The sequence below is a fragment of the Coregonus clupeaformis genome, chromosome 9 (genome assembly GCF_020615455.1).
Source record: "Coregonus clupeaformis isolate EN_2021a chromosome 9, ASM2061545v1, whole genome shotgun sequence".
Lineage (NCBI taxonomy): Eukaryota > Metazoa > Chordata > Actinopteri > Salmoniformes > Salmonidae > Coregonus > Coregonus clupeaformis.
In genome coordinates, this window is record NC_059200.1 from 4,566,201 (window position 1) to 4,638,289 (window position 72,089).

The 72,089-nt window shown below is 42.9% G+C and overlaps 3 protein-coding genes and 1 pseudogene across 5 annotated transcripts; all 4 read left to right on the forward strand.

Annotated features, from left to right (window-relative positions):
• The first annotated feature begins 8,678 nt into the window (after nucleotides 1–8,678).
• On the forward strand, nucleotides 8,679–13,739 carry LOC121573593 (serpin H1). Of its 3 annotated transcripts, XM_041885689.1 has the most exons (6): nucleotides 8,679–8,830; nucleotides 10,299–10,420; nucleotides 10,767–11,387; nucleotides 11,515–11,613; nucleotides 11,756–11,988; nucleotides 12,302–13,739. In XM_041885689.1, the coding sequence occupies exons 2-6, from the start codon at nucleotides 10,411–10,413 to the stop codon at nucleotides 12,602–12,604; spliced, it is 1,266 nt and encodes a 421-aa protein (XP_041741623.1). In that variant the 5' UTR covers nucleotides 8,679–8,830; nucleotides 10,299–10,410; the 3' UTR covers nucleotides 12,605–13,739. The 3 variants fall into 3 exon arrangements, with proteins under 3 accessions (XP_041741623.1, XP_041741624.1, XP_041741625.1); XM_041885690.1 differs by lacking the exon at nucleotides 10,299–10,420; XM_041885691.1 differs by lacking the exon at nucleotides 10,299–10,420 and having other exon boundaries at nucleotides 8,680–8,830; nucleotides 10,836–11,387.
• A 17,524-nt stretch (nucleotides 13,740–31,263) lies between these two features.
• On the forward strand, nucleotides 31,264–37,493 carry LOC121573594 (tsukushi). The gene is made up of 2 exons (XM_041885693.1): nucleotides 31,264–31,351; nucleotides 35,739–37,493. The coding sequence occupies exon 2, from the start codon at nucleotides 35,747–35,749 to the stop codon at nucleotides 36,806–36,808; it is 1,062 nt and encodes a 353-aa protein (XP_041741627.1). The 5' UTR covers nucleotides 31,264–31,351; nucleotides 35,739–35,746; the 3' UTR covers nucleotides 36,809–37,493.
• Nucleotides 31,273–54,470, forward strand: LOC121573595 (alkaline ceramidase 3-like). Its single transcript, XM_041885694.2, has 12 exons — nucleotides 31,273–31,351; nucleotides 43,863–43,988; nucleotides 46,983–47,093; nucleotides 49,499–49,551; nucleotides 49,799–49,851; nucleotides 50,195–50,276; nucleotides 50,374–50,409; nucleotides 51,401–51,459; nucleotides 51,707–51,808; nucleotides 51,911–52,015; nucleotides 52,266–52,311; nucleotides 52,425–54,470. The coding sequence occupies exons 2-12, from the start codon at nucleotides 43,886–43,888 to the stop codon at nucleotides 52,476–52,478; spliced, it is 804 nt and encodes a 267-aa protein (XP_041741628.1). The 5' UTR covers nucleotides 31,273–31,351; nucleotides 43,863–43,885; the 3' UTR covers nucleotides 52,479–54,470.
• Nucleotides 54,471–55,451: 981 nt separating this feature from the next.
• Nucleotides 55,452–57,602, forward strand: LOC121574541 (annotated as a pseudogene).
• The last annotated feature ends 14,487 nt before the right edge of the window (nucleotides 57,603–72,089 follow it).

Consider the following 72,089-nt stretch of genomic DNA (forward strand, 5'->3'; position numbering starts at 1 on the left):
AAAACGCAGGCGACTAAGTTACCACCTCATCGGGCAGGGGATTGCGCGATAAACCTCCGGGTAGACGCTGTACCTCCCAGGAGTCACATATACCCCCTGTCACAGGCTGAAACGGTGGCTATGGAGACATATGTCACGAGTCCCTACGCCAGGGGTATATACGTCCCTCCACTTCACCCGCCTCCTCAAGTTTCTTCTTTGTGAAAAAGAAGGACGGAGGTATGCGCCCGTGCATTGATTATCGAACACTGAACAGGGAGACAATAAGATTTAGTTATCCTCTCCCCCTCATTCCTTCAGTGATTGAATCAATGCATGGGGCGAGCTTCTTCACCAAATTAGATCTCAGGAGTGCGTACAACCTGGTACGTATCCGAGAAGGAGATGAGTGGAAGATAGCATTCAGCACAACCACGGGGCATTATGAATACCTGGTGATGCCCTATGGTTTGATGAATGCTCCCTCAGTTTTCCAGTCCTTTGTGAACGAGGTGTTTCGGTCGCGGTGTAGTGGTCTACATCGATGACATCCTGGTGTATTCCGCTACACATGCCGAGCATGTGTCCCTGGTTTGCAAGGTGCTGGCCCGACTGTTGGAAAATGACCTTTATGCTAAGGCAGAGAAGTGTATGTTTTTCCAGCAGTCCGTCTCCTTCCTTGGATACCGCATTTCCACTTCAGGTGTGGAGATGGAGGGAGATCGCATTTCAGCCGTGCGTAATTGGCCGACTCCAACCACGGTTAAGGAGGTGCAGCGCTTCCTTGGCTTTGCCAACTACTATCGGAGGTTTATCCGGGGCTTTGGCAAGGTCGCAGCTCCCATTACCTCCCTGTTGAAGGGTGGGCCGTCCCGGCTCCGCTGGTCTGCTGAGGCTGACCTGGCCTTCAGCAAACTGCGGGGTCTGTTCACCTCAGCCCCAGTACTGGCCCACCCCGATTCATCACTACCGTTCGTAGTGGAGGTGGATGCTTCCGAGGTTGGGATAGGAGCTGTCCTGTCTCAACGCTTCGGTACGCCACCCAAGCTCCGCCCCTGTGCGTTCTTCTCGAAGAAGCTCAGCCCGGCGGAGCAGAACTACGGCGTTGGTGAATGGGAGCTGTTGGCTGTTGTCCGAGATTTGACCGTGTGGAGGCATTGGCTCGAGGGGGCGAAACACCCTTTCCTCGTCTGGATGGACCACCGTAACCTGGAGTATATCCGGGCAGCGAGGAGGCTGAATCCTTGCCAGGCCAGGTGGGCCCTGTTCTTCACCCGGTTTGATTTCACTCTATCATACATCCCGGGTATGAAGAACGTAAAGGCAGATGCACTGTCCCGGCTGTATGACACAGAGGAGAGGCCCAGCAACAACATCCCCATACTGCCGGCCTCCTGCATTGTGGCGCCGGTAGTATGGGCGATGGACGCGGATATAGAGCAGGCATTACACTAGGATCCCTCTCCACCTCAGTGTCCAGATGGGCTACAGTACGTGCCTGCTCTTATCCGTGATCGTCTGATCTACTGGGCACACACGTCACCCTCCTCTGGTCACCCAGGTATCGGCCGTACAGTGCGCTGCCTGACCGGAAAATACTGGTGGCCTACCTTGGCTAAGGACGTGAGGGTGTATGTCTCCTCCTGCTCACTGTGCGCCCAGAGTAAGGCACCTAGGCACCTCCCAGCTGGTAAGTTACAACCTTTACCAGTTCCACAACGACCATGGTCTCACCGAAGTGTTAATTTCCTAACTGATCTTCCCCTCTCCCAAGGTAACACCACCATCCTGGTCGTTGTGGACCGCTTTTCTAAAGCCTGCAGCCTCCTTCCTCTGCCCGGTCTCCCCACGGCTCTGCAAACTGCGGAGACCCTGTTTACACACGTCTTCCGGCACTACGGGGTACCAGAGGATATAGTGTCTGACCGAGGTCCCCAGTTCACGTCCAAGGTCTGGAAGGTGTTCATGGAACGTCTGGGGGTCTCGGTCAGCCTGACCTCTGGGTTCTCCCCTGAGAGTAATGGGCAGGTGGAACGGGTAAATCAGGACGTGGGTAGGTTCCTGCGATCCTACTGCCAGGACTGGCCGGGGGAGTGGTCGGTGTTCTTGCCATGGGCAGAATATGCCCAGAACTCTCTCCGCCACTCCTCCAATAACCTAACGCCTTTCTAGTGTGTTCTAGGTTACCAACCGGTTCTGGCACCGTGGCACCAGAGCCAGACCGAGGCTCCTGCGGTGGATGACTGGTTTCGGCGCGCGGAGGAGACGTGGGATGCTGCCCACGTTCACCTCCAATGCGCCGTGCGTTGTCAGAAGGCCAATGCTGACAGCCACCGCAGTGAGGCCCCCGTCTTTGTACCGGGGGATCGGGTCTGGCTCTCGACCCGAAATCTGCCCCTCCGCCTGCCGTGCCGGAAGTTGAGCCCGTGGTTTGTGGGGTCGTTCAAAGTCCTGAGGAGAGTCAACGAGGTCACTTATAGGTTATTACTTCCCCCTGATTACCGTATTAACCCCTCGTTTCATGTGTCTCTCCTCAGGCCGGTGGTAGCTGGTCCGCTCCAGGAGTCTGAGGTGCGGGAGGTCCCTCCACCTCCTCTGGACATCGAGGGGGCCCCGGCATACTCTGTCCGTTCCATCCTGGATTCGAGGCGTCGGGTGGTGGGCCTTCAGTCCCTCGTGGAGTGGGAGGGGTACGGTCCAGAGGAATGGTGCTGGGTCCCGGTGAGGGATATCCTCGATCCCTCCATGTTACGGGATTTCCACCATCGCCATTCGGCTCGTCCTGCTCCGCGTCCTCATGGCCGTCCCCGAGGCCGGGGTCGGCGCGCTGCTGGAGCCGGGCGTCAAGGGGGGGGTACTGTCACGACTTCCGCCGAGGCTGCCTCCCCTCCTTGTTCGGGCAGGTTTCGGCTTTCGGCGTCACCGGCTTACTAGCTACTGCCGATCCATTTATCATCACTCTATTTGTCTTGTCTTCAATCACACACACCTGGTCCTTATTCCCTCATTAGTCATTGTATAAGTGTTCCCTCTGCTTCCTTGTCTGTGTGGGTGATTGTTTATTGTGGAGGTTAGTGAAGCTCGGTCGAGCTCAAGTATTTAGTATCGACGGGAGTATTTTCCCGTGTGCCTTGTATTTTCCAGTTCGCCTGTTTTGTGCCCTGGAGTGTGTTGGACGCATTTCTGCGTAAACCTGTATTTTGCGGATTAAAGCCTGTTATTCTGTGATTTACCCTCCTGCGGCTGACTCCTTCAACATCACCTCATCACAAGTCCTGTGTTCCAATGGCACGTTGTGTTTGCTAATCCAAGTTTATCATTTTAAAAGGCTAATTGATCATTAGAAAACCCTTTTGCAATTATGTTAGCACAGCTGAAAACTGTTGTGCTGATTAAAGAAGCAATAAAACTGGCCTTCTTGAGACTAGTGGAGCATCAGCAATTGTGGGTTCGATTACAGGCTCAAAATGGCCAGAAACTTTCTTCTGAGAAATGAAGGCTATTCCATGCGAGACATTGCCAAGAAACTGAAGATCTCGTACAACGCTGTGTACTACTCCCATCACAGAACAGCGCAAACTGTCTCTAACCAGAATAGAAAGTGGGAGGCCCGGTGCACAACTGAGCAAGCGGTCAAATACATTAGAGTGTCTAGTTTGAGAAACAGGCGCCTCACAGGTCCTCAACTGGCAGCTTCATTAAATAGTACCCACAAAACACCAGTCTCAACGTCAACAGTGAAGAGGCGACTCCGGGATGCAGACCTTCTAGGCAGAGTTGCAAAGAAAAAGCCATATCTCAGACTGGCCAATAAAAATAAAAGATTAAGATGGGCAAAAGAACACAGACACTGGACAGAGGAAGATTGGAAAAAAGTGTTGTGGACAGACAAATCGAAGTTTGAGGTGTTCGGATCACAAAGAAGAACATTTGTGAGACTCAGACCAAATTAAAAGATGCTGGAGGAGTGCTTGATGCAATCTGTCAAGCATGGTGGAGGCAATGTGATGGTCTGGGGGTGCTTTGGTGGTGGTAAAGTGGGAAATTTGTACAGGGTAAAATTGATCTTTTAGAAGGCAGGCTATCACTCCATTTTGCAACGCCATGCTATACCCTCTGGACGGCACTTGATTGGAGCCAATTTCCTCCTACAACAGGACAATGACCCAAAGCACAGCTCCAAACTATGCAATAACTATTTAGGGAATAAGCAGTCAGCTGGTATTCTGTCTATAATGGAGTGGCTAGCACAGTCACTGGATCTCAACCCTATTGAGCTGTTGTGGGAGCAGCTTGACTGTATGGTACGTAAGAAGTGCCCATCAAGCCAATCCAACTTGTGGGAGGTGCTTCAGGAAGCATGGGATGAAATCTCTTCAGATTACCTCAACAAATTGATAACTAGAATGCCAAAGGTCTGCAAGGCTGTAATTGCTGCAAATGGGGGATTATTTGACGAAAGCAAAGTACAAAGGACACAATTATTATTTCTATTAAAAATCATTATTTCTAACCTACATTTCCTATGCATTTTGCTATATTTCCTATTCAAACTCATTTCATGGATGTTTTCATAGAAAACAAAGACATTTCTAAGTGACCCCAAACTTTTGAACGGTAGTGTAGGTGTTCCTTTTGTCCAGGTGGGAAAGGCCATATTGAGTGTAATAGAGATTGCGTCATCTGTGGATCTGTTGTGGCGGTATGCAAATTATAGTGGGTCTAGGGTTTCTGGGATAATGGTGTTGATGTGAGCCATGACCAGCCTTTCAAAGCACTTCATGGCTACAGACGTGAGTGCTACGGGTCGGTAGTCATTTAGGCAGGTTACCTTGGTGTTCTTGGGCACAGGGACTATGGTGGTCTGCTTGAAACATGTAGGTATTACAGACTCGGCCAGGGACAGGTTGAAAATGTCAGTGAAGACGCTTGCCAGTTGGTCAGCGCATGCTCAGAGTACAAGTCCTGGTAATCCGTCTGGCCCTGCGGCCTTGTGAATGTTGACCTGTTTAAAGGTCTTACTCACATCGGCTACAGCGAGCGTGATCACACAGTTGTCCAGAACAGCTGGTTCTCTCATGTATGCTTCAGTGTTGCTTGCCTTGAGGCGCCCATAGAAGTCATTCAGCTCATCTGGTAGGCTTGTGTCACTGGGCAGCTCCCGGCTGGGCTTCCCTTTGTAGTCCATAATCATTTGCAAGCCCTAACACATCCGACGAGCGTCGGAGCCGGTGTAGTAGGATTCAATCGTAGTCCTGTATTTACACTTTGCCTGTTTGATGGTTCATCTGAGGGCATAGCGGGATTTCTTATAACATTTACATTACATTTTAGTCATTTAGCAGACGCTCTTATCCAGAATTGACATGAAATGTGTTTGTTTCCGGACCCTGCAACAACAAAAAATGGAAATCCTAAAATTTGAAAGGGTCTGCCATGATTTCTTAGTCCGGCCCTGGTCCTAATTATGGTAAATGGTGATTTTCACTGGTGAATTTGGTGTCCATGCCTTAATCGACTGTAGTATTTGATTATTTCCATCACTTGGCATTTCAACTGGTGTTCTTCATGATGTCTATGGTACCTCCAGGAATCAGGATGGCTGGCCTACTACAGGTACCATCTAGCACCAACCCCTGCTACAGCTCTGAGGCATTGAGCCAACACCAGGCACAGGGAGTGACATCCAACAGGAGATCTATTCCAGGCCTAACAGCCACAGATTAACCCCTGGCTTGGAAGATGATTGCGTCAATTCCCTCTAATCTTGTGCAGCTGACAAGTAGAGTTAATTTAGTTCAGCATACTGTACAGTAGGTGACCAGAGACTCTGTGTGTCAGTGTCTGTCTCAGAGCACTCTGCTGAAGATGAACTGCAAGGATTTATAAGGTGGTTTATAAGGAGTTTATAAACTGTTACTGTTAATTGCTGTTACTTTTAAATGTATAGATAGTTTCTAAGTCTATAATAAACACTTACATTTATAAAACAATGGTTGAAATTGTGTGACTGTCATTGGAGAAGAAAAAAAAAGATATCTAAATGCTATAATCAAGTGGAGATTAAAAAATAAAATAATTGTGCAACAGAGCTCATGGTTGAATATTCCCTAGCACTTCGTAGTCCCTGGTGGTGAATCATCATCATCTCCTCTCTCTATTACAGTCCCTGATCCCTGCTCTAATCCACCAGATGATGCTATTGCCTTCTGTAGCTCACTTTGCTCACTTGAGGGCCTCCACAGTGTGTGCAGGATTTTGCTCTAGCCCAGCAGTAACACACCTGATATCAACGTACCCCTTGATTAATTGAATCAGATTCTTTAGTATGGGGCTGAAACAAAAGCCTGCTTACCCGGCAGTGGGTCTTCAGGGACAAAATTTAAGAACACTGCATAAATGGGATCAGAATAAACTGCATCAGTATATCTCTGCACACTTCCAGTCCTTCCAGACAGGCACTAAACTACTGTACCAGAGTTTATACAGTAAATCACATCTTTGAGTGGGTTTGGCCATAGTCGAGTTAAACAGCTGAAGGTTGCATCAGCATGCAGGGCAACATTACTGAGGTCTTACATCATGAGAATATCAGGCAAAATTCAATATCTAATGGAAGAAACCCTCTGTGACACTGCTTCCTCTTACAGAGAGCTCGGGTTTGAGAGAAAAGTCAAGGTTTGCTGCCATTGTTGCTATTGTTATTGTTGTCATCTTGACATGCAGTATTGTGCAGGCAGTAACCAAAGTGAGCTATTAAGTCCTCAGTGAAGGTATTAAATACAATACAGCACAAGAGGTTGGTGGCACCTTAATTGGGGAGAACAGGCTTGTGGTAATGGCTGGAGCAGAATAAGTGGAATGGTGTCAAATACATAAAACACATGGTTTCCGTGTGTTTGCCCTTCCATTTGCTTCGTTCTGGCCATTATTATGAGCCGTTCTACCCTCAGCAGCCTGCTCTGCAATACAGTAATCTAGTAATGACAGAGAACATTGTGTTTCGCATTGCCTATAAGATCTTAGTTGGAGACTGCACTATACAGCCCTTTATATACTGTGCACAGCCTTACCACAATTAAACCATAAATTGATTGGTCTGTAAACATTTGTAGAAATATGCAGAAAAGGCACAATATGTTAAAAACCATTAAAGTATCTAAAGAGGGTCTGTTCCATCAGTTTTACCATTATGTCTCTCCTACAGATGTAGGATGGATCAATTTCTCACAGCAGGAAAATAAGCCTGCAGCAACAAGAAATTATAATTATTGTGTGGATTATAATTAATGGGCATTTATATAGGGGTTGATAAATGTTTAGTTAGGGCAACACTTTAGAAGCCTTGAATACACTACAAATGTGCATTTCCGGCTGTGCAGGACATTTCCTGCAACAACAGGGTGATCAAATAATCTGTATCTGCCGTTAATCAGTGACAGTGAGTTTGAGTTTAATATAAATATATCTGAACTGTACAGATGTTCAAAGGCCCATCTTTTGGCTAGCTGAGCTGCAAGCCTTAGCAGCAGAGTTAATTGAAGTTGCCTAGCCTTATATGCATGCAAAACCAAACCAATGCTGCCCTCAGGCAGTATATCAGGCCAACCCATTATCCTGAGACAAAGAGCCAGTTGAGGAATTTTTGCTATGTAATCCAAGTGCTATGCTTTTTCATGTTGAGGTTGGAGATGTGGTGTGGGTGTGTGGGGTTACTTCTTTCATACTCAGACCAATGTTGGTTTTATGTAAATTGTTCATTAATCTAAGCATCAACAGAACATGCTTCTTATGCATAGCCTTTTCACTCTAGCAGTGCTGAGGCATAGCCAATGTAATGTGACCTAATTTCTAACATGATGTCACAAATTCCTTGGCACCAAACACTGGGCTACTGTGGCATGTTGAGTGATTTCCTAAACTTTATTGCTGTTCAGTAGAAACACTTCATGTTTTAGAGTGCCTAAATTGATTTTTAGACAGGGAATAATCAGATATACTGCATGTATGTTCACAATGAAACATTTTTTTGTTCATTTTGGGGAAAAGTGAGTCAGTTAGACACCAGGGGATAATTTAACAATTTGGCATGGCTAGGCAGGCCAGGCAGGGGGGCTTGAATGGACACACCCCCCATCCTGCATCCCACACTATCAGTCTCTCAAATCAGACAGACACAGCCACAGACGTGGCACTAGGAAGGGGGAGGAGGAGGAAGAAGCGGGCAGTAAAACCTTCACAACTAGCAAGCAAACTTTACGAATCATAACAATTATAACACCAAAGTACTTTCTACCCCCTAACAATTATTATTATTCTTAGGCCTCATGGAATTTGAGATTTTCAATGACCTACTTAGAAAACTTCCCTGCAACTCTGTTTGCAGTAGGTAACCCAACCATCCGCCAGATGGCACTATTATTAATTTTATGTTGTTTGCCATCTGTGTCCGACTTTAATGTACCCAGCCGGCTATACACTTGTGTCCCCCAGCGATACACCTGCTATACACTCGATCTGTAATACACACAGTATATTACAGTAGCATCATTTGAGAATACAGAACTATGAACCTTATAGAAACTCTGCCAGAGGTCTGTCTGCAGTGTGAATGAGCATTCAGTGTGTCTCAGGCTTTAGGACCTGGAGGGGGAAAGTCCCGCTCACATAGCTGCTCCACAGATACTGTGGGAGGGCCCAGTGCAGCTCATAGTGCATTGGAAACCACTGTACATCATTAACATTTTCCATTCCCCAACTTCCAGAATTTTTACCCCAAGGTTTATAGACCAGCTGAAGGACTGTGTGTAAACTGAGAGAGAAATTAGAGGAAAACTGCTGAAAGAGCCTGGTAAGTTAAAGGGGGATGCGATGGGAGAGAGAGAGGGGGATTCACTGGAATGTGTTAAATGCAGGAAAACTTCTGACCAGGAATATGAAAAGTCCCTCCATTTTGGGCTTATAAAATTCCTTTAGCGAATGTAGTTCTGTATTACAATACAGCTTCATGTGATTGAGCATGTGTAGGCCAGTTGAAAGGAAAAAGTTGCCAGGCTAAAACATACTTCTTCCTCCCAACTTCACTGTTTACACTTAATGAATGGATCACATAACAGTGAAAATGCTGTGATGATCAAATAAAAGTTATGGTCAATTAACAGTGGCAATGCTGCTTTGACCTGTGCCATGTCTGAGTAAACCTATCTCATTAGTAGCAGTCCCACCCAGCAACAGTCTATTGTGCTCAGATCTGAGTCACAATTGCCTCTGCTAGGGGGTATCTCGCTTTACTTGGTCAATCGAACACATACTGTGTGGTGGTAGAGTGTAGAGAAAACATCAGATAGATTACGCAGAAGAAATGAGCTGTGTAATTTATAAACATATGTTCAGACAGATATTGCACGGAACTGTAAACCAGCATATTCCTCCTCCTCTAAACCTTTTCTCACACTGGTTTCTGTCCAATAAGATGAGACCATCTTTGCCTTTATTTGTACGTGCCAGGATGTTTCTTAGTTATGGCTTAGAAGGGCATTGAATTACGCCCGATGTCCACCAGATGCATATGCATTTTGTTTTGCCTGGATGTCTAGCTCACATTTTCCGTACTTGACGCACATGTGCTTCGCTTTTCAACTAGCTAAAACCTCGCTAGTTGGAGTCTGTGTGTGTACTTCCATTTGTACCACCGCATGGTAAAGCAACGCACAAGTTTAAAATATTGAACACATGTGGTACACAGAGCATTGTGGACTGCTCTATTCACAATGAATGATTTCCGCCTGAACGCAAAGAGTTTGATACATCTGGTGGACATGAGGCGTTAGCTTGTGCTGTGATTTGTAATTATGCATGCAGAATACATATGATAGGTAATGCAAATGTAGAATGTACTGAAATAATTTGTAGTTCCAACAAGACTTCTAAAGGCATCATTGTTACAGTAAATAAATTACAACCTGAGTAAGCTGAGAGATCAAACTTTCTGTTAAGACTAAAAAATGTGAAACCTCACGCCTGCTTAAGGTCACTCATTCCAGGCCTCAGAGGATGCATAGCATCCTTTTGTTTAGACTTCATGGCTTAGCCTGATCATGTTGCTACTTGTCTGCTACCCTAAGCCTCCTGCAGGGCAACACTCCTTCACAGAGCAGAGAGAGAGAAATAAAAAGTGATTGGTCCCCCAGATGAAGCGAGAGCTTGATTTAAATTTCCCTTTTTCTTCTTAAGAGAACTTGTATTCTTCATTCAGTAGCTAATGGCCCTCATTAGTTGCTGTATAATTATTCCACTCAGAATGTTGGCCACTGTTTTAGCTTCTAGGCGTTCTACAGCTGCAGTGTCGACGTGGCTCTTGAGTCTTGCCTTGAACGTCTACTTGGAGACTCTCCATTGGCATGGTCAACCCTGCTCTCAGATTCTCTACCAATGAATTCAGGTCTATAATTACATTACAGACTGCATAATGAAAGCTTAGTATACCACACAGCATGTTCATTCTGCATCATCCAGGTTGAATGAAGGAGAATGTGGTATTCCTCTTGAATCTCAGCAAAGTGTTTGAGAATTGTGTTATCTCCTTAACTCATGCTATCACTGGCAAGAGCAAGGAGGGAAGTCTCACAAGAGGTTTTCTGTAGTCAAAATCCAGGGAAAATTTAATTTAATTTGCCTCTAACACCTGAAATTTGAGACTCTGTTGCTCTGTAATTGCTATGATGCTCTATAAGGAAATCCACTGTAAAAAACATAACACATACACCCTTTCCATGTCCCCTCTCAAGTCTCTATTGATTCTGCTGACACTATGTGGGTGACTAACCTGGTAGCCATGGTCTTATTGGCCACTGCAGCCTCCGCTGCCACCGCCGCCTCAGCAGACAAGGTCCTGAGCAACCACGCCACCCTGCTGGCTGACAACAGCGCCAGCCTGGCCTTCAGCCTCTACCAGAACATGGCCAAGGAAAAGGACCTGGAGAACATCCTCATCTCTCCCGTGGTGGTGGCCTCTTCCCTGGGCCTGGTGGCACTCGGGGGCAAGGCCTCCACCACCTCCCAGGTCAAGACCGTGCTGAGCGCAGACAAAGTGAAGGACGAGCAGCTGCACGCCGGCTTGGCCGAGCTCCTGGAGGAGGTCAGCAACTCCAAGGCCCGTAACGTCACCTGGAAGATCAACAACCGCCTATACAGCCCCAGCTCAGTCAACGTTGCAGAAGCCTTTGTCAAGAGCAGCAAGAAGCACTACAAATATGACCACACTAAGATAAACTTCAAGAACAAGAAGAGTGCTTTGAAGTCCATCAACGATTGGGCGGCCAAGTCCACCAATGGCAAGCTGCCCGAGGTCACCAAGGATGTGGAGAAGACCGATGGGGCAATGATCATCAACGCCATGTTCTTCAAACGTGAGTTCTCTCTTACAAAGGACCAGAATTTGATAGATGTACTCTTCTCTCTTTTGCTTAGTTTTTTCACTCATTCAGATATTTACTAATTTACAGTGTAATTGTATTTTACTTTATATCTGAACAGCCCATTGGGATGAACAGTTCCACCATAAGATGGTGGACAACCGTGGCTTCCTGGTGTCCCACTCTCACACTGTTGGTGTACCCATGATGCACCGCACAGGTCAGCCAACATGGCCCTCATTATAATATCATAAAGTACATTTGAACTGAACTGGGGTGTTCTCATTTCAATGTGAAGGAAGATGTACAGAAATGCCCTAAAAGTGTCTCTGAGTCTGTATTCAAACTGGCTGTATCTGCAGGTCTCTATGGCTTCCACGAGGACACAGTGAATAAGCTGTTCATCCTGAGCATGCCCCTGGCCCATAAAAAGTCCAGCCTGGTGTTCTTCATGCCCTACCAAGTGGAGCCCCTGGAGAGACTGGAGAAGCTGCTGACCCGCAAGCAGCTGGACGACTGGATGGGCAAGTTGAAGGAGACGGCTGTGGCTGTGTCTCTGCCCAAAGTCTGCATGGAAGTCAGCCACAACATCCAGGTACTGAAAATACCTAGACATGGCACAGGTCATTGGTTAAAACAGAATATATTAATCATTTTGTTAACATTTTATGAGCTACAAGTTTGAATAACAATAATTCTGTTAACTGTTTATGAGACACAAGTTTGAATAACATGTTAGTATACAGTACACATCACTGCTCTTAGGTGGCTGAGAGTTCCTTCAAGCTTCAAACTTGTTTACAATAAAGATCACTCGCTTTCTCTCGCTCTCTCGCTCTCTCTCTCTCTCTCTCTCTCTCTCTCTCTCTCTCTCTCTCTCTCTCTCTCTCTTTCTCTCACTCTCACAGAAACACCTTGGGGAGCTGGGTCTGACTGAGGCTGTGGATAAGACCAAGGCGGACCTGTCCAACATCTCTGGGAAGAAGGACCTGTACCTGTCCAATGTCTTCCATGCCTCTGCCATGGAGTGGGACACAGATGGGAACCCCATAGACACAAGCATCTTCGGTACAGACAAGCTCAAGAACCCCAAGCTGTTCTACGCTGACCATCCCTTCATCTTCCTGGTGAAGGACACCAAGACCAACTCCATCCTCTTCCTCGGCAGACTGGTGCGGCCTAAGGGCAAGAAGATGAGAGATGAATTATAACACTTTGGAGTCTTATGTGAAGTGTTTTGTATTTTTCTATGCAAAGAGAGGAGAGGGAGAAAATTCATTGTACCTCATACCTCAAGAGTACTTTCCCATTTGATCATCAATGTGCCAACATTCGTGCCTGTTGTTCACTATGCATGATTCAGAATGATATTTTTGTGTATTTTGTCCTGTGTTTTAAGAAACAAAGCATTGTGTACTCCAAAAAACATGAACTTCACCATGACATGGTATAATCATCTAGCCTGGTTTCAAAACTGAATATCGCCCTCTTTCACAAAAGAGAGAGATATTGGGTTTGGATTCCAGGCTATTCACCATCACCACGTGGCATGTTTGAGTATTTAAATTAAGATGAGATCACAGGATGGATACTTACATTAAGTATGATCTACCAGACTATTGCCTTAAATGTAAAATAAGCATTCCTCTCAGGTTTTCCTCTTCTGTCTCTCTGTCTGTTAGCATGGGATCCCAACTGATTGCACACTCTGTTTCACTATTGTTTCATTTCACTTTGGATTCCAGGCTACTTATCTGTAGTAGTTGTTTATTTGAATTTCACTGAATCAACATCAAATTAATATTGATGGGGTATTCAGTACTCTTTATTTTAAAAAAAACTCATCGTGTGATAGTCATTCAAAGGTGCTGAGCAAATTGCTACTTTTTGGGGGGTTTTGCCATGATTACCGTGTACCTTTCACCAAATAACTAATTGTGAGTTTGTGACATTTGTGTCGGCTCTCCCAATATTATAAATAAATGTAATGTTTAAAGTTAAATTATTTTTTTCACAAACTTTTTTGCAAGTTTACAACCTGGTGCTAGCCTTTTGTTCACTCCCCCAAAGACCATTCCTCTATGACCCAGGGGTCGCGCCTCGGTCTGTAACTCTGCTTGGCTTTTTACTGATCTGCACTGAAAGCACTGCTCAGCACTCTATAGCTAACTAACTAGTGAAAGAAAGAAAGGCCATGTCTGTGGAAGGCTTTTGACTAATCAGTCTTGCCGTGTCTCCAACACTGTCACGTTTTGCCACAAAAAAAAGAAGCTTTTTGGGAACAATGGAATGGTATGAGATAGTTACAAGTTTCCTACTTTTCCAATAAAAGCTAATAAAAAATAATGTTGTAATGTGACTTTGTTCGAGGGCAGGCTGTGGGTGACTACTAAGATGAAATGATAGCCATAGGTAGTGTGGCTAGCATTTGTGAGGTCACGCAAAGTAGCCAATAGGATTTTCCAACTGGTTGGCGTAAGTAATTCCAGCTATGGGACTTTAGAGTACACAAGGAAGGACAGACACACTATATATAAAAAAGTATGTTGACACCCCTTCAAATTAGTGGATTCGGCTATTTCATTGTATGCTGTAGTGTTAAGATTTCCCTTCACTGCGCATGGTGATCTTAGGCTTGTGTGCGGCTGCTCGGCCATGGAAACCCATTTCATGAAGCTCCCGACAAACAGTTATTGTGCTGATGTTGCTTCCAGAGGCAGTTTGGAACTCGGTGGGAGTGTTGCAACCGAGGACAGGCGATTGATACGCACTACGCGCTTCAGCACTCGGTGGTCCCGTTCTGTGAGCTTGTGTGGCCAACCACTTAGCGGCTGAGCCATTGTTACTCCTACACGTTTCCACTTCACAATAATAATACTTACAGTTCATCGGGGCAGCTCTAGCAGGGCAGAACTTTGACGAACTGACTTGTTTGAAAGCTGGCATCCTATGACGATGCCATGTTGAAAGTCACTGAGCTCTTCAGTAAGGTCATTCTACTGGCAATGTTTGTCTATGAAGATTGCATGGCTGTGTGCTCTATTTTATACACCTGTCAGCAACGGGTGTGGCTGAAAAAGCTGAATCCACTCATTTGAAGGGGTGTCCATATACTTTTCTATATATAGTGTATTATTGGACCAAAGTAAGTCAGGTTCGTATCAGGTCAGCCAATTGTTGGAATTCAATGAGTTGCTCTTATACCTGTGTATTAAAGAGATTATCCGGTACTTTTGTATACTTCTTAGCCAGTAGTTCTGAAAGTAGCACTCACGAGTCAAAAGTGGTACCAAGAATTGCATACTGTGTCACATAAATGTATACATGTGCTACATGTCACTGCTCTATCTTTCACTCTGCTGTGTGTGCATCTTGATAGCTGTCCTTTAAATGGCAAGGGGCTGAAGCTCATTGGATAGAAATCTAATTGCTAGGGGGCTGGCCCACGTGGGAGAAAAAGTAGGGAAAATGCTTCCAGAAAAAGTAGGGATTTCATGGCTAATTGAGGTAAGACAGTTATTCTGCTCATAGATTATGCATGAATGAACTACACATTGAAACATCCAGTCCAAAGCGGGAGGTTTAAAAAATACTTAATAGTTGCCAATGTTCCGGAGCATAAAATATATGTTGTTACTGTAGTAATTAATTACACAGGTATAAGAGCAAGTGTTACCTAGTTGGTCAAAGGAGTAAGCCTAAATCTAAATCCATGTATTTTGTCATAGGCTACATGCATGGTTTGCCTATCTGTAATGAAGTGGCACTGGGGATAATTTAAGTATCTCTCGCCAGCTAGTGGTTTACATTGTAGGCCTACCAATGGCCCAGTTAGCAATGAGCACTCGGGAGGCGCCCCGTGAAATGCCACTTTATCAAGCGGCAGCCGTGCTCCTGCCGTTCACGTGCCGTTTTCCTCACACAGCCCACCCGCCCTTCAACCTCCCTTCTCCCGACCAACGACACTACAGCTGCCAGACGGAGGCAAGACGCTAATTAAGAATCAAGCCAGCAGCATGCCTACTACCTGTCACCACTTATTGACCTTTGACCAACTAGGTAACACTTGCTCTTATACCTGTGTCATTTGTATTATTTAAGATACAGTACCAGTCAAAAGTTTGGACACAACTACTCATTCAAGGGTTTTTCTTTATTTTTACTATTTTCTACATTGTAGAATAATAGTGAAGACATCAAAACTATGGAATAACACATATGGAATCATGTAGTAACCAAAAAAGTGTTAAACAAATAAAATATATATATTTGAGATTATTCAAATAGCCACCCTTTGCCTTGATGACAGCTTTGCACACTCTTGGGATTCTCTCAACCAGCTTCATTCTCTCAACCAGCTTCAATTAACAGATGTGCCTTCTTAAAAGTTAATTTGTGGAATTTCTTTCCTTCTTAATGCTTTTGAGTCAATCAGTTGTGTTGTGACAAGGTAGGGTTGGTATACAGAAGATAGCCCTATTTGGTAAAAGACCAAGTCCATATTATGGCAAAAACAGCTCAAATAAGCAAAGAGAAACGACAGTCCATCATTACTTTAAGACATGAAGGTCAGTCAATACGGAAAATGTCAAGAACTTTGAACGTTTCTTCAAGTGCAGTCTCAAAAACCATCAAGCGCTATGATTAAACTGGCTCTCGTGAGGACCGCCAGAGGAATGGAAGACCCAGAGTTACCTCTGCTGCAGAGGATAAGTCCATTAGAGTTACCAGCCTCAGACATTGCAGCCCAAATAAATGCTTCACAGAGTTCAAGTAACAGACACATCTCAACATCAACTGTTCAGAGGAGACTGCCTGAATCAGGCCTTCATGGTCAATTTGCTGCAAAGAAACCACTACTAAAGGACACCAATAAGAAGAAGAGACCTGCTTGGGCCAAGAAACACGAGCAATGGACATTAGACCAGTGAAAATGTGTCCTTTGGTCTGGAGTCCAAATTTGAGATTTTTGGTTCCAACCGCCGTGTCTTTGTGAGACACGGTGTGTGTGAATGGATGATCTCCACATGTGTATTTCCCATCGTAAAGCATGGAGGATGAGGTGTTATGGTGTGGAGATGCTTCGCTGGTGACACTGTCTGTGATTTATTTAGAATTCAAGGCACACTTAACCAGCATGGCTACCACGGCATTCTGCAGCGATACGCCATCCCATCTGGTTTGGGCTTAGTGGGACTATAATTTGTTTTTCAACAGGACAATGACCCAACACACCTCCAGGCTGTGTAAGGGCTATTTTACCAAGAAGGAGAGTGATGGGAGTGCTGCATCAGATGACCTGACCTCCACAATCCCCCGACATCAACCCAATTGAGATGGTTTGGGATGTGTCGGACCGCAGAGTGAAGGAAAAGCAGCCAACAAGTGCTCAGCATATGTGGGAACTCCTTCAAGACTGTTGGGAAATGTGGTTAAGTGTGCCTTGAATTCTAAATAAATCCCAGACAATGTCACCAGCAAAGCACTCCCTCACCATAACACCTCCTCCTCCATGCTTTACGGTGGGAACTACACATGCAGAGATCATGCGTTCACCCACACCGCGTCTCACAAAGACACAGCGGTTGGAACCAAAAATCTCCAATTTGAACTCCAGAACAAAGGACACATTTCCACTGGTCTAATGTCCATTGCTCGTGTTTCTTGGCCCAAGCAGGTCTCTTCTTCTTATTGGTATCCTTTAGTAGTGGTTTCTTTGCAGCAATTCGACCATGAAGGCCTGATTCACACAGTCCACCCTGAACAGTTGATGTTGAGATGTGTCTGTGACTTGAACTCTGTGAAGCATTTATTTGGGCTGCAATTTCTGAGGCTGGTAACTCTAATGAACTTATCCTCTGTGGCAGAGGTAACTCTGGGTCTTCCATTCCTGTGGCGGTCCTCATGAGTGCCAGTTTCATCACAGCCCTTGACAGTTTTTGCGTCTGCACTTGAAGAAACTTTCAAAGTTCTTGAAATGTTCCGTATTGACTGACCTTCATGTCTTAAAGTAATGATGGACTGTCGTTTCTCGTTGCTTATTTGAGCTGTTCTTGCCATAATATGGACTTGGTCTTTTACCAAATAGAGCTATCTTCTGTATACCACCCCTATCTTGTCACAACACAACTGATTGGCTCAAACGCATTAAGAAGGAAAGAAATTCCACAAATTAACTTTTAAGAAGGCACACCTGTTAATTGAAATGCATTCCATGTGACATTATTATTATTTTTTTGGTCATTTTAGCAGACGCTCTTATCCAGAGCGACTTAGTTAGTGAGTGCATACATTTTTTTTCTTCTCATACTGGCCCCCCGTGGAAATCGAACCCACAACCCTGGCGTTGCAAGCGCCATGCTCTACCAACTGAGATACACGGGGCATTCCAGGTGAATTGAAATGCATTCCAGGTGACTCCCTCATGAAGCTGGTTGAGAGAATACAAAGAGTGTGCAAAGCTGTCATCAAGGCAAAGGGTGGCTATTTGAGGAATCTCAAATATAAATGAGTAGGTGTGTCCAAACTTTTGACTGGTAGTGTATATCGATAGTCAATGTTGTCAGCTAGCAAACCATCTATCGTTAGCAAGCTAGCTAGCTAAGTAACTCTGCTAGCAAGGACACAATCAGATAGCAAACTAGCAAACTAGCCAACTTAACAGCATTTACCATCATTTAGCTAGCTAGCAAGGGTCAAGTTCATGTTTCTAGCTAGCTAGACTCATGGGCGGCGCACAATTGGCCCAGCGTTGTCCAGGGTAGGGGAGGGAATGGCCGGCAGGGATGTAGCTCAGTTGATAGAGCATGGCGTTTGCAACGCCAGGGTTGTGGGTTCGATTCCCACGGGGGGCCAGTATAAAAATATATATATATATATATATATATATGTATTCACTAACTGTAAGTCGCTCTGGATAAGAGCGTCTGCTAAATGACTAAAATGTAAATGTAAATGTAACTAATGTTAGCAAGCTAGCCAAGTAACGTTAACTAGCTAGTTAGGCTAGCGAGCATTATTGTACTCATTGACATTAACATTACACAAGTAAAACTACTCACAAATGAAAGAAAGCAGTAACGTTACTTATTTGAGTTAACAAACTTTGCATTCCAATCTGGTGTATGAACAGATGCGAATAATAATGTAAGCGCGTTGTTCGAAAAATACAAAAAACTAGCTAGCTAACGAGGTTTATTGTCTCCTGCAAATTATCCACTCCATGCATGATTCAAAATCCAAGCTAGCGAATTGATGCTCTATCTATATATCGACTGAATTAGTGTCTTATTGTTCGGTATTTCCAAACTTTCGGTGGTGATAAATAAAAACAATTAAACTGTTCTTTAGTTCCAAAAGCTACTGGCTAAGTATGAAAGACAGGTTTAAAAACTTGATGGAGGATGGTAACAAAGAACTTCCTGTTGAGGCTTTTCGGCTTCTTCTGTGGGGTTTTAAGAGGGGCCACCACCTACTGTATGTAGTGATCAACACTTTTCATCAAGTCGCTGAGGCGGTTTAGGGAGTGGCATTTATTGCTAGAAAGGAACCGTTTGTATTACCTCAAATAAATAGTAGCCTATATTAAATTAATGGCAAAAATGTAGGCTATTTTTGGGCATAATCAATATATCATGAATCTACTTAAACTGTAAATTATTAGGTGTATCACTTTTTGTGTCATCCTCAATGATTGTAAGTGCATTATGTCCACGTGCATTGTATTGTGTTTTTAAATTGGCAAATAAATTTAATCATATTAAAATTCAAACAAATGTAAGGTATTTATAGAAACAACCAAAACAGCTTGCAGCCCCTGGCTGGCTGTGGTTAGTGGAAGGTGGCAGGACGAATTTGAGATTAGAGAAATTCCTTGCTATTGTCTTTCAAATTAAGGCATGGCTAGATGGCTTGCCTAGGGTTTATAGCTATCTTCTGAGTGGAGGCTAAACGCCAGAGATGCAAAAGCTGACTGCCAAAGGCTTATAGCGGTCGTATGAATGGGGGCTACCCGCCAGAGATGCAAATCACTTCTTCAATGGCAAACTCCATTCGCCCGCTGGCGGTAGAAATGTATAGCCTTGGGCGTAAGGAAAGCAGAAAATAGCAAGTGGGAGGAAGGCCTACAGACAAAATGTTAGTCATCCCATGGGACAAATGGGCTCAATAGGCCTACTTTGATTTCTCCCTCAGATCAAGAATAAGTATCGGTTTACTTACAATTAGATTTTTTAATTGCTGGTCAAATGTATCCAGCATGTATTTGTTTCATACACATTTAAATAATGACAAAGGTTTTTAACTTCTTCTTCTTACTAAATATAATTTGTTCTCATACAGGCTTTATGAAAACATATCAAATATGAATAGCTTTAATGCAATTAAAGTCACACATCAATCTCATGAAACTTGTTCGTTCAAGGACTAGATTTATTTGTGTTGTTGAGCGTCGGTCCCAGGCTGGATTTTGACTGCGGTCAAGCTATCCTGCAAACGAAAATGATCGGTCAAGCCATCCGCACTGTAGAATTGGCTTGCGCGCATGCACTGCACATTATGGTATCAAGCAGGATACGCTTCACAGGAGAGAGAACCTATTCTAAACATATTTAGTGTCGCCAGTGAATTGTGTGATGATGATGTGATATATTTATATCCAGTAACATCATTCAAAAAGTGAGGCAAATTGTATTGTCTTTATTCACACTTTTTTTGTTTAGTTTCGGTACCAACATGCATCAAATGCTAAAGCACATGCCTCCCAGGCAGAAGTTCGTTTGGACCCTATTCAGTGATTAAAGGGGAATTTCACCCTGGGGAATCTGGCCTTGTTTTCATTATGTCCGAGGTATTTCTAGGACAGTGAGATGTGTTTCACACATACAGTGCATTCGGGAAGTATTCAGACCTTCACCTTCACTTTTTCCACATTTTGTTACATTACAGCCTTATTAAAAAATTGATTAAATAAAACATTTCCCCCATCAATGTACCCACAATACCCCATAATGACAAAGTGAAAACAGGTTTTTAGAAATTTTAGCAAATGTATATAAAAATTCAAAAACAGAAATACCTTATTTACATAACATTGATCATCCTTGAGATGTTTCTACAACTTGATTGGAGTCCACCAGTGGTAAATTCAATTGATTGGACATGATTTGGAAAGGCACACACCTGTCTATATAAGATCCCACAGTTGACAGTGCATGTCAGAGCAAAAAACAAGCCATGAGGTCGAAGGAATTGTCTGTAGAGCTCAGAGACAGGATTGTGTTGAGGCAATGATCTGGGGAAGGGTACCAAAACATTTCTGCAGCATTGAATTTCCCCAAGAACACAGTGGCCTCCATCATTCTTAAATGGAAGACGTTTGGAACCACCAAGACTCTTCCTAGAGCTGGCCGCCCGGCCAAACTGAGCAACGGCGGAGAAGGGCCTTGGTCAGGGAGGTGACCAAGAACCTGATTGTCTGACAGAGTTCCAGAGTTCCTCTGTGGAGATGGGAGAACCTTCCAGAAGGGCAAGCATCTCTGCAGCACCACCTATCAGGCATTTATGGTGGAGTGGCCAGACGGAAGCCACTCCTCAGTAAAAGGCACATGACAGCCCTTGGAGTTTGCCAAAAGGCACCTAAAGGACTCTCAGACCATGAAAAACAAGATTTTCTGGTCTGATGAAACCAAGATTGAACTCTTTGGCCTGAATGCCAAGCGTCACGTCTGGAGGAAACCTTGCGCCATCCCTACGCTGAAGCATGGTGGTGGCAGCATCATGAAGGTTCACCTTCCAACAGGACAACGACCCTAAGCACACAGCCAAGACAACGCAGGAGTGGCTTCGGGACAAGTCTCTGAATGTCCTTGAGTGGCCCAGCCAGAGCCCGGACTTGAACCCAATCAAACATCTCTGGAGAGACCTGAAAATAGCTGTGCAACGACGCTCCCCATCCAACCTGACAGAGCTTGAGAGGATCGGGAGAAACTCCCCAAATAATAATAATATGCCACTTAGCAGACGATTTTAGCCAAAGCGACTTACAGTCATGCGTGCATACATTTTTGTGTATGGGTGGTCCCGGGGATCGAACCCACTACCCTGGCGTTACAAGCGCCGTGCTCTACCAGCTGAGCTACAGAGGACCAATACATGTGTGGCAAGGTGTGGCAAGCTTGTAGCATCATACCCAAGAAGACTTGAGGCTGTAATCGCTGCCAAAGGTGCTTCAACAAAGTACTGAGTAAAGGGTCTGAATACTTATGTAAATGTGATATTTATATATACATATCTTCTGTGAATCCATGAAGGCAGATGTTGAAGGTCGATAGAAAAGATCAACATCAATTTTGTTGTGGTTTTACACCAGGGCTCTTCAACCCTGTTCCTGGAGAGCTACCGTCCTGTAGGTTTTCACTCCAACCCTAATCTAGCACACCTGATTCTAATAATTAGCTGGTTGATAAGCTGAACCAGGTTAGTTACAACTGGGGTTGGAGCAAAAACTTACAGGAGGGTAGCTCTGCAGGAACAGGGTTGGAGACCCCTGTTCTACGTGGTCTTATGCTGAGCCACACTGGCTGTGTTTACACAGGCAGCCCAATTCAGACATTTCTTAATCACATCAGATCTTTTCACATCAGAACTGATCTGATTGGTCAAAAGACTAATTAGTGAAAAAAAGATCAGAATGCCTGTGTAAACGCAGCCATAGTCCTTTATCCGGCTTCAGTACACTGGCAATGGTGTTCATCATGGTGGGCTGGGAAAGCGGAGACTCTTTGTGCTTATGGCCAATGATCTTGTCCTGTCTGTGGTTAAAGGCCAGCTGGATAAGGATCTGCCGAAAGTGGTGTAGGACTTCTTAACCACCAACTGTTTGGCCCTCTTGCAGAAGATTTGCTGGTACTGCATGTCTCCTGGAAAGACATGGTTGTGGTGTTAGCATTTTAAACTTTTTGTGGATGGGACGTAGGGCAACACGCTTTTGATGGTAAAGATGTCAATCGAATGGGACCAGCTAGCGTATTGTTTAGGGACAATGAGGGACATTGGGAGCAGCTTTTAAGAGGAAAGATCACTCAACAAAGTGAATGGTGTGAAAAGTCTTAGGAGGGCAGTTCTTACACAGTATGAATTGTTCTGTATGATGGATTGAGGAGAAATGGCACCTCTCAATCGTTCTCATACACAACAATACATTTACTGTCTAAGCACAACCCTGCACTACCAAAACCCCTTCATCCCAAAGACCTGTCTGTAAACCTCCCTCAGACCATTGACTTTAACAGATCATTCTTGTCAATAGTAGCCCTTTGCAGGGGATTTTTGTAGACATGTCTTTGTATTGTGTTTTGTGAATCTACATAGAGAAGAATTAAGTGATTGTGTCATTACTGTTGTAGTCTTGCTTTTATACCTTTCAGTGTCCCTTACTGGTTTCTGTCCCACAATCTTGTTGTGCTCCATAACCGCACGGTGTGTCCGCTCCCTCATGCTCATGTACCCAAAATGCCGCCGCTTTGGGGTATTTTTCAGCAGGGCACTGTGAAATGACTCCAGATAACCTGAGTTTTACAAAAAGAAAAGGTAAAAAGAGAAGAGGTGCAGACTAAATTGATTACATGGTCTGGAAGGTACTCTGTGGTCCTCAAGCTACCTCTAAACACCTGTAACCGCATAACACAAACACTACCGAATTCATGTTTATACCATGCTTACTGTAAATTCAGCTATCTTAGCCATCAGCTTGTAAATATTTTGGCCAAATTACCTTCACCTTGTGCAGTACTAGGGGTTGGAAGGACATGTTGGTGGAATCAGATTCTGTACCACCTACAACAAAATACACAACAATACACAATTTAACCACCCCACTAATTGTATTGATCTCTATTCGACTGGCTAGCTAAGCATACCTAACATGGACATTTCAATATTGTCAGCTTGCTGTTAGCTAACTAGCATCACTAAATTGGCAGCACGATTGCTAGCCAGCTGAGACTGACTGAGAACCAACTAACCAACCATAGACAATTTATACACGTTCATCATGGCTACCAACACACAAACAGAGAGTGAGGTAGCTTTATCGACAATTCTATTTTTAGTACTAGAATGTTTTCCAGTCGAGGGTGGAATAGATGGCTGCCAAATTGAGATACTCTTATTTGCTAACATTAGCTAGCTTACGTTAGCTAAAGAACAAACATGTTTACGCTGCTGAAGTAGCAGTGACTACCATGGCATAGGTGAAATTGATTGACAGTGTGTATACCAAAAGATAGCTATGTGATTTAGCTGATTTACATTTACATTTACGTGGGGTTTCAAATGTCTCCGGAAGGTGGTGAGTGACTCCGCTGTCCTGTCGTCGTGAGGGAGCTTGTTCCACCATTGGGGTGCCAGAGCAGCGAACAGTTTTGACTGGGCTGAGCGGGAACTATGCTTCCGCAGAGGTAGGGGAGCCAGCAGGCCAGAGGTGGATGAACGTAATGCCCTCGTTTGGGTGTAGGGACTGATCAGAGCCTGAAGGTACGGAGGTGCCGTTCTCCTCACAGCTCCGTAGGCAAGCACCATGGTCTTGTAGCAGATGCGAGCTTCAACTGGAAGCCAGTGGAGTGTGCGGAGGACCGGGGTGACGTGAGAGAACTTGGGAAGGTTGAACACCAGACGGGTTGCGGCATTCTGGATGAGTTGTAGGGGTTTAATGGCACAGGCAGGGAGCCCAGCCAACAGCGAGTTGCAGTAATCCAGACGGGAGATGACAAGTGCCTGGATTAGGACCTGTGCCGCTTCCTGTGTAAGGCAGGGTCATACTCTCCGAATGTTGTAGAGCATGAACCTACAGGATCGGGTCACCGCCTTGATGTTAGCGGAGAACGACAGGGTGTTGTCCAGGGTCATGCCAAGGCTCTTCGCACTCTGGGAGGAGGACACAACGGAGTTGTCAACCGTGATGGCGAGATCATGGAACAGGCAGTCCTTCCCCGGGAGGAAGAGCAGCTCCGTCTTGCCAAGGTTCAGCTTGAGGTGGTGATCCGTCATCCATACTGATATGTCTGCCAGACATGCAGAGATGCGATTCGCCACCTGGTTATCAGAAGGGGGAAAGGAGAAGATTAATTGTGTGTCGTCAGCGTAGCAATGATAGGAGAGGCCATGTGAGGATATGACAGAGCCAAGTGACTTGGTGTATAGCGAGAATATGAGAGGGCCTAGAACTGAGCCCTGGGGGACACCAGTGGTGAGAGCACGTGGTGCGGAGACAGCTTCTCGCCACGCCACTTGGTAGGAGCGACCGGTCAGGTAGGACGCAATCCAAGAGTGAGCCGCGCCGGAGATGCCCAGCTCAGAGAGGGTGGAGAGGAGGATCTGATGGTTCACAGTATCAAAGGCAGCAGACAGGTCTAGAAGGACAAGAGCAGAGGAGAGAGAGTTAGCTTTAGCAGTGCGGAGAGCCTCCGTGACACAGAGAAGAGCAGGCTTAGTTGAATGACCAGTCTTGAAACCTGACTGGTTTGGATCAAGAAGGTCATTCTGAGAGAGATAGCAAGAGAGTTGGCTAAAGACGGCACGCTCAATAGTTTTGGAGAGAAAAGAAAGAAGGGATACTGGTCTGTAGTTGTTGACATCAGAGGGATAGAGTGTGGGTTTTTTGAGAAGGGGTGCAACTCTCGCTCTCTTGAATACATAGCCAGCGGTCAAGGATGAGTTGATCAGCGAGGTGAGGTAAGGGAGAAGGTCACCGGAGATGGTCTGGAGAAGAGAGGAGGGGATAGGGTCAAGCGGGCAGGTTGTTGGGCGGCCTGCCGTCACAAGTCGCAAGATTTTATCTGGAGAGAGAGGGGAGAAATAAGTCAAATCATAGGGTAGGGCAGTGTGAGCAGGGCCAGCAGTGTCATTTGACTTAACAAACGAGGATCGGATGTCATCAACCTTCTTTTCAAAATGGTTGACGAAGTCATCCACAGAGAGGGAGGATGGGGGGATTCAGCAGGGAGGAGAATGTGGCAAAGAGCTTCCTAGGGTTAGAGGCAGATGCTTGGAATTTAGAGTGGTAGAAAGTGGCCTTAGCAGCAGAAACAGATGAAGAAAATGTAGAGAGGAGGGAGTGAAAAGATGCCAGGTCCGCAGGGAGTCTAGTTTTCTTCCATTTCTGCTCAGCTGCCCGGAGCTCTGTTCTGTGAGCTCGCAATGAGTCATCAAGCCACGGAGCTGGAGAAGTGGACCGAGCCGGCCGGGAGGATAGGGGACATAGAGAGTCAAAGGATGCAGAAAGGGAGGAGAGGAGGGTTGAGGAGGCAGAATCAGGAGATTGGAGGGAGAAGGATTGAGCAGAGGGAAGAGATGATAGGATGGAAGAGGAGAGAGTAGCGGGAGAGAGAGAGCGAAGGTTGCGACGGCGCATTACCATCTGTGTAGGGGCAGAGTGAGTAGTGTTGGAGGAGAGGGAGAGAGAAAAGGATACAAAGTAGTGGTCGGAGACTTGGAGGGGAGTTGCAGTGAGATTAGTAGAACAACAGCATCTAGTAAAGATGAGGTCAAGCGTATTGCCTGCCTTGTGAGTAGGGGGACGGTGAGAGGGTGAGGTCAAAAGAGGAGAGGAGTGGAAAGAAGGAGGCAGAGAGAAATTAGTCAAATGTAGACGTAGGGAGGTTGAAATCCCCCAGAACTGTGAGGGGTGAGCCATCCTCAGGAAAGGAACTTATCAAGGCGTCAAGCTCATTGATGAACTCTTCAAGGGAACCTGGAGGGCGATAGATGACAAGGATATTAAGCTTAAATGGGCTAGTGACTGTGACAGCATGGAATTCAAATGAGGAGATAGACAGATGGGTCAGGGGAAAAATTGAGAATGTCCACTTGGGAGAGATGAGGATTCCTGTGCCACCACCCCGCTGACCAGATGCTCTGATGGCTTTCAGAGTTCAATACAGGACTGTAACATTAGCTAGCTAGCTAACTTACCCATCTAGTCCAGCTAGGCTAGCAAGCTAGCTAACGTTAGGTTACCTCTAATTGAGAATCTTCCGTTTTGCCCTCAGGCCCCTACTCCACTACCACATATCTACAACACAAAATCCATGTGTACGTGTGTGTATAGTGCATATGTTATCATGTGTGTGTATGCATGTGTCTGTGCCTATGTTTGTTTAGCTTCACAGTCCCCGCTGTTCCATAAGGTGTATTTTTATCTCTTTTTTAAAATCTGATTCTACTGCTTGCATCAGTTACCTGATGTGGAATAGAGTTCCATGTAGTCATGGCTCTATGTAGTACTGTGCGCCTCCCATAGTTGACGTGTACCTATGATAAAAATTACAGGCCTCTCTCATCTTTTTAAGTGGGAGAACTTGCACAATTGGTGGCTGACTAAATACTTTTTTTCCCCACTGTATGTACAGACTTCTCCTCGTCTTAGCTACTGTTGTATCAATATGTTTTGACCATGACAGTTTACAATCCAGGGTTACTCCAAGCAGTTTAGTCACCTCAACTTGCTCAATTTCCACATTATTTAGTACAATATTTAGTTGAGGTTTAGGGTTTAGTGAATGATTTGTCCTAAATACAACGCTCTTTGTTATTTTAAATATTCAGGACTAACTTATTCCTTGCCACCCATTCTGAAACTAACTGCAGCTCTTTGTTAAATGTTGCAGTCATTTCAGTCACTGTAGTAGCTGACGTGTATAGTGTTGAGTCATCCGCATACATAGACAAACTGGCTTTACTCAAAGCCAGTGGCATGTCGTTAGTGAAGATTGAAAAAAGTAAGGGGCCTAGACAGCTGCCCTGAGGAATTCCTGATTCTACCTGGATTATGTTGGAGAGGCTTCCATTAAAGAACACCCTCTGTGTTCTGTTAGACAGGTAACTCTTTATCCACAATATAGCAGGGGGTGTAAAGCCATAACACATACGTTTTTCCAGAAGCAGACTATGATCAATAATGTCAAAAGATGCGCGGAAGTCTAACAAAACAACCCCCACAATCTTTTTATCATCAATTTCTCTCAGCCAATCATTAGTCATTTGTGTAAGTGCTGTGCTTGTTGAATGTCCTTCTCTATAAGCATGCTGAAAGTCTGTTGTCTATTTGTTTACTATAAAATAGCATCGTATCTGGTCAAACACAATTTTTTCCTAAACTTTACTAAGGGTTGGTAACATGCTGATTGTTCGGCTATTTGAGCCAGTAAAGGGGGCTTTACTTTTCTTAGGTAGCAGAATGACTTTTGCTTCCCTCCAGGCCTGAGGGAACACACTTTCTAGTAGGCTTAAATTGAAGATAAGGCAAATACGAGTGGCAATATCGTCCGCTATTATCCTCAGTAATTTTCCATCCAAGTTCTCAGACCCCGGTGGCTTGTCATTGTTGATAGACAACAATAATTCTTCACCTCTTCCACACTAACTTTTCGGAATTCAAAATTACAATTATTGTCTTTCATAATTTGGTCAGATATACTTGGATGTGTAGTGTCAGTGTTTGTTGCTGGCATGTCATGCCTAAGTTTTCTAATCTTGCCAATGAAAAAATCATTAAAGTAGTTGGCAATATCAGTCTGTTTTGTTATGAATGAGCCATCTGATTCAATTAATGATGGTGCTGAGTTTGACTTTTTTTCCCAAAATGTAATTGAAGGTGCTCCGAAACTTTTTACTATCATTCTTTATGTCATTTATCTTTGTTTCATAGTGCAGTTTCTTCTTCTTCTTTTTATTCAGTTTAGTCACATGATTTCTCAGTTTGCAGGACAATTGCCAATCGGTTGTGCAGCCAGACTTATTTGCCATTCCTTTTGCCTCATCATTTCATTCCTGTGCTGTTTGTAACTACCCTGGTAGGTTGACTGATAACCTGAACCAGGTTGCAGGCACTAGTTACAGTTTGAAGCTTTTTCTTGCGTGGGCAGCTTGATGAAAGCCCTTGGTGGTCTATAGCAGCTTCCCACAAGAATGGGCTTTAGGTGAGGCAGATGAACCTGTAGTCATATTACTTCAACAGTATTTAACATGAGATCCTCTCTAATCTTTACAGGAATATGGTTCTGAATATAAACAGCAACACCTCCACCACTGGCATTTCTGTGTTTTCTGTAAATGTTATAGCCTTGTATTGCTACCACTGTATCATCAAAGGTATTGTCTAAGTGAGTTTCAGAGATAGTCAGAATATGAATGTCATCTGTTACTAGCAAGTTATTAATTTCATGAACCTTGTTTCTTAAGCTACATATGTTAACGTGGTCCCGTGTAGCTCAGTTGGTAGAGCATTGTGTTTGCAACGCCAGGGTTGTGGGTTTGATTCCCACTGGGGGCCAGTAAGAATAAAAACAAGAAAAAAAAACATGTATGCACTCACTAACTGTAAGTCGCTCTGGTTAACCTGTCAGTTAAGTGGGATTCCAGGACAAGAAATTGCGGTCCTAGCTATTAAAAGTTAACTGTGTCGCGGAATCCATGCAAATTCATCAGACTAAAGAATATTGTTTCTCATGGTCTGAGTCCTTTATGTGCCTTATGGCAAACTCCAAGCGGGATGTCATGTGCCTTTTACTGAGGAGTGGCTTCTGTCTGGCCACTCTACCATAAAGGCCTGATTGGTGGAGTGGTGCAGAGATGCTTGTCCTTCTGGAAGGTTCTCCCATCTCCACAGAGAAACTCTGGAGCTCTGTCAGAGTGATCATCGGCTCCTTGGTCACCTCCCTGACCAAGGCCCTTTTCCCCCGATTGCTCAGTTTGGCCAGGCGGCCAGCTCTAGGAAGAGTCTTGGTGGTTCCAAGCTTCTTCCATTTAAGAATGATGGAGGCCACTGTGTTCTTGTGGACCTTCAATGCTGTAGACATTTTTTGGCACCCTTCCTCAGATCTTTGCCTCGACACAATCCTGTCTCAGAGCTCTACGGACAATTCCTTCGACCTCATGGCTTGTTTTTTGCTCTGACATGCATTGTCAACTGTGGGACCTTATATAGACAGGTGTGTGCCTTTCCAAATCATGTCCAATCAATTGAATTTACCACAGGTGGACTCCAATCAAGTTGTAGAAATATCTAGGATGATCAAAGGAAACAGGATGCACCTGAGCTCAATTTCGAGTCTCATAGCAAAGGGTCAGTCTCCCGAGTGACGCAGTGGTCTAAGGCACTGCATCGCAGTGCTAGCTGTGCCACTAGAGATCCTGGTTCGAATCCAGGCTCTGTCGTAGCCGGCCGCGACCGGGAGACCCATGGGGCGGCGCGCAATTGGCCCAGCGTCGTCCAGGGTAGGGGAGGGAATGGCCGGCAGGGATGTAGCTCAGTTGATAGAGCATGGCATTTGCAACGCCAGGGTTGTGGGTTCGATTCCCACAGGGGGTATGAAAAAAATAAAAAAAATAATGTATGCACTCACTAACTGTAAGTCGCTCTGGATAAGAGCGTCTGCTAAATGACTAAAATGTAAATGTCTGAATACTTATGTAAATAAGGTGTTTCTGTTTTTATTTTAAATGAATTTGCAAAAATTTCTAAAAACCTGTTTTCGCTTTGTCATCATGGGGTATTGTGTGTACATTGATGAGGATTTTTTTTTTTTAATCAGAATGCACTGTATTTGAAACGGTCCTTTAATTGAGTCTCCAACATTGGATAAATGCCATTATAAACCGGGTAGTTTGGGTCCTGGATGCTGATTGGCTGAAAGCCGTGGTATATCAGACAATACACCACGGGAATGACGCAAAAATACTTGTTTACTGTTCTATTTATGTTGGTAACCAGTTTATAATAGCAATAAGGCACCTCAGGAGTTTGTGGTATATGGCCAATATACTGTACCATGGCTAAGGGCTGTATCCAGGCACTTCGCTTCGCATCGTGCCTAAGAACAGCCCTTAGCCAGGGTATACTGGCATATACCACACCCCTTTGGGACTTATTGCTTATTTATTAAGTATGCGATGTATGTGTATTTTCTAAACGATACATATTTGAAACTGTATGTTACATTTTCATTGATTCTCCAATATGGGATATATATATATATTTTGGAATATGATATTAAACTAACCCAGTAATTACTTGTATTGGCAATCTATTTGAATTAGCTCTTCAATTAAAATCATGACCATCCAAATCTTATACAGTATCATATTTGACAAAAGGTTATGATCATTACAAAAATCTAATCATATTAATCAGAATATGATTTTGATCAGATCTGTGCCTTTATAAAGTGCTTAGATGTTTATTTGCTTCAAGACTGTATTTCTGACCTATTTCAAGAGATCCAAACGCAATCATAGTTCTGTGGAATCTCAATCACTGAATAGGTTCTAACCGAACTACTGCCTGGGATGCCTGTGCTTCCGCGTGTGATGCATGTTGCTACCGAAACCGAAACAAAAAAGTTTGAATAAAGTCCGTTTGAATAAAGTCAATTTAATTTGCCTCTATTCTTTGAATGAAGTTACTGGGTATACACATATCACATCATCATCACACAATTCACTGGCGACACTAAATCTGAAGAGTATCAGGAGATAGGAGCGTCTCTCCATGTCAAGCATAGGCTATTCCGCGTGATACCATAATGTTGAGTGCATGCGGGCACTAAATATTCTACAGCGCGGATGGCTTGACCGAGGATTTTTGTTTGCAGGATAGCTTGACCGCAGTGGATTTTGCACCGTGAGCCATGGCACGAGCCTTTCCCCAAAAGTAGAAAGATCTGAGAAGACTGAGGTTAGAAATTGGTTAAAATGGGCGGTACACTTCTGCTTGCGTGAAAGTGGTTACATGGAATGGACTGGTGAAAAGTTATACGGCAGATGGGGGAAGTAGACAACGAGGAAAAAATGTAAACGACAGTCTGTTTTAACATAAGACTGTCTCTTGCGATCGCAAAGGGATCTATCTAAAGACATCGACTGAAGAATTGCCACAAACGTGGTACAATTCGTCAAGAAAGGTGAGCACTTCACATTGCATTCAAATCACCCATAGAATGTGTCCTGAACTTTTCAAAACTCAGTTAACATATACCTTTTTTTCTGAGGCTATTATGTCTATGGAGGAAAGTAAAATTGTTGTTGACTTTTGAAACATTGTAACGGATCACAACGATACAATTTCTGTCTATGTGATTCCTGGCGGACTAAACTTCACTCCATGGTGAAGGAAGGTTCTGATGAAGTTCCTCATAAACTTCTTTCACAATGGAGTGGAGTTTATTCTGCGATGTGATTCCCTGTTGTAGGCTAATGATCTGAACATGAGTGATTCCAAAGCATACATGGCTTACATAAGTCATATCATGCAATAAAGAATTTAGATTTGTTTAGTGTCAAGTGAATAATTTAATTCAAGATCCTCAAACTTCCCTTTTATTTGGTGACCAAAAAGTAACATCCATCTGTCAAGATGATAATACAATGGCCTTTACACACCTTTTGCTCCTCAAAGAAAGGACACGGGATGTAGTTTTAGTTGCTTTGCACAGTGAAAGAAAATGGTGGTAGTGAGAGAATGGTAGAGCAGAGAAAGGAAAGGGATGCGGTAATTGTAGATGAGGTGGTAATAACGGGTCTCCTCTATTTTGGTGAATTATTGGCCAACTCCACATCCATCTATAGAGGCTGTGAGAGGAGAAATGTTGTCAGGACAGGAAATACACGCAGTATATGCACAAGTTAATTCCCCCCCAAAATCGCCTGCCTACCCTTCAAAGTGAAAGACAGTGGTGTAAAGTACTTAAGTAAAAATACTTGAAAGTACTACTTAAGTAGTTTTTTGTGGTATCTGTACTTTATTTTACTATATATACTTTATATTTTACTTCACTACATTCCTAAAGAAAATGATGTACTTTTTACTCCATATATTCTTTCCCTGACACCCAAAAGTACTCGTTACATTTTGAATGCTTAGCAGGACAGGAAATTCACACACTTATCAAGAGAACACCCCTGGTCATCCCTACTGCATCTGATCTGGCGGACTCACTAAACACATGCTTTGTTTGTCAATTATGTCTGAGTGTTGGAGCATGCCCCTAGCTATCCGTAAATAAATAATAACAAGAAAATGGTGCTGTCTGGTTTGCTTAATATAAGGAATTTGAAATGATTTATACTTTTACTTTTACTTTTGATACTTAAGTATATTTAAAACCAAATACTTTTAGACTTTTACTCAAGTAGGATTTTACTGGGTGACTTTCACTTTTACTTGAGTCATTTTCTATTAAGGTATCTTTACTTTTACTCAAGTACGACAATTTGGTACTTTTTCCAGCACTGGTCAAAGATAAGGGTGAGCGTAAAGTCGGGTGACCATACTGCGTCCATTTGTTAAATAAAACCAAAGAAAAAGGCCCTTAGTAAAAACGTGTTGAATCATCATTGTTTCCTCGTCATTTCAACAACAAAAAGTAAATGTGATGAGGTTGAATCAACGTGGAAAACTGATTGGATTTGCAAAAAGTAATCAACGTAAAGGAATTTCATATTTTTTTTAGCTCAACCTTTTATCTAAATCCAATGACATAATTGGAATGTTTTGTTGATTTGTTGTTGAATTCACGTTAGTTGACAACTCAACCAAATGTAAATAAAAACTAGTCATGGAACTGACATCTGGGCCCAGTGGGATGTGTGTACATTTACGTCATTTTGTGTACTACTACAACAGTGTGTGTACCAACTTTTTCAAACATTTCTATTGATCTAATATGGAACATAATAATACTCAAATTTTTTTTATTGACAATTGAAAATACTAGGTGAATTTAGATAGAGCTCATTCAAGTTCCAGAGCTCAGATAGGGTTGGTTGGCTTATATGGGAGACTTCAGTAAATAAGCCATGCTTTGTACTGCACACCTGGTGCTCAATGCTCCCCCTTGGCAGGTATTTCACCATGACTCCATAGTGCGTGCACACACATAAACACACTGCACAGCTGATCCCTCCCCGGAGCAGAGATGGGGACAGGTGTGACCCCTCCAGTTGACATGATGACACATCTGAGCAGTGTGATTTACTAAAGAGCACAGGGCCACAAGAATGCTCAGTGAATACTGAATAAACACGGAGGCCTAGGATTCATCCGCAACATCTCCAATGTGCAAATGTAGCTTGCGAGAGAAAAGGAAGATGGTTGTTATAGTATTTGAGATGGCGTGCTTTAGCAGTTTATTGTACTTAAAGAGCGACTGCCCCTAAAAAGCAAATAATCCCTTTGAAAACGGCCTATGTGGCATCGATATGAGGCAGAAACATTTATTCTAGTGTCAAAATTGACTACAATAAGATAATTTGGGTCATAAAGTCAGTCTCGTCTAAAACAGAGTTTGGAACCTCACTGTGTCAGTGAGTAAATGAAGGTTGGGTTTGGATTACAATTATGTAAACAAATCATGACCCCTTTTGCCAAGCTCCACGTGCAAATCGCCCTGCGCCCACTCCGCTTCCCTTCATTGAATGGGGCTCCGTTGTTTCATCGCCCCCAACGCGTTCAAAGGATGGCAGACTGAAAAGCCCTACACGGATTGACCATGACTGGTGAGTATAATCAGAGCTATTGGAATATAATGACATCTCTGGTATAACCTAGCTAGCTAACGACGTTAGATAACGCTATTGCTGGTTATGTAGGTAGCTGCAGTTGTTCAAGAGATCCAGTTTGCAGGCAAACATGCAACATAGAGAAGGTCAGCAAGGGGACCCTCAGACTCACACAGAGATCCCTCACTGTGAGCCTTCCTATAAATGGAACAGGGAGGACACTTGAATTAGGTTGGTGACATTTGACCTGGTCAAAGGTCAAAACAGTTTCGAGTTTTGTCCCAATTCACCTTCATAACCTAGCCTGGTGGAACCAGCCTGATTGCTGCATTTACCATTCTATTTCACTTCACATATCAAGATATCTGAAGTGAAATAGAAAGATGAATGCAGCGATAAGGTTGGTTCCACCATGCTAATCATAACCACCATTGATAATCTAATCAGTGCTCTGTGTGTGTGTGTTTGTGTGTGACTGACCAGTATCTTTGATGAGGGGCCAGGCGCTGATCTATGCTGCCATGTCCATCAATGTGGGACTGAAGGGGATTACTAATAATACAGTACAGCAGAAATGTCCATTATTTGCAACACCCTTTTCATTCCATACGTCACTGATGAACTCTGCCTCAACTCTGCCTATTTCTACAGATGGAGAGGACTGTAGATGCGTTTGCCAGTTGTTTTATGGGGATACCATAATTGCGTAGGTATTATCTGACCTATTCAAACTTTAACATAGTACCTGTTTGTGTGTCAGATATTACCTATCCTAACTGCCATTGGTAATAAAACAGTGTATATGTGTGTATGTGTTCACAGAAACATGTATGGAGCCAGCACAAACACTTGCAAGATTATGTGATGAAGTTGAGACTGACAGACGGACTTGACACTGATGTCTCTAAATGGAGAGACCTGGCACTTGGCATTAAAATTTTACTAGACACAACTTTTACTTGTATTGTATTTGTATTATTATTGAATTGAATGGTATCAGTCAATATGGGGAGGGAGAAACCCTGTGTATTCTGCACCAGGATCAAGGAAGGAACTCCTGTTGTATACGGGACACCACACAGGAAGGTATGACCACCCTGACATGTTTGCCAAGGTAGCCCCATTACCACCGGACACACCCAAGAAACACCCACATCAAACCACACCCCCAAGCCGACTCACGTTTGGCTTCTGTCATGGGCGCCAGCATTTCTTGAGGAGCACGCCAAAAAACTAGGCCAAATCAACGGGTGCAGTTCCCCTTTAAAAGATTAGTTAGTAAAATATTTGCTAGTGTTAATTAAAGGGAAAGGGTCATTAATTATGATATTTGACTGATATGTGTTTTTTTTTAATATTAAGTGGCTCTAAACGTGGTCCCTTCATGTGAGATTATGATAGATGCATACATGGTGGATGAATGAACACAGAGACAGTTGTATGATTTACAACAGTCAAGTCAAGGCAATGCTTCACCCACATAGAAAGTTATTTACTCTGACCAAATACCATATCGCAATTTATACAGAAAATATACAGTACTTTCCTCAGTATTTCTCATCTCCCTTGACAACAGAAATAGAAAAAGTTTGAACGTTAAATATCTCTGTGCATTTGAGCATATGATTGAACTTGACTTGAGGGACATTATATTAATTTTAAGAGGGAAAATGTTCTTATTTGAAGATGGTAATAATATAGGTATTCTAAATAACCAAATTCTTGAATAGGAATGTAATGAATTAATGAAATGAAAACATAATTTAATCAAACATGTTGCGTCTTCCTCAGGATTTGCTATGTCCAGTCTCCTGGGTGTCTGGTTCTTACTCATCCTCCACTACGTGGCTGCAGTGATGGACTGCCACCCGGGTTGTCGCTGTGAAGTCGAGAGCTTCGGCCTGTTCGACAGCTTCAGCCTGACCAGGGTCGACTGTAGTGGGGTGGGCCGTGGTCGTGGCCTGGTGGTCCCCATCTCCATCCCGCTGGACACCTCCTCCCTGGACCTGTCCTCCAGCGCCATCCACACCATCGCTGACTCCATGCTCTCTGGGCCGGGCTACACCACCCTGGCCAGCCTGGATCTCAGCAACAACCTCCTCTCCAGGCTCAACAGTAGCATCTTCTCCAGGCTGCGCTACCTGGAGACCTTGGACCTGAGCCACAACGCCCTGGAGGAGCTGGCCCCCGGCTGCTTCTCTGGCCTGCCCCTGGCCGAGGTGGACCTGAGCGACAACAGGCTCCAGGAGCTCAGCCTGGAGGTCTTTTCCAACAAGGGCCACGGTGCAGGACCTCTCAACGTGGACCTGTCTAATAACCTGCTGAACACGGTCACAACTAGGGATCTACAGGTGCTAAGCCCTCCTAACATTCAGAGCCTCAGTCTGGCAGGGAATCGTCTGAGGGCCGTGCCCAAGCTGCAGGGCCTCCCTCTGAGGTCTCTGAGCCTGGACGGCAACCCCATCCTCAGCATCGAAAGGCACAGCTTCACAGGGCTAAGGGATCTGGCTTACCTGTCTCTCAGTGGGCTGTCTGAGCTCACCTCCATCCAGCTCCAAAGTTTCAGTGAGCTGAGCAGCCTGCAGGTCCTGGACCTGTCCCACAACATCAGGCTGAGACCACTTAACCCTGAGGTGTTTAGCGGACTGGCTGCCTTACAGGAGCTCAACCTGTCCAACTCAGGGGTGGTGTCTCTGCCTAGCAACATTCTCCACCTCCTGCCCAGCATCAAAAGCATCGTTCTCAGGGAGAAGGTAAACTGTTGGAAGACCCATAGACAGGGGCAGTTCCACAGACAGATAGGAGGACAGTCAAAGAGGGGGGAGGAATTGACCTGTGATGTCATAGGAATCGTTTTATGAGGCTGCCTGCCTTAACAGGTTGGTCAAAATGAAGAAGGTGGAGAAGCAGTGAGAGCCTCACAGTGAAACCAGTTTATACAGTAATCGCACTATATTTCAAAATTCAGTCCTCAGATTTTTGCATCATCATCAAGGGTTGCACTCATTTACAAAATATAGCTTTTGTTCCACTGCTTCAAGGGAGTGTGCAATAAAATACCAGTGTAGAACAGTGGCCACAGGGGCTAATAAACCAATGTTATTATTTTAAATTAGGCTGGCAACTGAACTAACCATCTTGATAACATCATGATGACACGTGAAGATTTACAAGGAAAAAGACAGAAATGATTACCTGCACTTGATTTGTAGTTTTCAATCCCTTTACTATTTTTGGATTAATTCAATTGAACTAAATAATGACATCTCATACAGTGTTATGATGCATTAATATCCATCAGACTAATAATGTAATAAACCGTTTTAGAGGGCCTCATATTGTTAAACATCACAACAATTTCTGCTGGCAGAAGAATACCTTGTGATTACAATGTTATTATTTTTGGATAACATTAGAAGTATGTTTTTGCAACATTTTCTACAGTATTGCCTTGGACATATATTATGTTATGTCTATGAAGCCTGTCAACTATTGTTAATGACTGAAACAGAGACATTAATTTTCAATAAAATGGATGCAACACAATTTGTTCCACACCCTTTTCTGATCCTGCAACACAAGGTCCAGTCTATGACTGGTTCTCATAATAAGGTTTGTTTCATTCTGTACAGTCAGTAGCATCATGTAAAATATGTGAACGTAAGAGAGTCTTGTCACCGTTTACAGAGTTGAGGAGCGACTCACACCAGCGAGCGGTTGTGTGGTCACTGTGAGGAGGCGTTTTCACATTTTAATTGCACTGTCATGTAATGACATGACAATTAATCTCTTCTCACTGCTGTGGTTTAGTCACTGGGTGTGTTCTGTCTGTCTTCAGTTTGTGTTGAGCGCATGTGATAGACCTAGTTTTAGGATGAAATTTGGGCTCAAGCCTAAAATGCAGTTCCACTAATGCAGGGAGTGGACAACGGGGTGTGATAAGTGAGGAAAGGTTGAAATTGTTTAGGTTCAAATAAACTCTGACCCACTTGGCTCAGTCCAATCTCAAATGAAATGTTGCATCACCTTCACTATGTGGCCTTTGGCTAATGGACAAAGGCAAGCTGGCCATGTTTGCCGATAATATGGACACATCCCCTTAGTTGTAGAGGAGACTTGAGATGACACATGAAGAGTTTCATTCCAAAACACTACATCCATTTTCATAAATGTTGGTAAATTAGCTTTTATTGTTTAAAGAAATAATGAAAGAGATTTATGTGTATTTTTTTTTTTTTTCATGGCATGGGGTTGTTCAATGACAGACATGTATTTGTTTAAAATCTATCACTTGATAGTTTCATTTCAGAGTGACAAATAATAATGCTTTTTTGCAAAACGCTATATATCTCCGCCTCACTCTCAGAGAAATAAGTAGTACTGCTAGGTTTTACACAGTCAAATGTAACAAATAACTACATTTTTAATAAAGAACTACAAATGCTACGTTTGTGACATCAATATTTAAATGTAAAAATAAATATATACAGTGCATTCGGAAAGTATTCAGACCCCTTGACTTTTTCCACATTTTGTTACATTACAACCTAATTCTAAAATGGATTAAATAAATAAAAATCCTCATCAATCTACACACAATACCCCATAATGACAAAGTGAAAACAGGTTTTTTAAAAACAGAAATACCTTATTTACATAAGTATTCAGACCCTTTGCTATGCGACTCGAAATTGAGCTCAGGTGCATCCTCTTTCCATTGATCATCCTTGAGATGTTTCTACAACTTGATTGGAGTCCACCTGTGGTAAATTCAATTGATTGGACATGATTTGGAAAGGCACACACCTGTCTATATAAGGTCCCACAGTTGACAATGCATGTAAGAGCAAACACCAAGCCATGAGGTCGAAGGAATTGTCCGTAGAGCTCTGAGACAGGATTGTGTCGAGGCAAAGATCTGAGGAAGGGTGCCAAAAAATGTCTACAGCATTGAAGGTCCACAAGAACACAGTGGACTCCATCATTCTTAAATGGAAGACGTTTGGAACCACCAAGACTCTTCCTAGAGCTGGCCGCCTGGCCAAACTGAGCAATCGTGGGAGAAGGGCCTTGGTCAGGGAGGTGACCAAGAACCCGATGGTCACTCTGACAGAGCTCCAGAGTTTCTCTGTGGAGATGGGAGAACCTTCCAGAAGGACAACCATCTCTGCAGCACTCCACCAATCAGGCCTTTATGGTAGAGTGGCCTGACGGAAGCCACTCCTCAGTAAAAGGCGCATAAGTTTGCCAAAAGGCACCTAAAGGACTCTCAGACCATGACAAACAAGATTCTCTGGTCTGATGAAACCAAGATTAAACTCTTTGGCCTGAATGCCAAGCGTCACGTCTGGAGGAAACCTGGCACCATCCCTACGGTGAAGCATGGTGGTGGCAGCATCATGCTGTAGGGATGTTTGTCAGCGGCAGGGACTGGGAGACTAGTCAGGATCTATGGAAATATGAATGGAGCAAAGTACAGAGAGATCCTTGATGAAAACCTGCTCCAGAGCCCTCAGGACCCCGAGACTGGGGCGAAGGTTCACCTTCCAACAGGACAATGACCCTAAGTACACAGCCAATACAACGCAGGAGTGGTTTCAGGACTAGCCTCTGAATGTCCTTGAGTGGCCCAGCCAGAGACCGGACTTGAACCTGATCGAGCATCTACTGGAGACCTGAAAATAACTGTGTAGCGACGCTCCCCATCCAACCTAACAGAGCTTGATAGAATCTGCAAAGAATAATGGTTGAAACTCCCCTAATACAGGTGTGCCAAGCTTGTAGCGTCATACCCAAGAATACTCAAGGCTGTAATCACTGCCAAAGGTGCTTCAACAAAGTACTGATGTAAATGTGATATTTAAGTTTTTCAAAAAAACTGTTTTTCCTTTGTCATTACGGGGTATTGTGTGTAGATGATGAGGGGGGGGGGAAACAATTTCATCAATTTTAGAATAAGGCTGTAACATAACAAAATGTGGAAAAAGTCAAGGGGTCTGAATACTTTCCGAATGCATTGTATACTGTATCTGTATGTAAAACATTTACATTTGAGATTTTTGTCATTTAGCAGATGGCCTTATCCAGAGCGACTTGCAGTAAATGGATTAATCTTAAGATAGCTCAGTGGAAAAAGTACCCAATTGTCATACTTGAGTAAAAGTAAAGATGCCTTAATAGAAAATGACTCAAGTAAAAGTGAAAGTCACCCAGTAAAATACTACTTGAGTAAAAGTCTAAAAGTATTTGGTTTTAAATATACTTAAGTATCAAAAGTAAATGTAATTGCTAAAATATACTTAAGTATCAAAAGTAAAAGTAAAAGTACAAATAATTTAAAATTCCTTATATTAAGCAAACCAGACAGCACAATTTTCTTGTTTTTTAAATGTATGGATAGCCAGGGGCACACTCCAACACTCAGACATAATTTACAAACAAAGCATTTGTGTTTAGTGAGTCCGCCAGATCAGAGGCATTAGGGATGACCAGGATAATTGGACCATTTTCTGTCCTGCTAAGCATTTAAAATGTAACGAGTACTTTTGGGTTTCAGGGAAAATGTATGGAGTAAAAAGTACATTATTTTCTTTAGGAATGTAGAGAAGTAAAAGTAAAAGTTGTCAAAAGTATAAATAGTAAAGTAAAGTACAGATACCCCAAAAAAATACTTAAGTAGTACTTTAAAGTATTTTTACTTGAGTACTTTACACCACTGCAAATATACAAGATACAAACATTCCATTCCATTCCAGTTAAACAATGGATATACAGTGGGGAGAACAAGTATTTGATACACTGCCGATTTTGCAGGTTTTCCTACTTACAAAGCATGTAGAGGTCTGTAATTTTTATCATAGCTACACTTCATCTGTAAGAGACGGAATCTAAAACAAAAATCCAGAAAATCACATTGTATGATTTTTAAGTAATTAATTTGCATTTTATTGCATGACATAAGTATTTGATACATCAGAAAAGCAGAACTTAATATTTGGTACAGAAACCTTTGTTTGCAATTACAGAGATCATACGTTTCCTGTAGGTCTTGACCAGGTTTGCACACACTGCAGCAGGGATTTTGGCCGACTCCTCCATACAGACCTTCTCCAGATACTTCAGGTTTCGGGGCTGTCGCTGGGCAATATGGACTTTCAGCTCCCTCCAAAGATGTTCTATTGGGTTCAGGTCTGGAGACTGGCTAGGCCACTCCAGGACCTTGAGATGCTTCTTAGTTGCCCTGGCTGTGTGTTTCGGGTCGTTGTCATGCTGGAAGACCCAGCCACGACCCATCTTCAATGCTCTTACTGAGGGAAGGAGGTTGTTGGCCAAGATCTCGCGATACATGGCGCCATCCATCCTCCCCTCAATACGGTGCAGTCGTCCTGTCCCCTTTGCAGAAAAGCATCCCCAAAGAATGATGTTTCCACCTCCATGCTTCATGGTTGGGATGGTGCTCTTGGGGTGGTACTCATCCTTCTTCTTCCTCCAAACACGGCGAGTGGAGTATAGACCAAAAAGCTCTATTTTTGTCTCATCAAACCACATGACCTTCTCCCATTCCTCCTCTGGATCATCCAGATGGTCATTGGCAAACTTCAGATGGGCCTGGACATGCGCTGGCATGAGCAGGGGGACCTTGCGTGCGCTGCAGGATTTTAATCTATGACGGCGTAGTGTGTTACTAATGGTTTTCTTTGAGACTGTGGTCCCAGCTCTCTTCAGGTCATTGACCAGGTCCTGTGTGTAGTTCTGGGCTGATCCCTCACCTTCCTCATGATCATTGATGCCCCACGAGGTGAGATCTTGCATGGAGCCCCAGACCGAGGGTGATTGACCGTTATCTTGAACTTCTTCCATTTTCTAATAATTGCGCCAACAGTTGTTGCCTTCTCACCAAGCTGCTTGCCTATTGTCCCGTAGCCCATCCTAGCCTTGTGCAGGTCTACAATTTTATCCGTGATGTCCTTACACAGCTCTCTGGTCTTGGCCATTGTGGAGAGGTTGGAGTCTGTTTGATTGAGTGTGTGGACAGGTGTCTTTTATACAGGTAACGAGTTCAAACAGGTGCAGTTAATACAGGTAATGAGTGGAGAACAGGAGGGCTTCTTAAAGAAAAACTAACAGGTCTGTGAGAGCCGGAATTCTTACTGGTTGGTAGGTGATCAAATACTTTTGTCATGCAATAAAATGCAAATTAATTACTTAAAAATCATACAATGTGATTTTCTGGATTTTGTTGACATATTGAAGTGTACCTATGATAAATGTTACTGACCTCTACATGCTTTGTAAGTAGGAAAACCTGCAAAATCGGCAGTGTATCAAATACTTGTTCTCCCTACTGTATATAGCGTTTTGCAAGAAAAATACAGATTTTCATCTAAAATCGATGAATAAAAAATTTGAGAACAGTAATATTTTACACACACATGAAGGTACCCATAAGCAATCATTTCTGATGAAAACACACAAATGTGAAACATTTGTGGATATAGGGTTTTGGAAATAAACTCTTCACATTGATATTTATCTTCGTAGGTGGGACTCCAATGAATAAGTCAGAGGTCTGGGTTCAGTGTTTTCAGAAGAGAAGGGGAAAAAGCAGCACAGGCACTAACGCACAGGATGTGACACTGATCCAATTCGTGGATTTCTCTCTTCAGGCCACAGCAGTGAACAGACTAACAGATGGAGACCAGACATGTCAGAGGGATTTTGTCACATCCTGGTGTTACATTGAAAGCAGAATAAATAATAATTATTGAAAACATGTTCCTCAGAGGATAGATTGCCCTGATCTAGCTGAATTATATGAAATGTTTGGCTAAACATAGCAGTTGAACTAAACATTAGATTATGCATCATGTAACCAAATTTGCACAAGCAAAACAATATCCTCAGTAAAATATGTTGCTAGTAGGACTTGAAGAACACAGCCAGATAGTAGTTTTTTCTCTGCAAAATTTAATTTCAGACATTGTGTCAATGACACTATGAGCACAGGCAGTGTGTTATAATGATCCTAGAGATTTTAAGTATTTTGTTTCCAGATGACTGCTTAGGCTATTATTTGTATAACTGGTAATCAAACACACAATTGGTTTTTACTGTTTGTAGCCTACTTGAAGAGTATTGTCTTCATGGACAAGTAGGCTGAACAAATGTCAATGGCTTTCTGTTTACAGAATAGCTAGCTGCCTTACCATACAAAACAATGTGGCTACCTTCATTATCTCAATGTAATAAACTGTCTGTAAACTGGTATTACTGGCTAGTATGTCACAGCTTCCTGCGTCCTCTATTTGTACTGGTCCTCTAAACCTTTGTCAGGATCAAAGCAGTGTATATTTCCCAGTCCAAACAATAACAAATTCATAGACAGAGCTATGGATGCAAGGACTGACCGTCAATGATATACAAATGATAGTTTTAACCATGTTTTGAGGCTATACAGTGTGTGTTTACAGTAAGGCCTGCATTGTTTACTAACAGAGTAAAACAAGCATATTTTGGGTTCTGATGGGTTATGACAGTTTATATTACTCATTTAACAGTCCAAAAATGTATTATGGTATATAAATCACCAGGTTTTTAGAAATAATATGGTAAAATTGTAATTACACAGTAATAACATATGAATAAATTAAAAAGCACAATTTTGCACCATTTGCCAGGATGAGTACCAGAAAGTGGGCTATTCCTTTGATACATTTATTTTCCAACTAAATATGCAGAAAGGAAAGGAGTAAGGAAAATACTGTTGTGCCTGTAGGCATGTTTCTGCAGTAACCTGCCCAACCAAACCTCAACTGTGCTCAGGTTAACTGTAACTGAGGGAATGGAGGGAGCCTCTCAGTCATTAATCCATTAGTAGGCTACTAAAGATTCTGCACTCCTCCCTCACACACACAGCTCTCCCGTTCGTTTTTTCCATCATGGCTCCCTCCGCAGACAGACTGGGGTACTGGGGGCGGCCAACCTCAACGCTGGATTGGTGTGAGGAGAATTATGTCGTCTCTTTCTACATCGCAGAATTCTGTAAGTACATCTGACACTATGGGTATGGCTAAACTGGAGTTTTAGTAAACGAAAACGAATGCAATAAACACGGATGAGGATCCTTGCAGAAGGCCGTCTCGGGAATAGGTAAACATCATGACAATGAGCCTGGTGGTGACATCGACATTCCCGTACGCTCGCGTCAGCAACCTATCTTTTATTTTAATAGGCCTACAACTATAACTGATACATTTTATCGGTGATGTTTTATACCGGTAAGTACGTTGCGTGTGCGATGCCACGATGCAGACCCGATAATGAGTCAGAACTTCATTTGCACCTGCAGCACCGCCCGTTCAAGTACCTTTGCTATTACTTTAATAGGCTATCTAGCTATATCAATGAGCTAGCTATACACTGATTCACGGCACATTAAAGTCGCTACAAGACATCTTCAGCTTAATTCTGGGACAGCACAACATGTTTCTATTAATGATAATTAACCTTAAGACTAAGAGCTCCATTCCAAGATGAAAGCCGGCTACTCGGCATTCGTGATTTGCTTTTGGATACCTTTCTGAATGATACATGAGAGTGATAAAGGATTATGAGTGCAGCAGGCACTAGGCTTTCTGAGGAAACAACGCCCACTGACGTGTTAGGTCTGAACTGGCTGCAAAGGGCACTTCATTACATTTACGTCATTTAGCAGACGCTCTTATCTAGAGCGACTTACAGAGCCTGGATTCGAACCAGGATCTCTAGTGGCACAGCTAGCACTGCGATGCAGTGCCTTAGACCACTGCGCCACTCGGGAGATACTTCATGATCCACCATTGTATTTAAGGTGGAACTATGTCAAGTGGGTCATAGTTAATTGTGTTGGACTACTGCTCTTTTACCTTTCTCTCTCTCTGACTCACACATGACTCACATTACACTGAGTGATCCAACACCCCTTGTCTTCTCTCCTTCGGGAAGGTGAAAACACTGTAGCTCAGTTGGTAGAGCATGGCGCTTGCAACGCCAGGGTTGTGGGTTCGATGCCCACGGGGGGCCAGTATGAACAATGTATGCACTGGATAAGAGTGTCTGCTAAATGACTAAAATGTAAATGAATTTCACATGCATCATATGAATAAAAAAGGCATGGAACTGATAACAGAACACTTACATTGCTCTTATAAATATGTAGTAACACTGTATTACTTAAGTCACCATGTAAAGTGTTACTGATACACCACAGTCTGTTGCAACCTGGTCTCAGAGCATTTTGTATTATTATGTAAGTAATGCAGAGATGCTCCATTTAGTATGATATGTTAAGTTTCGTATGGAATGTATTGTTTTGTGGATGTCCAGCACCCATTTCGTTTGATATGTTACGAATTTGCAAAACAAACAATATGTTACAAATTTGGAAAATGTACTATATGTTATGAATTTGCAAAACATATGATATGTTACGAATTCTAGCTAGGTGGCTAGGTGGCTAATGTTAGCTAGCTGGCTAACGTTAGCTAGCTAGCTAATGTTAGCTAGGCTAGGGGTTAAGGTTAGGGTTAAGTTTAGGAGTTAGGTTAAAGGGTTAAGGTTAGGGTTAGGGGAAGGGTTATCTAAAATGGTTAAGGTCAGGGTTAGGGGAATGGTTAGCTAACATGCTAAGTAGTTGCAAAGTAGCAATAAATTAGTAAGTAGTTAAAAAGTTGCTAATTAGCTAAAATTGTCCGTGATGAGATTCGAACTTGCAACCTTTGGGTTTCTAGACATTCGCATTATACACCCATTCATCCACCCTGACCAACTACCCTACTTAAATTTTTTGCCTTAAGTAACCATGTCTTATGTAACCATACCAAATGTAACATATCATACTATTTTGAGTGTCCCGGATTTACATTTACTGTGTTACGTCTAGTCTATGAGATCAGGCTGTCCACACGACTAGGAGAGTTTTAGGCAATGGTTGGTTTGGCTTTTAAATGGGGTCCCAAATTGTAGAATAAAAGGCCTAGAATGTGCAATGTCCAGTAAATTTGATGTGGAAGACAGACAAAGAAAGAGGCCACCACAATTTTTGTGCTATTGTGTGTGTGCTAGATCTCATATTTCAAAACCTCAGCAGAGGAGAACAATAGTAGCGCTGCTTGCACATCAAGGTAGGTCAGAGTACGTTAAACAGGAGATTCTCCTCGTTTGCTAAATTAAACATACAGAAACGTTAAACAGGAAAGTTCCTGGCATTTTACTGAATACAGCACCTTGGGGCATGCCTGCTGTTATTTGTGCTGAAATCAGTCAGCCTAATGTACAACACAAGATTAAGATTACGATCACTTTATTGGTAAATTGCACACAATGTCCAACCGAAATTTGACTTCTGCTTTTAACCCAACACCTCTGAAAGACACACATACATACAGATACATATACAGGTGTGTATGTAATGTACAACGCCAGCCTAATGTAAAACATAAATCATGTACAACAGACATCCAACCTACATTCCTGAGTACCTAGATTTGTAAGAGTGTTGGCAGACAGGTTGCCTCCCACAATGTAAACAATGCTCCACATCTGAGATTTCAAAGGCTCCAAGCTCTGGATGTAGGAGGAACAAATAACTGAGTTAGCCAGGGAGCTCTTGTAGTGTTTTACCTCTTGCATACTGTATAAGCCCCAAGAAGCTCCATTCTAATCATTAGCATGTCCATTTCCCATCAGTCTATATGTTAAATGGTTTGATTGTTCCTAACTTGATCACTAACCATCGCTGGGAGTGGTGAAATCTTCAAATGAATGACTAAATAAAACTAATTTCACCAGTCTAAATCTTACAAACTTATAAATTGGACCTGCTTACAGAATGTAAACACGATTCTTTCTCTAAAACCTTGTTTTCTGTCTGCTAAGAGACACTCAGGAAATTCTACACATATACACCAAATTAGTGTGGTTGTTGTTTGCTATCACACAGTACATGTTGTATTGTCTTCCGCTGACAGTTGCTCTGTCTGTTATCTTGTTGTACAGGGAACACTGTCAGTAACCTGATTATGATCCTGCCTCCTATCTACGGTGCCATCCAGACGTATAAAGACGGCCTAGAGTTCCGCTACGTCTACTCCTTCCTTGGACTGGCAGGTAAGTGTTCCATAGACAAGGAGAGCCGCACACGCTAGGAGCTCAGATGCAATAATTTAATAACCAACGTTTCGACAGACAAGCTGTCTTCATCAGGGTATAATTACAGGTGTCTGTAATCATGGCCGGTGTGGCTTGATTTCATTGGTTAATTTACAGATATAAATAGAACATATAAAAAGCATGAATGTATAACATACAATCATAGATACAATTTGGCTACATATGCCTACAAACATTTACAATTTGTAGGCCTATGTAGCCAAATTGTATCTATGATCGTATGTTATCCATTCATGCTTTTTATATGTTCTATTTATATCTGTAAATTAACCAATTAATTCAAGCCACACCCGGCCATGATTACAGACACCTGTGTGTCCTTTGAAACTATGTAATTGTACCCTGATGAAGACAGCTTGTCTATCGAAACGTTGGTTGTTAAATTATTGCATCTGAGCTCCTAGAGTGTGCGGCTCTCCTTTTCTTTTTCAAGTGTTCTACTCCGCTAGCCAGCACCTCGCCTAAATACAGTGGGGAGAACAAGTATTTGATACACTGCCGATTTTGCAGGTTTTCCTACTTACAAAGCATGTAGAGGTCTGTAATTTTTATCATAGGTACACTTCAACTGTGAGAGACGGAATCTAAAACAAAAATCCAGAAAATCATATTGTATGATTTTTAAGTAATTAATTTGCCTTTTATTGCATGACATAAGTATTTGATACATCAGAAAAGCAGAACTTAATATTTGGTACAGAAACCTTTTTTTTGCAATTACAGCGATCATACGTTTCCTGTAGGTCTTGACCAGGTTTGCACACACTGCAGCAGGGATTTTGGCCCACTCCTCCATACAGACCTTCTCCAGATCCTTCAGGTTTCGGGGCTGTCGCTGGGCAATACGGACTTTCAGCTCCCTCCAAATATTTTCTATTGGGTTCAGGTCTGGAGACTGGCTAGGCCACTCCAGGACCTTGAGATGCTTCTTACGGAGCCACTCCTTAGTTGCCCTGGCTGTGTGTTTCGGGTCGTTGTCATGCTTGAAGACCCAGCCACGACCCATCTTCAATGCTCTTACTGAGGGAAGGAGGTTGTTGGCCAAGATCTCGCGATACATGGCCCCATCCATCCTCCCCTCAATACGGTGCAATCGTCCTGTCCCCTTTGAAGAAAAGCATCTCCAAAGAAAGATTTTTCCACCTCCATTCTTCACGGTTGGGATGGTGTTCTTGGGGTTGTACTCATCCTTCTTCTTCCTCCAAACACGGCGAGTGGAGTTTAGACCAAAAACCTCAATTTTTGTCTCATCAGACCACATGACCTTCTCCCATTCCTCCTCTGGATCATCCAGATGGTCATTGGCAAACTTCAGATGGGCCTGGACCTGCGCTGGCTTGAGCAGGGGGACCTTGCGTGCGCTGCAGGATTTTAATCCATGATGGCATAGTGTGTTACTAATGGTTTTCTTTGAGACTGTGGTCCCAGCTCTCTTCAGGTCATTGACTAGGTCCTGCCGTGTAGTTCTGGGCTGATCCCTCACCTTCCTCATGATCATTGATGCCCCACGAGGTGAGATCTTGCATGGAGCCCCAGACCGAGGGTGATTGACCGTCATCTTGAACTTCTTCCATTTTCTAATAATTGTGCCAACAGTTGTTGCCTTCTCACCAAGCTGCTTCCCTATTGTCCTGTAGCCCATCCCAGCCTTGTGCAGATCTATAATTTTATCCCTGATGTCCTTACACAGCTCTCTGGTCTTGGCCATTGTGGAGAGGTTGTAGTCTGTTTGATTGAGTGTGTGGACAGGTGTCTTTTATACAGGTAACGAGTTCAAACAGGTGCAGTTAATACAGGTAATGAGTGGAGAACAGGAGGGCTTCTTAAAGAAAAACTAACAGGTCTGTGAGAGCCGGAATTCTTACTGGTTGGTAGGTGATCAAATACTTATGTCATGCAATAAAATGCAAATTAATTACTTAAAAATCATACAATGTGATTTTCTGGATTTTTGTTTTAGATTCCGTCTCTCACAGTTGAAGTGTACCTATGATAAAAATTACAGACCTCTACATGCTTTGTAAGTAGAAAAACCTGCAAAATCGGCAGTGTATCAAATACTTGTTCTCCCCACTGTAGGTGTGCGTTTCTTTCGCCTTCAGATTAAAGTGTTCCATAGACATCTGGATTGATTAGCATCATTTACTCATATCTGAGTATACATATATAACCTTTAGTATAACCTTAGTCACAAGGATTTGGCAAAGTTAGTATTTTTAAAGTGAGAGTTTTATTAGACAATGTTTGAAATTGCATTATCAAGATGCTTTCCTGTATTTGAGAGATGGGTTTGAATGTCTATGCTTCTTGCTGGTTGTTTGATGTGATCTCTTCTGTTCCAGCTGTTGGCATTGGTTCCTGGTGCTTCCATATGACGCTGCAATATGAGATGCAGGTGAGCTGACTTTTAGTATCTAAAAATAAATCATGATTTGTCAGCAAACTGTATGCATCCACCATAGATCATTGTGTTCTCATAATCACATGGACTTTTTCAGCTGTTAAGGACATTAAAAATGTCACCTCATCGTTTCCCGCAGAATGCTCATGAAACTGTTTTTCAACTCTCCTTATAAGTAAGGCTTGCGCCGACCATCCCATTATACATCTCTATCTGTGTCTCTGCTGTCTGTCCCCCACAGTTGCTGGACGAGCTGCCAATGATCTACAGCACCTGTGTCTTTGTCTACTGTCTGTAAGTGCCCGACATAATGGATTTACACTCCAGCTTTCACAGTGCCATTGAGCAGCTCAGGCCCAAAGCCCACTGAAAGTAATTTGAGGGCAGTATACATGTGATCAATGAAAAGTGAATCCAATCCTACAATTGATCTATCCTAAGAAAACACATCTTTCTCGTGGCTGTAGATGACATGTAACTGAGCTGATGTCTATGGATTCAGTGCCACTTGCACTTCCTCCATTTTAACTGGGTCATCTTTCATCTTGCTCTCATCCCTCTCAAAAGCCTTATGTCTATAACTACAAATATGTTTTATTAGAGGAATGAGAAATTCATTAATTTTTTTCTGTTGCAGATATGAATGCTTCAAGCAAAAAAACACTCTGGGTTTATTCCCTATCACGTTGTTATTCATCTTCAGTGTCTCAGTCAGTGTGGTGAGTGTCTCATATTTCCCACAACTGTTTTGTCCCTTTTCATTCCATGACTATATGTCAATGATTAATGTCACTATCCCAATTCTCTTTTTCCCAGGTGTACTTACAATGGAAAGAGCCAGTCTTTCACCAGGTAAGAGAGAGTAGATTTTCACTCTTCAGTGAGCATGCTCTTTGTTTGCTATTAGAGTTCACTGTTTCATTAGTAAATATTGCCCCTGGCTAACTGTGGGAACAGCCGGACTAGAGGTCCTGTTAGATCTAGTTAGATTGCTATTGTGGCATGTCCGTGCAAATGTCTCTGTTCAGGAATCTAATATTTTGTATTGACAATGACGCACAATACCTTTTGACTATGGCTCAGCCTAATCTTACAACTCCAGGTTACAGTTGTATTATAAACTCCTCTCTAGCATACTGTCACAATAGTCAGTGAGGCTGTGGATATTGAGAGTCTAGAGAAGCGTCTGTGTTGCTCCACAACAACAGAAACAAAGTGACAAAGCAACCTTTGTTTACACTTCAGAGCCCTCTGCTTACTAAACCCCACCACTCCATGGTGGCACACATTTAGCCATAAACATGCCCACAACAGTCAGTTTTAGAGGACATGGAATTGATTGATTGAATTGATTAGATAATTAAAAGCAGTAGGCTGCTCCAGCCGGAGACAACATTACATACATAAAAAATGATTGAGGATAAAAACACATTAAAGCCCGAAGGCTTATTTCCATTGTGGTTCCCGGAGACAGTTAGATGGCAGGTGGGAATGAGCTCTAGATCAGCATGTCAGCATATTATTTCAACGGATTCTTAGCAAACTGATGCAGGGAGTTGATTTGCTGCAGTACCCATTTAGATACTCGAGTACACAAAAGAGCAGTCTTTATTTGAGCATGGATTTAGCACAACCTGGTGGTTGGACCTTGTACATGCTGTACGGTAGTGTTGTCTATCAAGGTCCTTGGAGTTGAGCAGACTGGTTGAAAACGTGTGCATTATATACCTCACACTTCATTTCACCTCTGTTCTGAAAACACCAAGTTTAGGCTACTGTAAAATATGACCGGTCTAGATTTGGTTGCTTTTCAACGTGTGTTCTTTGTGTCCTCACCCCTCAGGTCATGTATGGTGCACTTGTAGCCTGCTTGGTGATGCGCTCTATCTTCATAGTTACATGGTAAGTGGCAGTGTGGCAGCAACGTGGCCAAGTAGTTTAGGTAATGAACTGATAACTAAGGTCAAGAGTACATTTATTATCCTTACAATGTATGAATTGTATAATAGCCACTCACTCACTGGATGCTGCTGGTATCCTGATATTTGTGATTCTGGATGACAACATTTTCAGAAACTACAGTACAAAGTAGGGCTATGTTATAACAATGTTTATACATCTCATCTGACTCCATGTGTTTCCATTGCAGGGTGTACCCCTGGCTCAAACCTATGTGTTACATCTCCCTAAGTGTCTTCCTGCTGGGGTTTCTGTTGTGGAACATTGATAATCTGGCCTGTGACTCACTCAGGTAAATATACAACCAACTGACAAATGCTGCCAACAGAATATGGACATCCATTTGTAGACAGAATCAAAATGTAAAATTCTCTACTCCACACTCTCCTTTTAGATCCACCAGACAGCGACTGCCCCCTGTTGTTGGGGCGGTGACACAGTTCCATGCCTGGTGGCACATCCTCACAGGCCTGGGCTCCTACCTACACATACTCTTCAGGTAAGCCATGAATCGATCTATAGGCCTTATAAAGGATCCGCTCTTTGTATTTGTATATGTACAGCCTGCATTAGCTGGCTGTATTTGTTCCCACTTAAATTGATTTATGCTGCTTCAAGAACATCGTCATTGTTAGATTAAAAACAGACTGGTATCTTGAGTAGTTTATGACTTAAGTGCAATGACTGATTTAGATGATTCCTACAACAATGTGTCACTAAAAAATCAAATATGTTCTGTTGTCATGTAGCCTCCAGATAAGGTCAACCTTTCTCAAACACAGACCAAAAGTAAAGGTAAGCGTGCTCTCATCCTCCCAGTTCTTCAACACATCCCAGTCCTATGCTTGTGTAAATGGCACCACAATACCAACACTAACCTAACACTGGTCTACAATGTGTTCAATCAGTTCCTATGTGGAGTGTGGCCCATGTTGCACATTGAGGCTCAAAAGACTAGCTGAGTGACTGGGGACCATGAAGGATGGTGACTGCCATTCAACAGGCATCAGCACAGGGACCTGACCTGCCAGTCTGCCAACCCCCCTCTGCTGTCTATGGGACACATGCACCCCACTACCAGAGGGCAGGCAGGCTACACCCCAACCTACCACTCCGGGGACCCTTTGGTTCTGCACTGTGACGATTTGCCAAGTGCAGTATAGCGTTGAGAGTTGACATGGAATTAATTAATTAATCTTTCATCGATCACAATATAGTAGATTATTAGATTTTGGTGGTGATGTTGTAGTGACTTTTTGTTTAAATTTGCTCCAACATGGATATTTCCTGGAATATGGTTGGTCTCTCTCTCGCTCTCTCTTGCTCTCGCTCGCTCTCTCTCTCGCTCTCTCTCTCATATATATCATACTATTGTATCTATCATAACATTCAATATAACACCTTAGCATATTCACAAACCATAATAACGTCAGGTAGTCTGCATTAGCTGGCTGTTTTTGTCATGGTTGTTTAGACCAGGTTTGTTATCTGGTCTAGATGATGCAGTGTGCTGGTCACAGATGGGACTGAAACAGAGACCGCAGGAAAAGGTTTAATATCAATTACCTTGGCCATTTATGTCCTCTGCAAGGGCTTGGTCACACAGAAACTCTGACTTCAATTGCATATATTTGATGTATGCCAAGTGTGGATCTGCATTATACATGTATTTGCAAAATCTGAAGTTGCTCTGAGATTGTGTTTTTGATGATGTACTTTAATATTATTAACAAATCGAAGGGAGATGATACAATTTCATCTAAAGATTGTTCCACTGCACAAAATTGAGTACCATTTATATCATAGTGTCATTCTTTTCATGTGTACTTAAAAAAAAAAACACATAAAGGCTTACCTAAAATGCATATATCTGCACAAGCTTTGGTGTTGCTGTCAAAACAAGGAATGAGGGATGAGAAAATAGTGTTTTGACTGACCACTGACCCCGACTGGATCATTTGGAGTGGTTTCTTTTTGGATGGATTTGCCAATTACATTTACATTTTAGTCATTTAGCAGACGCTCTTATCCAGAGCGACTTACAGTTAGTGAGTGCATACATTTTTCATACTGATATCAATTGATATCCATACTTTGTCTTAGCAATGAATACAGGTATCTACATGTCTGCAATATTTAAATTATTATCATTGTCCTGTATTATCCCACACACATTTGCCCCAAGCATGACACTTCTGAACCTGTTAGTATCTACTGTACCACTCAGTTCATGTATATCTTTTGTAATGATAGATTTGGACAAACACTCAGTCCTTATGGCCACTAGATGGCATGGATTGCCATATTTCAGTTTTAGGTTATATGTTCATTTGCCGAAGGATCCTTTTCTGTGAAAGGTTTGCCTGCTAAACACCCTTCAGTTTTATTTGTTTAACTCTTACGGGTCACAAATGTAAACATATTGGGGAAATGCTGTAGCTTACAATGCAGCATTTTGGGGATTTGTCTATGTGAAACTTCATGTGACTTTGATCTTCAAATGTGAAAATGTAATGTACTTATGTATGGGAATAATATACTATGTGTATCTTAAGTAATGGAATAACACAGATATGAAGTGGATACAGAGTGTGATACAAGAACCCATGAACCTCAGATATTATGGAGTACCTGAACTGCTACATGCTCAGATATTGTGACACATGCATAACACTGTTTTAATTAGGGTTACATTCGCATTGTTGTTGTTCTCAAACCTCAGATTAGGTTACAATAATGTTTATGTTAAGCAGCGCTAAATATGAAGGAGAGATAAGTAGTTGTCAGTACAGTTGTCATTTAGAAATGACAATGTATTTAATGACCTTAAATCACTGCTTGTAAGAGTTGGAGGGTGAACGGTTATTACTGATAAGGGCGCCTTATTTCAAGTTGCCTTGATGTTCACGATCAATCTAAACTGCTTAAATAAAATCACCAGTGTGTTTTAGGAACACTTGTCTACTGTGATAAAGTCAGTGCAAATAGCCCTGCCAAGGTTTTGGATAATGCGAATGGCCATGTAAAAATCATTCATAACCTGTCTTGTCTGATTCAACTATATGTTCCAATCTAACATTATAGCTACATAATAAGTTAACAAATGTATTTTGTTTGATGTCATCTGTTATCTAATCGATAGCCAGAACCTACTGTAGTTTTACATAAAAAACTCAATCTGATGATTGTAGATGACAGAATCACACCCGTCTATATATTGTGTTTGTTTAGTTGGTAAATGTTCAAACCTTTACCAATTGATGCTCAGAGTTATGTTATTCATAATCTAGGCTCAGGGTGGCAGTGTTAACAGAAAAAAATCTCAGGTTTACAACACACCCAATGATTCTACCGTAGCATGCTATGCTTGTGTAGTGATGAATACAGTGGAAAAATACTGATCACTAAAGAAACACCCATGAATGACTCATGGTTTTGATACCATGTCTGCCACCAGTTTTATATATCTTATCATTATGGATCATAATCGTAACTAGTCAGAGATACAGGTGTTGGGTCATGCACTTTTGAGGTGTCAGGTAGTAGTAGTGAGCTACGTCACTGTTTGGTTTACTGCCATTAAAGAGACGGCATATTTTCCTGAATGCCCTAGCTGACGTCCAATGAACTACTTACTGGAAGTGAACAACATTCAAGATGTACTGTAAAGTGCTACATTCATTCAAAGTGTTTGAGGAGTAAGAGCTAACAGCCCCGAGCAAAATATCAATTTTTGAGGGGAAGATTGTATAAGGTTGTCTAAGCTGATTGTCTGAAAGCTTTACTGAGAGAAGTATTACATAATTTCCCCTCTCCTCTTTGTCTCACTTGTAAAATGTGTAGTACATAGGCTAGGCAATATTGACTCACTGTCATGTGAGTATGTAGGAGTATAATGATGTCTGGCTGTTGTGTTGACATGAAACTGCAAAGTGATGTGGAATTCCACTACTGTCCAAGGTAAACAAACTGCGTGTGTTCGTCAGGAGTATGCGTTATCCAAGAGTCAAACACTTAATGCAAGGAATAATCTCCCCAAAACATTACAATGACTCTTTCCTTTGAGTTACCATGACTTTAGAGTCTGATCAGACAAGTCTGAAACATGCACTGGGTGACAAAAAATATATGAAGTGTGATTATTTTCTACTGCAAACCTCATTAAAAAACGTGTTCACAATACAGATATGGGAGTGTTTACAGTACAGAATCTAGAGGCAAGTCAGAACAAATCTGTTCCACCAAAGAATTACAACACAGCTAATCTGCCCCTGCTCCTTCTCATCGAATCAACAAGCTGTTCAACACTAAACACACACAATCACTATCCCATTTTCCCAGCAGGTTCTCTAGTGTTTTTTGTGAAATGTGTGTATTACCTGCCTTAGTAATTACAGTATATTTTTGTTTTTCATAGATAGGGATTTTATCAGATTAACACTCTGCCAAAGACTATTGTCCAGCCCAAGAACTACATGTCATTTAGTTTTTTGTTTTTAAGGGTCTTTGAGATTATCTGTATAATATATAAAATATACAATTATTATTATTACTCTTAGTTTTGTGAATTCTATGGGCCTTTTGCAATCAAAAGGGTTTCTGGGTTCAACGACTGAGAATACAAGATTAGAATGATCTAACACATTAGATAGTGAAAACTATGAATTAAATGCAAATAAACAAGACAAAACCACAAAATACAACCAGTATTGATTGCAATTAGATTTGATCATGTATCTTGTGCATCTCAGTTTTGTCCCTGTATTTAGTTGAGCAAGTACCAATGCATGTACTGTAGAACTGTGTGGAAATGAGGTAAAAAAAACAACAACAACACCCCAGTGAAGTTTTCAGTAGTGGTGACCAATCTGATAAAGTCCCTGAGCCATTCTTCCTGTGTTATAAACACTCCCTGCTCTGAGACGGTAGTATCACTGGGCAGAGCTCTGGACGTGTGCTACCTGTACACCTGGTGTTTCAGTTAATATGTAATCTAAGAGTCAGCTGGAAACAACATGGTGTAGGTAGAATAGTTTCACTCACATAGAAACCTGGTACATACAGTACATTAAATTACATATTATGATTCTCTGTCTCTACATCTTATTGATTGTTTTTGTTCCAAGGTTCATATTCATTCCTGTTCTCTCTTGCAACAGAGATTAAAGGTTAAACAAGGCAACAGTAAACATGTCGTCCCTCACGAATATCGCGTGACTAACACATTTCAGTTAATCACTAAAGCTCCCGCCTTCAGTGTAATTTAGTAAATACCGGATCTCTATGGCAAGACGCATAATTCACTCAAGTTTAATCAAAATCGGGCCAGTGCTGTCTGAGATATCACATGTGACTAACGTACTAACGGATGGCGACAGATCATGGGGGACAATAAACATATTTTGTGGCCAAATAGGGTGAAGGGTCAGAAAGCAAACTTATGTAAACTGTACAAAAATATAAACGTAACATGTGAAGTGTTGGTCCCATGTTTCATTAGCTTAAATAAAAGTTCCCCAAAATGTTCCATACGCACGGTACCCTGACAACCCCAGCAAAGGACAGGCCTTCAGGTGTATTCGGCTGAACAGGTTGCAGAGGGAGGATCCAGAGCTGCTACGGGCCTGCCAGGAGAGTGGGGTTCAGTACAAGGACCTTGGCCTGCCCAGGGGAGGTGTGCTGCAGGTATGGAGAGAAGAACCATGCTTTCACGGTGGCCAGTTTCTTTGGTGATGAGGATGTGACTAAGAAGGTGACCAGCGCTGTGGAGAGGGGGACATCTGACTACCACTCCGGTTCCACCTCAGATGAGGATAGTGGTCTCAGGGAAACCCGTCCTCCCCCTTCCTTCCCCCAAAATCATCACACATACCAGGTGATCTACTCAGCTGCTCCTTTGTGGCGTCCTCCTGTGCCCACGCAGAAGAAGCCCGGTAAAGGATATAACGTCCCTCCATGTCCTCCTCACTATGGCTTCAGACAACAAGGCAGACCCACCCCTTCACAGACACAACGGCTGGGCTCTGCCCGGCCAGAGAGGGGGTCACGGGTACTGGGGTGGCACTCCAGGCCTGGCTTACTGTTAGGGACCACTGTAGCAAGTGTTGACGTTAGTATAAGCCTGTTCCAGGTGCCCAAGTTACCTGAGCTGTTGAGGATAACCACTAGAGCAAGCAATAGTTAATGGGCGGCAGGTAGCCTAGCGGTTAAGAGCGTTGGGCCAGTAACTGAAAGGTTGCAGGTTTGAATCCCTAAGCTGACTAGGTAAAAAAATATTCGATGTGCCCTTGAGCAAGGCACTTACATTTGTCATTTAGCAGACGCTCTTATCCAGAGCGACTTACAGTTAGTGAGTGCATAATTTTTCTTTTTTCATACTGGCCCCCCGTGGGAAACGAACCCACAACCCTGGCGTTGCAAGTGCCATGCTCTACCAACTGAGCTACACGGGACACTTAACCCTAATTGCTCCTGTAAGTCGCTCTGGATAAAAGCATCTGCTAAATGACTAAAATGTAAATAGGGCAGTGTGGGTGAGACAGGTGTGAGTCACTTATTGAGAGCTTGCCAATTAGGAACTGAGTCATGTCTGGAATACCCAGATTCATAGATTGTTCAAATACACTACATGAACAAAAGTATATGGACAACTGCTTGTTGAACATCTCATTCCAAAATCATGGGCATTAATATGGAGTTGGTCTCCCTTTTGCTGCTAGAACAGCCTTCTCTCTTCTGGGAAGGCTTTCCACTAGATGTTGGAACATTGCTAAGGAGACTGTCACTAGAACCGATGTGGATGTGGTGGAGGAGTCAGGCGCAGGACACAGAGGTGAAGTCCAACAGACTTTAATAGTCTAATGTTTACGAGGAAAAAACCCAGACCTCAAAATACACCAAGAGGCGAGGGAAAATTACGCACACGCGTAAACACTAAACACAAAACAAACAGGGTGCAAACACGTAGCTCCGACACAGTGGCAGTCATAACAACACACAATCATTCTAGTGCAAAACAAGGAACTTATAAGACACGTAATCAACACACAAATGGACACAGGTGTAACAGACAGACAAAAGCAATCAAATGACGAAACAGAGCGGTGGCAGCTAGTACTCCGGGGACGGCGAACGCCGAAGCCTGCCCGAACCAGGAGGAGGAGCAGTCTCGGCCGAAACCGTGACAGAGACTTGTTGAAAAGGTGGCATCCTATGACGGTGCCACGTTGAAAGTCACTGAGCTCTTCAGTAAGGTCATTCTATTGCCAATGTTTGTCTATGGAGATTGCATGGCTGTGCGCTTGATTTTATACACTTGTCAGCAATGGGTGTGGCTGAAATAGCTGAATCCACTAATTTGAAGGGGTGTCCACATACTTGTGTATATATAGTGTAGTTAATGGCTTTGATACAATTGTACTCATTTGCAGTTTAAATCTGAATTGCAGCATACATACACTGTAAAACCAACTGTTCAGGATCTGATCACTTAACTAAACACTTTTCTGTTACACTTTTTAAACATGGCAAGGCATTTAGAATTTCAATGAAAATGCGTCACAGTTTTTACAATCCAAACACCAGAACATGTTTATTCGCTGTAACATTTTTTAAACACATCAACACATTTATTCAGCACAAGGTGTTTAGGTTTTAAACACTAAACACTGGGGGTGTTGTTTTAACACTGTAAGGTGTAAAGCCGTATTTCCCAGCATGCCTTTCGAGTGAAAGTGAGAGAGACATGGTTGTTCCATTCAATAACTTAGATTCCTGGAGCTAGTTTATGTGTTTAAATTTAAAGTAAATCCTTTATGACCACATATTATAGATTTCATAAGGCCTTTAGTTATGGCCTAGTTATCCTCAACATTGTGGTCTGAAAATCCTGGCTCATGGGCCACATCAGACATGCAAGTCACAATACACTAGTTTGTGAAGTCTTAGTAATTCCTATCAAAATCCAGGGATGATATCCAAGAATTTGAATATTTCATCACTCACAACCTGCACTCAGAATGACTGCTATGGTGAATAATTTATTATGCAAGACTGCCTAAAATATCTAAACTGGAACAACCATCTCAGTAACGGGTGCAATAAATCCAACCCCTACAAATTTGATTAGTTTAGAAAAATTTCAGTTATTTATCTTTGTATAGTATTAAATAAATTAAAAGTATTTGACCCCCTCTCAATCAGAAAGATTTCTGGCTCCCAGGTGTCTTTTATACAGGTAACGAGCTGAGATTAGGAGCACACTCTTAAAGGGAGTGCTCCTAATCTCAGCTTGTTACCTGTATAAAAGACAACAGTCCACAGAAGCAATCAATCAATCTGATTCCAAACTCTCCACCATGGCCAAGGAGCTCTCCAAGGATGTCAGGGACAAGATTGTAGACCTACACAAGCCTGGAATGGGCTACAAGACCATCGCCAAGCAGCTTGGTGAGAATGTGGTCCTCTGTAGCTCAGCTGGTAGAGCACGACGCCAAGGTAGTGGGTTCGATCCCCGGGACCACCCATACACAAAAAAAATGTATGCACGCATGACTGTAAGTCGCTTTGGATAAAAGCGTCTGCTAAATGGCATATTATTATATATTATTAAGGTGACATCGCAACAGTTGGTGCGATTATTCACAAATGGAAGAAACACAAAATAATTGTCAATCTCCCTCGGCCTGGGGCTCCATGCAAGATCTCACCTCGTGGAGTTGCAATGATCATGAGAACGGTGAGGAATCAGCCCAGAACTACACGGGAGGATCTTGTCAATGATCTCAAGGCAGCTGGGACCATAGTCACCAAGAAAACAATTGGTAACACATTGCGCCATGAAGGACTGAAATCCTGCAGCGCCCGCAAGGTCCCCCTGCTCAAGAAAGCACATATACAGGGCCGTCTGAAGTTTGGCAATGAACATCTGAATGATTCAGAGGAGAACTGGGTGAAAGTGTTGTGGTCAGATGAGACCAAAATCGAGCTCTTTGGCATCAACTCAACTCGCCGTGTTTGGAGGAGGAGGAATGCTGCCTATGACCCCAAGAACACCATCCCCACCGTCAAACATGGAGGTGGAAACATTATGCTTTGGGGGTGTTTTTCTGCTAAGGGGACAGGACAACATCACCGCATCAAAGGGACGATGGACGGGGCCATGTACCGTCAAATCTTGGGTGAGAACCTCCTTCCCTCAGCCAGGGCATTGAAAATGGGTCGTGGATGGGAATTCCAGCATGACAATGACCCAAAACACACGGCCAAGGCAACAAAGGAGTGGCTCAAAAAGAAGCACATTAAGGTCCTGGAGTGGCCTAGCCAGTCTCCAGACCTTAATCCCATAGAACATCTGTGGAGGGAGCTGAAGGTTCGAGTTGCCAAACATCAGCCTCGAAACCTTAATGACTTGGAGAAGATCTGCAAAGAGGAGTGGGACAAAAACCCTCCTGAGATGTGTGCAAACCTGGTGGCCAACTACAAGAAACGTCTGATCTCTGATTGCCAACAAGGGTTTTGCCACCAAGTACTAAGTCATGTTTTGCAGAGGGGTCAAATACTTATTTCACTCATTAAAATGCAAATAAATTTATAACATTTTTGACATGCGTTTTTCTGGATTTTTTGTTGTTGTTATTCTGTCTATCACTGTTCATATAAACCTACCATTAAAATTATAGACTGATCATGTCTTTGTCAGTGGGCAAACGTACAAAATCAGCAGGGGATCAAATACTTTTTTCCCTCACTGTAGGTGTTCTCCTGGTTGGAAACTGCCTGGAAAAAGCTGACTATCATGTTTAATCTTGCATTCTAAATGCCTGTGTCTAAGATGAGGACACTTATTGGCAAATCTAAATGCCTTATGTTTACATTTTAAACACTGACGTTTAGGTTATAAACGTGTCACAGTTTTCATGGTTTTATAGTGCAGGCCTACGTAAGTAAATATAATATGAATTTGTTTGTGAAGTTACTGGTATTTGAGATAAGGTGTTCAATATTACAGTTAAGCAGCATTAAGCAGTCTTACAAAGTAAGGCAAAGGGCTGTTGTAATATCTGTCAGTCTGGGTAGGGGGAAGGTTTGTGACTGGATCGTTTGGATCTGCCACTGACATGGCCTCTCATCTGAAGAGGCAACCATTGCTTTAATCCTGGGATTTCGCAAGCTTCTGGACGTTCATAGGACGTGTAGGTGGGGTCCATGATGATTTCGGTTGAATGCCTTTTGATATTTTCAAGTTGGTTGTGTTGGTGGACTGTGAGACCTGGGTGCCAGCATAATCGAGCACTGGACAGACAAAGCAGATGTTGACTGTCAGAGGGTGGGTTGCATGTGAAGATGGTTGCATGTCCCATTTTAGATTGGCTTGGAATGTCACGCTGAGCGCTTTGGCGCTGGATACTACCTCAAGTGGAGCGGTAGCCTCGAGGTTCGAGAGGTGGGCCGGTATTCGAATCCCCAAGAAGCCTGCGGGGAAATCTGCAGGGAGTGAGCGAAAGGGCTTGGATATCCTGTAAACTACCTACCGCTGTTGTGCCCTTAAGCAAAGCACTTTACTCCTAAATGCTCCAGGGGCGCTGCTCGGCAGCATAAAGAATATCTGGGCAAACGGACCAATAAAGCATGTATTGTATTGTATCTTGCTCTACTTGACTTCTACTTAAAGGGCAACTCCGCCACTCTGTCACTTTTCAACCTCATATTCATTATCTCCAGCACCAAACCAGTGTACATATGTGAAAACAGAGCGTTTCTATGATATGTGGTTAAAAAGATAAGGTCCTAAACAATACTTTACTGTGACAAAACCAGCAACGAATTTCTAGCCAGAGGGAGGGTATTTTCTTGCTCCCCACGTCACCACAAATATCAGTGTTTGAAAATCATTGTTTTTAAAATGTTTTAACTTTTGATGATGTCATCAGGTATAACTTTTTTATGTTATATTTATTTCTACAAAATGTAGAAATGCGCCATTTTCACATGTGTAGAAACTGGTTTGGTGCTGGAGATAATGAATATGAGGTTAAAAAGTGGGGGTTGCCCTTTAACTTTTATTTGAGCATAAAACAAGGATATTTTTGACTCAGTATGTTTTGCTTTGGTTACAATGGGAAGCTGTGTTCAGTTATTGTAACTGAACTTACTGAGAACCACCACAACTACAAACTTACAGTCAAACTGCCAGACCATTCATAAATTACCATTACTGATCTGAAGCAACGTTCTAATTCACCTACTCCAAATGCTGTAGTAGAATTTTGTTTAATATGGTATAGAGATTGCACAAAAGTAAAGCACAAAACTAGCACACTAAAGTTTTTTTGAATTTGCACGACATGCACAAATATGGTACAAGGTACCTTCCCAAACCTTGTCTTCAGAAAAGGTCAGGTATGTTTACGAGTCTTGCAAGACAGAGGAGATTGTGTAGATTGATATAAAATGTTGGTTGACATCCCAGAGATAAAATTAATTGGGGTGCTGATAGATACTTCTGTGCTGGCAGACACCCCATAACAACTCAAAGCAATGTCATGTCAGATTTATGTGGCATAGGTATCCTCACTTTGATGAGACAGGCATCACCCAGATCACCAGCCTGTGGTCAGATATACAGTGCCTCCTTACATTGACGCTGCCTATGAAAACATTGAGATGAACAACATGCTGTTTTTCAAAGGTACTGTAGCACCTCACAGAAATAATCTAGCAACAAATTAACTGGTCGATAACAGGTGGGTCAATTAAAAATATATATATATTTCATCTTTATTTAACCAGGTAAGCCAGTTGAGAACAAGTTCTCATTTACAACTGCGACCTGGCCAAGATAAAGCAAAGCAGTGCGATAAAAACAACAAATACAGAGTTACATATGGAATAAACAAAACGTACAGTCAATAACACAATAGAAAATCTATATACAGTGTGTGCAAATGTAGTAAGTTATGGAGGTAAGGCAATAAATAGGCCATAATAATTAATAATTACAATTTAGTACTAACACTGGAGTGATAGATGTGCAGAAGAGTATGTGCAAATAGAGATACTGGGGTGCAAATGAGCAAAATAAATAACAATGTAAATAACAATATGGGGATGAGGTAGTTGGATGGGCTAATTACAGATGGGCTGTGTACAGGTGCAGTGATCGGTGAGCTGCTCTGACAACTGATGCTTAAAGATAGTGAGGGAGATAAGTGTCTCCAGCTTCAGAGATTTTTGCAGTTCGTTCCAGTCATTTGCAGCAGAGAACTGGAAGGAATGGTGGCCAAAGGAGGTGTTGGCTTTGGGGATGACCAGTGAGATATACCTGCTGGAACGCATACTACGGGTGGGTGTTGCTATGGTGACCAATGAGATAAGATAAGGCGGGGATTTGCCTAGAAGAGATTTATAGATGACCTGGAGCCAGTGGGTTTGGCGACGAATATGTAGTGAGGGCCAGCAAACGAGAGCGTACAGGTCACAATGGTGGCTAGTATATGGGGCTTTGGTGACAAAACGGATGGCACTGTGATAGACTACATCCAATTTGCTGAGTAGAGTGTTGGAAGTTATTTTGTAAATGACATCGCCGAAGTCAAGGATCGGTAGGATAGTCAGTTTTACGAGGGCATGTTTAGCAGCATGCGTGAAGGAGGCTTTGTTGCGAAATAGGAAGCCGATTCTAGATTTAACTTTGGATTGGAGATGCTTAATGTGAGTCTGGAAGGAGAGTTTACGGTCTAACCAGACACCTAGGTATTTGTAGTTGTCCACATATTCTAAGTCAGACCCGCCGAGAGTAGTGATTCTAGTCGGGCAGGCGGGTGCAAGCAGCGTTCGATTGAAGAGCATGCATTTAGTTTTACTAGCGTTTAAGAGCAGTTGGAGGCCACGGAAGGAGTGTTGTATGGCATTGAGGCTCGTTTGGAGGTTTGTTAACACAGTGTCCAATGAAGGGCCAGATGTATACAAAATGGTGTCGTCTGCGTAGAGGTGGATCTGAGAGTCACCAGCAGCAAAAGCGACAACATTGATATACACAGAGAATAGAGTCGGCCCGAGAATTGAACCCTGTGGCACCCCCATAGAGACTGCCAGAGGTCCAGACAACAGGCCCTCCGATTTGACACATTGAACTCTAATAAATATCCTGCTGTTGCAACTCAATAATAGGAGAGTGACAGTAATTGACAAGAGTGTTGTATGAAGGTACTGCATAATGTGATGAATTAAGACATGACATGTTTGTTTTTTGTAGTGAATGGTAATTACTTTTGTATCTTTCATGCTCCCAGTACTGGGCAGTGAAGCAGCTAAATCTCCTAGAGGGCTACCCCAGAAACATCTCAGACTTTGGCTTCCCCTCCAGGATGAAGGCTATAGATGCTGCACTTCACTTTCACATTGCCTGCCTCACAGTGTTCTTCACTGGGCACGAGTGCTGGAGGTACTCCTTAGACCTATCTAAGACTTGCCATAGACTGACTCCTTTAAGACTGGCTCCCTTTAGACTGACTTTACTTTGGCTCCCATGAGAGACATCCCCTTAGACTTCCTCTTTATCTGCCCACTAACAATGTCACATATACTGATTCAACATATGTGGGTAACGTGGTAATGTCCAATATAGTCACAACATATGCTAACAATTCTATTGCATCATCTGGAATAATGGATCAAGAAACTCTTTTACTCACAGAATACGTCAGTTTATTGTGTTCAACAAGAGAACCATGTTGGTTTCAACCAGAATGGACATTAGGCTACATGTACTGTTATCATAACCTGAGGGCAGTTCTGATTCTGAATGATCGTCAGGTACGATGAGGAGTAGAGAAGGATGGAAGAGGGCTCTCCCTAACCTAATGCCCAACAGTGGCCAGGCATACATACACCCCTGGATGCAGCCATTGTATATGAAGGTAGCTATTGTATAGAAATTGAATCCATGAAAATCAGATTCATTTCTAAGTCCTTCCCGAACCCATATATACATACCATAGAACTTGAGTTCTGCCTGATTTTGAATGTCATTACACTCCATATACTCAACTACCTTTTCTATTTCCAACAGAATTAATCTACTTCTTCAAGGGAAACGTTCAGTATAAATATGACCCCAAATGCAAACATGTCACTGCCATGGGGCCTGCCAATGAGTTGCTGTACTGTACAGGAGGGGAGATGGCTGATCCATTTTCTGCTCAAAGCCTTACACTCTACCTGGCTTCACCCCAGAGACTGTTGTCCAAATTTGGGAAGACTCAATAGAGGAACGTAGTCATAAGCATGAAATAGATTGGTGTCATTCTGTTCTGCTGAAAACCACAACAAGTTGGTTTACATCACAGGAAACTTATGAAATAGCGATTAAATGCTTGTTTTGAAATCCTGAGTTGAATTGACGGGGTGCTGTCTGATTCAAGGTGTTGAATGATTATGTGATGTGACTCTACTTGATAATGATGGCATGTTTACCATATCAAATGAGACAATAAATAAAGCGTCATGTTAGAAAAAGTCTACTAAAAAGTCTAACAGCCCAGGAACTACTGTCTAGCATTGATACACTGTCTACTGATTATTGTGCATTTGTTCTGTTAAATAAATTATATAAAAAATGTATAAACCATACAATTATTATATATTGAGTGTGAAATGCTCTGTCATTATATTGAAACAATAATTACAATCTTGTGGAAGTTTTCATCAAATGGAAGTGGCCTCCACAAAAGTGTTCCGCTCTCACCGGAAGGCTACGTGTCATACTGTAATGACGGGATTGCTTGTGTCTGTGTCATAGGGGTAGAACCCCTCCCAAAAAATACTTTAGGAACCATTTAACCATCGATATTGATGTGATCAATCTCAGTCAGTCACTCAAATACTGTAAGAATTATGAATTGCATCATTATTGCATTGGGTCATAAAATTAAAATAATGTCTATAAGGTTGACTGATACTATTGCCTGTCACCATCACCTGCTGAGACCATTGAGACATATGTGGGAAGGATAGTTCCTCTCGTTGCCCAAAGATTGCAGATGCTTACTGAAACATAAGTGTACTTTCCCACAGCTAGATTGTATACCAGCTAACAATGAATGAAAGCCAACAGCGTAAAAATGAAATTAGGTGTTGATAGCCTACATCTTGAGGTCATTTGGCGACGTTCCAATTAAGTCTCTTAAGGGTTTTGGAGCGACGGTAATCCCACTGATGTTCTGAGAATATTCTAAGAACGTTGCATGATGGTCACAAGGAAACATTCACTGGGGGACCTTTTTCTAGTACCCTGTATCTTCTAAGGACGTCACTGAGAACAATGTCAGGACATTCTCAGGACTTTCATTTTACTAGTCCTTAGGATGTTGCGTGATGGTCCCAAGGGAACGTTCTCTGGGGGACCGTTCCAGGTTTGTCCTGGGGATGTCTTTAGGACATTCTTGGGACATTGTGTAATGCCCCCCTGGAAGTCCCCTGAACGTTCTTGGGACGTTGTGTCATGGTCCCCTGGAGGTTTCTGTCACGTGATGGTTTCAAAGGAACGTTCTCTAGGGGACCTTTGTGTAGTTCCCTGTAAGTTACCAGGACATCACGGAGGACCATGTCAGGACCATGTGAGGACGTTTTTAGGATGTTCTCAGGACTTTCAATTTACTAGTGGTTAGGACTTTGCGTGATGGTCCCAAGGGAACGTTCTCTGGGGGATCTTGTCATAGTTCCCGGTTTGTCCCGGGGACGTCTTTATGACGTTCTAGGGCCGATGTGTCATGGTCCCATGAAGGTCCCCTGAACGTTCTTGGGACGTTGTGTCATGGTCCCCTGGAGGTTTTGTCACGTGATGGTCCCAGGTGTCCCAAACCATTTTAATTAAAGTCATGAAATGGTATGGATGTTTTAAGGTATGTGTTATGCTGTTCAGCTAAACAAGTGATTACATTTGACATGATCACTTTGTACTGACTTTTCAAAACAATCTGTAGAATTTCAGAAGTCCCCTACACATTCCTTACCTATAATACATCTCTGCAAAAGAAAACCATCTGCACTGCTATTTTAGTTATCAGTTAATCTGATTGATCTCTCATTGATTTAATTGACTTATTTCAGCCATTTGAGTTTGGGTTTTCAGTATAGTTGTCTAAATGTTAGTGGTGCATGTTATTCTATTTTAATGTCACTCCTGAATCATTATCATAAATACAATCATTTGTCTTCAGTGTATTTTTAACAGAGCTGAGATTTACTTTGAAGTGCAAAGTGTAGGAATAGGCCTACAGGTGAAATCAGTCATTGATACAGACATGGTGGCGTAGGAGGAAGACCGGAATGCCGTGAACCAAGAGGTTGTATGAATAAACATACGTAATGTAATAATGTATGTCAAAGTGTCAAATATCTAAGTTGAAAACACTATGTTAAAAGCACTGTTTGTGTGGGTGTCTCTAGCATTGCCAATAGACAAAGAAGATGGAGCCAACAGACAAGGCAGCTCTGCTTCTAGCTCCTAAGCAACTTTGCAGTATTTCGTTTTTTTGTGTTATTTCTTCCATTATTAGTCCAGAACGTTTTTTGTGTTATTACATACAGCCGCAAATAACTTTTGGATATCAGAGCGGCGCTAACTCACCAGTGTTATGACCAGAAATACAACTTTCCAGAATTGGATCCTTTGTTCGTACCCCCCAGGGCAATTTAACTTTTCCCAGAGGCTGCTTCAAGATGCCGCCGGCGGAGAAGAGATATTCGGATTGGACTTCTAGTCCGACTCAGGAGGCATGCACACCATCCACCGCTTCAAAGTATTTTACTCACTAATGTTCAGTCCTTGGACAATAAAGTAGACGAGCTCAGGGCGAGGATCTCCATCCAGAGAGACATCAGGGACTGTAACATACTCTGTTTCATGGAATCATGGCTCTCTCCGGATATACTGTCCCCGTCCATACAGCCAGCTGGGTTCTCAGTACATCGCGCAGACAGGAATAAAAAACTATCCGGGAAGAAGAAAGGCGGTGGTGTATGTTTCATGATTAACATGTGATTGTGATAACGTACAGGAACTCAAGTCCTTTTCTTCATACTGACATAGAATGTCTCACAATCAAATGTCGACCGTGTCACCTCCCAAGAGAATTATCTTCGGTTATAGTAATATTCCCCCTCAAGCCGATACCATGACTGCCCTAAAAGGAACTACACTGGACTTTTAACAAAGCAAATTTGAGGAAAACGCTACCGAAGTTCTATCAACATTTTGCCTGTAGCACTCGCGCTACAAAAACTCTCGACCATTGCTACTCCCCATTCTGGGATGGCTACAAGGCCCTCCCCCGCTCTCCCTTCGGCAAATCAGATCACGACTCCATTTTGCTCCTCCCTTAATATAGGCAGAAACTCAAACAGGAAGTACCCGTGCTAAGGTAATTAAAACGCTGGTCTGACCAATCAGAATCCATGCTTCAAGATTGTTTTGATCATGTGGACTGGGATATGTTCCGGGTTGCCTATGAGAAAAACATTGACGTATACACGGACACGGGGGATGTTGTTCCTACTGTGACTATTAAAACCTACCCAAACCAAAACCTGTGGATAGATGGCAGCATTCACGCAAAACTGAAAGCACGAACCACCGCATTTAACCATGGCAAGGTGACTGGGAATATGGTTGAATACAAACAGTGTAATTATTCCCTCCGTAAGGCAATCAAGCAGGCAAAACATCAGTACAGAGACAAAGTGGAGTCGCAATTCAATGACACAAGATGTATGTGGCAGGCTCTACAGACAGTCACAGATTACAAAGGGAAAACCAGCCACGTCGCGGACACCGACGTCTTGCTCCCGGACAAGCTAAACACCTTCTTCGCCCGCTTTGAGGATAACACAGTGCCACCGACGCGGCCTGCTCCCAAGGACTGTGGGCTCTAATTCACCGTGGCCGACGTGAGTAAGACATTTAAGAGTGTTAAACCTCGCAAGGCTGCCGGCCCAGACAGCATACCAAGCCGCATCCTCAGAGCATGCACAGACCAGCTGGCTGGAGTGTTTACAGACATATTAAATCTCTTCTTATCCCAGTCTGCTGTCCCCACTTGCTTCCATTGTTACTGTACCCAGGAAAGCAAAAGTAACTGAACTAAATGACTATCGCCCCGTAGCACTCACTTCTGTCATCATGAAGTGCTTTGAGAGGCTAGTTAAGGATCATATCACCTCAACCTTACCTGACACCCTAGACCCACTTCAATTTGCATTCCGCCCCAATAGAGCCACAGATGATGCAATCACCATTGCACTGCACACTGCCCTATCCCATCTGGACAAGAGGAATATCCATGTAAGAATGTTGTTCGTTGACTATAGTTCAGACTTCAACACCATAGTACCCTCCAAGCTCATCATTAAGCTCGGGGCCCTGATGGGCCGCCCCCAGGTAGTGAAGGTAGGAAACAACACCTCCACTACGCTGATCCACAACACAGGGGCCCCACAAGGGTGCGTGCTCAGCCCCCTCCTGTAGTCCCTGTTCACCCATGACTGTGTGGCCACGCACGCCGCCAACTCAATCATCAAGTTTGCAGACGACACAACAGTGGTAGGCCTGATTAACAACAACGACGAGACAGCCTACAGGGAGAAGGTGAGGGCCCTGGTGGAGTGGTGCCAGGAAAATAACCTCTCCCTCAACAAAACGAAGGAGCTGATCGTGGACTTCAGGAGACAACAGTGAGAGCACGCACCAATTCACATCGACAGGTCGCAGTGGAGAAGGTGAAAAGCTTCAAGTTCCTCGGCGTACACATCACTGACAATCTAAAATGGTCCACCCACACAGACAGTGTGGTGAAGAAGGCGCAACAGCGCCTCTACAACCTCAGGAGGCTGAAGAAATTTGTCTTGGCCCCTAAGACCCTCACAAACTTTTACAGATGTACAATTGAGAGCATCCTGTCGGGATGAATCACTGCCTGGTACGGCAACTGCAGCCCGCAACCGCAGGGCTCTCCAGAGGGTGGTGCGGTCTGCCCAATGTATCACCAGGGGCACACTGCCTGCCCTCCAGGACACCTACAACACCTGATGTCACAGGAAGGCCAAAAAGATAATCAAGGACATCAACCACCAGAGCCATGGCCTGTTCACCCCGCTATCATCCAGAAGGTGAGGTCAGTGCAGGTGCATCAAAGCTGGGACCGAGAGACTGAAAAACAGCTTCTATCTCAAGGCCATCAGATTGTTAAATAGCCATCACCAGCCGGCTACCACCCGGTTGCTCAACCCAGCACCTTAGAGGCTGCTGCCCTATATACATAGACATGGAATCACTGGTCACTTTAAATGGAATACTAGTCACTTTAATAATGTTTACATACTGTTTTACTCATTTCCTATGTATATACTGTAGTCTACTGTATTTTAGTCAATACCACCCAGACATTATAACATATTATAATATATATTTCTTAATTCCATTATTTTACTTTTAAATTTGTGTGTATTGTTGTGAATTGTTAGATACTACTGCACTGTTGGAGCTAGGAACACAAGCATTTCGCTACACCCGCAACAACATCTGCTAAATATATGTGTGTGACCAATACAATTTGATTTGATATGATTTGAAGAGCTGTGACTGGATCAGTGGTTCACCAATCAGGGCCTTGATGGGCTTTGCAACAGTAACAAGGGGTAATGTGTTACTAAACTAGGATGGGGTTGGGGGGGGGGCATTTCTTTGCGACCATCAGGTGACGTCCTCCGGACAAACCGAGAACTAGACAAAAAACTCCAGGGAACTATGACACAAAGTCCCAAGAACTTCCTACAACGTCCCCGGGGACATCCCTGGGACCAACAGGGAACTAGACAAAACATTTACATTACATTTACATTTAAGTCATTTAGCAGACGCTCTTATCCAGAGCGACTTACAGGAGCAATTAGGGTTAAGTGCCTTGCTTAAGGGCACATCGACAGATTTTTCACCTAGTCGGCTCGGGGATTAGAACCAGCGACCTTTCGGTTACTGGCACAACGCTCTTACCCACTAAGCTACCTGCCGCCCCAGGGGAACCTCCAGGGGACCATGACACAACGTCCTGATGACTTTAGGCGACCATTTCGTGACATCCTAACGACTCATTGTTGTTTGCAGGGGAGATACTACGAAGGAGCAGAGACCTTAACGCCAAGACTAATGTATTGCATGTATTGTAATCTTTTCTAATAAATGATTAAACAAATATGTGTCATTTCCTGTCTGAACTTTAGATGATCGAAATAATCCTTCTTTCTTATACATGCAATAACACACCTTTCTGAGGGAGTGATGCATTCCAGTACAACAACAAAAATTCACACACACTTGGTGATAATGTAGAATGTGAAATATCAAATACTGTAGATTGGTATGTCAGCATATTTAAAGCTTGTTAAAGCATTATTTAAAGCTTTTTTTGTGTCTGAATACATTTTTGGCAGTATTCTTTCTTCCAACTTATAGTACATAATGATCAGTTAGATCTAGATTAAAAAAAGTACATATTTCCATTGGGACATAAATGATT

What these genes read in the sequence shown, in the direction of transcription:
- LOC121573593 (XM_041885689.1), top strand. An exon ending in ACCCATGATGCACCGCACAG is followed by an intron (nt 11,614 to 11,755) that starts GTCAGCCAACAT and finishes CTGTATCTGCAG; the next exon opens with GTCTCTATGGCTTCCACGAG. An exon ending in AAGTCAGCCACAACATCCAG is followed by an intron (nt 11,989 to 12,301) that starts GTACTGAAAATA and finishes TCACTCTCACAG; the next exon opens with AAACACCTTGGGGAGCTGGG.
- LOC121573594 (XM_041885693.1), top strand. Translation starts at nt 35,747, where the DNA reads ATGTCCAGTCTCCTGGGTGTCTGGTTCTTACTCATCCTCCACTACGTG.
- LOC121573595 (XM_041885694.2), top strand. Translation starts at nt 43,886, where the DNA reads ATGGCTCCCTCCGCAGACAGACTGGGGTACTGGGGGCGGCCAACCTCA. An exon ending in TTTCTACATCGCAGAATTCT is followed by an intron (nt 43,989 to 46,982) that starts GTAAGTACATCT and finishes CTTGTTGTACAG; the next exon opens with GGAACACTGTCAGTAACCTG. An exon ending in AAGAGCCAGTCTTTCACCAG is followed by an intron (nt 50,410 to 51,400) that starts GTAAGAGAGAGT and finishes CTCACCCCTCAG; the next exon opens with GTCATGTATGGTGCACTTGT.